Source organism: Cebidichthys violaceus, unplaced genomic scaffold (genome assembly GCF_023349555.1).
Source record: "Cebidichthys violaceus isolate CVI_PGR_0920_01 unplaced genomic scaffold, fCebVio1.0.p SCAF_7, whole genome shotgun sequence".
NCBI lineage: Eukaryota > Metazoa > Chordata > Actinopteri > Perciformes > Stichaeidae > Cebidichthys > Cebidichthys violaceus.
This window is the reverse complement of record NW_027176927.1, coordinates 14724939-14796165: the sequence shown is the minus strand read 5'-3', so window position 1 is coordinate 14796165 and position 71227 is coordinate 14724939. Positions and strand designations below refer to the sequence as shown.

Genomic DNA, 71227 nt, shown 5'->3' with positions numbered 1-71227 from the left:
TCACTGTCTGAAGCTAAATCAGACTAAACCTCTTCTGTTTCAGGTCAGTTAGGATTACCAAAATTATTTATTTTTGCTAAATGCCACAATAATGAGAGAGAGAATATTTTAGAGAATTTTGTATTACTTTCTTCAAGGTCAAAAGTTTACATACATTTCCTTAGTATTTAGTAGCATTGCCTTTGAACTGCATGACTTGGGTCAAACGTTTTGGGTATCCTTCCACAAGCTTCTTACAGTACTCTGCTGGAATTCTGGCCCATTCCTCCTGACAGAACTGGTGTAACCGAGTCAGGTTTGTTGGCCGCCTCGCTCGCACACGCCTTTTCAGATCTGCCCACAAATTTTCGATGGGATTCAGGTCAGGGCTTTGTGATGGCCACTCCAAGACATTGACTTTGTTGTCCTCAAGCCACTTTTGAACTATTTTGGCAGTATGCTTAGGGTCATTGTCCATTTGGAAGACCCATTTGCACCCAAGTTTTAGCTTCCTGGCTGATGTCCTGAGATGTTGCCTTAATATTTCCAGGTAATGTTCTTTCTTCATGATGCCGTCTATTTTATGAAGAGCTCCAGTTCCTGCTGCAGCAAAACAGCCCCACAACATGATGCTGCCACCTCCATGCTTCACAGTTGGGATGGTGTTTTCAGGTCTACAAGCTTCCCCCTTTTTCCTCCAAATGTAACGGTGGTCATTATGGCCAAACAGCTCCACTTCAGTTTCATCAGACCACAGGACATGTCTCCAGAAGTTAAGGTCTTTGTCTTGGTGTCTTTTTGCAAACTGTAATCTGGCTTTTTTATGTTTCTTTAGGAGTAATGGCTTCCTTCTTGCTGAGTAGCCTTTCAGCCCATGTCGGTGCAGGACTCGTTTTACTGTGGATAATGACACTTTCTTTCCAGCTTCAGCCATCATCTTCACAAGGTCTTTAACTTTGGTTCTGGGGTTGATTTGCACATGTCGGACCAAAACACGTTCATCTCTGGGACACAGAGCCCGTCTCCTTCCTGAGCGGTGTGATGGCTGGACATTCCCATGATGTTTATACTTGCGTATAATTGTTTGCACAGATGAACGTGGCACCTTCAAGCATCTGGAAATTGCACCCAAGGATGAACCAGACTTGTGGAGCTCCACGATTCTCTCTCTGATTTCTTGGCTGATTTCTTTTGACTTTCCCATGATTTCAAACAAGTTTGAGGTGTGGCCTTAAAATACATCCCCAGGTGTGCCTTCAATTAACTCACATGTTGTCAGTTAACCTATCAGGAGCTTCAAAAGCCATGACATCATCATCTGGGCTTGCCCACGTTGTTTAAAGACATAGTACTTTTGGTGTATGTAAACTTTTGACCTCAAAGAAAGTAATATAAAATTCTCTAAGAAATTTTGGTAATCCTAACTGACCTGAAACAGAAGAGGTTTAGTCTGATTTAACTTCAGACAGTGAGAAAAAAAGTGTTGTGTCTTTTTGCACAGTGTATGTAAACTTCTGGTTTCAACTGTACATTGTGGGTACTCAGGAATAAATGCCTTCTCACATTGACTTCATGCCCATACATGCAGTTGTAAAAAATATGAATCAATGGACATGCAATACAGTCAGATCGGCTTACTGCACACTTGTGCAATGCATCGTGATCCATTTTAGGGAAGCAAAGAGAAAAACATGGTGCAAACATCCCATAATACAGGTGTAACCATCTGTGCTGTTGCTAACCACTGGCATCATGAGCCTGTCTGAACACCACACCTTTGTGAGTATTTACAGATTAATTACAGTCTGACGTCATCGGGTGTGTCAGTATTAAAACCTAACACCGACATTTTAATTTTGGAGATAATATCTCAAATCAAATATATTAACGTGTGATATAATGACATCAATTGAAGGAGTCTGGACACTATTCCTTTTACAGTGAAAACCCGACGATAATGCCAACGTTGTTTTAGTGTGGATTTGCCCTTTAACGTTTGTGCGTTGCATTTAAGCGTTCACTACATTGCAGACTTTGGGCTCTGATAAACACAAAGTCCCCATTCAAAACAGGCTACCATCAATTGCAGTGATTTATTGTCAAGTGATGCGAACTTTCTGCGTCACTGTGCCTCGTCCGTCGACACCATAGACTGTTATAGACTGTCATAGACACTCATACAGGTAGGTGGGTCTCAGCTATGGTACTCGGATCGCCTGTGTATAGGTAAGCTATGCTAACAGTTTCACTTGGAAAACGGTTCAGAAAGACTTTCTAATCTGCATAAGCGTTTGTGTGTACACCCATACAACGTTACTGTGTCATTATAGCACATGGTTAGGACACCTCACATTCAATACATGCTTAATATAACGTTAGTCTACGAAATGTAGGTCTCACAAATGAAAGCTGTCATCTGTCCCGTTGCGTGACTTTAGCTAGCTTAAAACACTCGGCTAACAGCCCAGATGGTCTTACCTTAGCACGGAAACTGGGACAGTTCGTCTGATGAACCCGTACAGTGAGCAACACACGTATTTGTATATTTTTCTACATTAATGTGTTACGTTGTCACGTGTTAAAAGGAAATTATCAATTCCCAACGTTAAAACAAAATCTGTAGTTAGGTTACGTGGTTCCCTTGATCCACTCTGCTCTCTCTCGCTCTCTGCGGCTCATCACGCAAGCTTTATTAAGCCACGCCCTAATGTCGTTGTCATGGTGTCGGGCTCGTCTGGCACGTGTCCTCACCTGAGGTGACTTGTTACAGGTGACTTATGCAGAACGCAGTGACTTCAGGACAATTTGAATGTGCAGCCACCACGGCTGCAAGCATTTCTTGACAATAACCCACAGGGACTTTGTGAATGAAGTATTCTGTGAAGCAAGCTATTATTATTGTAACATGTGTAGCCTATGCTAATGTTACTTCAGAATAAATTAATGAGTAGCCTTCTGAGGATTATTTCACCTGCTGGAACAAGTAAATAGGAAGGCCCATAACGAACTCCTGATGAAAGCTTTTAGACCCTCAAGTGATATAACTCCAGGCTCATCAACTAAACAGAAATTTAAAAATAATAATAATAACCTGGTTCCAAACCTTTGACTTCCCACCCATATGAACCATAAACAAAATGGATATTTAATTTGATTATCCACGAAGTGAGGCACAGTACATCCCTTACACATATTTAATTGAGTATTTCTTTAACAGAAAGGCTGTTGGATGTGCAGTTTCATATGCAAAGTTTATATGAATAGGAAAATACGTTCCTGTGAATTTATTTATTGTTTAACCATTCATAAAATAGCAGGTTTTTCCCATGTGCTCAAAATTGACCCACACTACATTTATCATGTAGTATCATTTTCCAGCATTTATTTTAAAACTTTGCTTTGCCGGTCAAAGAGAGGCTTTCTATCCTTCTCGGCCATGATGCAGAGGCAGGTAAGAACAACCATCATGTCCTTCTGAAGCCATCTCGGTGCTGTGTTCAGTGTCAGCTTCCTTAGAAGGTCTGGATTATTGGAGTCAATTTCCTGGGTGCTGTTTTCGCCAGGCTTTTCAATCAGGACCCCATAGATGTTGACAATATTTTCAATGAAAGGAGAGTGCAGGGCTGCTTTATACCTGAACTGGCTCAACCTCTCCATGAGGTCAGTATACCTCTGAGTGAGACGAAGATGATAGTCTTCATCTAATTCCCCTGACGAGAGTGTGGATACCTGCAAAAGAGAAAGAAAGGTGTGTTACAGTTTTGCTCTCTTATCTGTGCACTGCAAAGTCACACAACCAGTGTTTTGATAGATACATAAATAGAAGTGTTCCGTTCTGACCTCTCTGTTCTTTTCTGAGATATTGAGCAGTGTGAAACCATGAAGCCTCTCACGGTTCTGGAAGACATGGGACAGAATCCTCCTATCCAGTTGGAAGGCAATCTCCCCCAGCAGGCTGTCTGGACCTGTGATGAAATAATTCCAATAAATAATAGTTGTGTTTTCAGTTTCTTTTAGGCAACAGCACTGTTACTGCTCTAAAATGTCAACATGTCAGGCATCGCTCACCTTTGCCCTCAAGAGGAATATCAGGCTGGGTGCTCCTAAACTCTGCGTTCTCACTTGAATCTGCGTGCACCGAGTTCTGGATGAAAGACTTGAAGCCGACAGGGGAGGAGGTTCGCTGTTCACGTATTAATCTGGTTGGTTGCAAGTCTTCTCTGAATTCTCTCTCAAAGGTGTGGGTGGGTAGTTGTCTTCCTGAGAGTGAACCAACTGCTGAACAACAGAGTGAATTATTCATGTCATATTTCACTAAGGCCAAGAGTTGATCCATTAAAGACATAGAAACCATATATGCTTCTACCTCCTCACACCCTGATTGGAAACGGCCTTTTTACTTGTCTGAATCTAAAATGTTTTGACCAGCTGAAGAGTGTACATACTTGTTTTAGCCTTGTTAAATAAATAAATCATTAAATATTTGTTTACCAGATTTTACTTGAATTGTCTCTTTATTCCTTTTATCATATATTACTGTGAATAATGTATTTCATTCAGATCTAGTGAATGTTACTTTTCAGCTCCACATTTGATTAGACTTTATTTTAATTTGCTGCTTTGTGCGAAGCACTTTGTAACTTATAATTATTATGAAATGATTACTGATATGTAAAGATACATGACAAAGTGACTGGTAATCACAATATACAATAAGGCAATCCCTACATTAACAATTCAACACAAACATTTTACAGATCCTTAATGTGAGAGTGGACGATTTGAATTCCTCAGCCCAATAAGGTTAACAGTTTGTTAAATGTGAGATAAATGGATTGTTTTCTAACTAATTGTATATTGTAATGTGTGTTATAGTTAAAACGGCCAGCAGGTGTCGCCATCTCACCACTAGGGGTTGTCTGTGCATGGTATTCACGCCTCCTTGAACTGTTTCTCAGAAGAACAGCAAGAGAAGAGTGTAACGTAGAGAACAGGCACCCTCAATAAAACATTTGTTTAAACTGTATTCAAGGTGTCTGCTGCCGTTCTTCGGTGCGCCCGTCATCATACGCTGACGGGAGGGAAACATAAATATTCTAATAATCTTGCCACTGCTCTGTCATCTTTGAGCTGCACTCTAGCTGCCATCTAGTGGCAAAGAAAAACACATGAAATACCTCTTAGTTCCTCCAGAGTGTCATCGTTGCAGCTCAGACTCCCGGAGTGAGGAGGGATCTGAGGACGCACGAGGACAGCCTTCCAGGAAGTGTTTTAACGGCCGACACGCCCCCTATTTGTTCATAAGTTATGTGATTGGACGCTGCAGCTGATCGGACTGATGTGATTTTTCTTAATATCGCTGGAGTTTCATACCAGAGTGAAGACAGATCACAGATTAAACTCAAGTTTTATATTTGATTAGTTTTCTGATTCATCATCTGGTTTAAATATATGTTCATTGTAGACTGAACAACAAAAGGACCACAAACAACTTTAACATTTATTAGAAACATTTGTCTTTTTATGATCTCATATTTCCCTCAATAACTTGTATTATGGATACAATTAAAGTCAGAGAGAGCTTTTTACATCATTTATCATCATTCCTGAGTGTCGGGTTTGATGAGTTATATCATATCATATATCAGTTTAACCTGAAACATGGAGCCTAGTGATAATAAAGTTAGCCAAAGATACAACGGTCTCCTAAACTTACTTTACACATAACACTACAAGTTCCAGTTTACTACCTTCTTCCAGAGTTTTATTAACCACATAATAAGTTCTTCATGCACTGAAGTAGCTAACCTGGCCATGAAGTTCTGAAAGTGCAATGGACAACATTGCAACATCTGTGTCTCCTGACAATGAAGAATGTGTGACACAGTTGAAAGCTCTGGAACATTTTGTGTTAAATCTTTATACTGTTCAATGATTTCGTCTGGCATAATATTTCTAAATTAAAATAAAGTTTTGTACAACACGTCAAATACCTGATAAAACTTTAATAAACCTCCATAACTACAATATAGACAGTCTATATACTGTATATATATATATATATATATATATATATATATATACTATATTTATATATATATATATATATATACTATATTTATATATATATATATATATATATATAGAGATAGCGCAGGTCAACAGTATATGCCACATATAAATGGTATAGGCTACATCATCTAAAAGCTGGTACCCTGAAGATTTGAAGTTTATCTAATCATAAATCCGAAATAAACACATTTAGCTTACATTCAACTGTTGAACGTTTAGTGTAAAAGGGCTTACAACACTATGACGGAAGTATATGATGTGGCAATGAGCCAGTGTGAATACCAGTACTCAGAAAACTTAAGCTGCTGAATTGAATTAAGCGATCACTCATTTCATTATTTACACCGGTGGTTTTCCTACTCTGACATGTGCAAATGTATGAATGAAAAACTGCTTCAAATGTGTCACACATTTAACAAAAACACTTCATAAAAAGACTCATGTTCATTATTAAATAACTCATTTCTTTATTACTCATAAAATATACAGCAATCTCAGTACTGAAAGAATTCATTGGAGCGTTGAATTCACAGTAATAATTTCTATATACATGCTAGTTTCATCCCTCTTCAAGAAAGAGCAAGGAAAAGAAAACAAACATCTTTTCCATTCTAAAGAAGCTAGCAAATGTATTGTACATATTTCCAGTTAAAAGGATATTTCAACAGACAGAAAAGGGAAGATTTGAATCACGGGAGGATCGAGTGGTTTCTTTTTTAAGTTAAAGCAAGCAAAACCTGTCAACAAACATTGACTAATATAAAGAGCAAAAAATATCATTCAAACAAAAGAAAATCAAACGCTGTCCTATCCATCATTGGTTTACAGTGTTTCTTCTCACAAAGCTGAGCCTCAGATATACGTCAGTACAGGATCAGTGCTTCTTAGAAATGTTCCATTACTTACCTAGTGCGCATCACTGTACTTTCACAGCTGCCTCAACAAACTCATCTTTTCTCAGTAACTAATGAAGGCACAAAATGAACACATAAATAGGAAGCGAAATTACACAAATAATTTATTCTTCAAAGACTAAACCGCAATGGACAGGTCAATATACATAGGTAAGGTTGATCAACTTAAAAATAACCTGGCGCACATATCAAATGTTTTTAAATTACTCTCATAATAATCAATAATCAGATTTCTTACTGGGGGATAAAGAGTTTAAGAAAAGATCATGGGTGTATTAAAATTTTTGATCTCAAAAAATAAATGATTTTCCGGCTGTATGACTTACAGACTCGAAGGACAAGTGCATTCTGACAGATGTAGTGTGCGGACATCAACCTTCTCAAACTCATCAAGAAATCCCAAAAATGAAAACCGGCTCCACCCCCCCCACCCGCTAACCAATAAACCCCCAACTTCTCAATCTCATTTACACAGTTAAAACTGGGTTAAAATGCATCCATGCCTTTTGGTCCCTGTCGGTTTAGCTCTCTGTGAAGTGCTACCATCCCTCTTCAGCATGTTATTGCCGTACAAAAGTCGCTGTATGCCCAACAAGCGCAGCTTTTAGCACTCAAGCAGTCAAGGTTGGTAAAGCAGCAGTTACTGAGGTCCAGTATCAGCTGAAGGACACCTGGTGTTGGATGAGGTCGGGATGAGTGTGGGCCAACATGCTGCACCTCCTCCCTCTCTCGGGTGTGTGCGTGTGTGTGTGTGTGTGTGTGTGTGTGTGTGTGTGTGGGGGGGGGGGGGGGGGGGGGGGGGGGGGGACTCTTAAGGCTCCTGTGGGCGCTTTTCTTTCTTCTTCTGCCCTCCCAAGCTGGCGGTGGGTGATTTTTAAGACACAGTGTGGGTGTGTATGTGTGTGTGTGTTTATGCATTTAATCGCTCCCTCTTGTACCCTCAGTACGTCTCTGAGTCAGAGTCATTCAGCTCTTCGTCCTTGTAGAGCCCGTCTTGATGGCTGATGTTGTTGAAGCTGCAGTAGGAGCTGTGCTCGCCGCGCAGCACAGGCAGGCTGTCGAAGGTGACACTCTTGGAGGGGCTGGTGGTGTAGTGGTTAATGGCACTGAAAGGGAGGGTGGGTGCTGGGGCGCAGGGGGACACAGGCATCATGGTGGCCAGGATGAGGGCTAGGCAGTCTGCCACATCTTTGTTGGGGGCACAGGCCAAGGCGGGTGTGTAACCTGTGAACAGTGACAGTACACCAATGTTACATACTATAAAACAAATGCAGTTTCTGTTTCTAGCATTGGTGTAAATGATTAAGTTAAATGAGTAAGCAGTAATTACATGGCTTTTTAGATATATTTGAGGTAAAACCAAAGCGAGTCTGAGAATGTTTCATTAAGTTGATCTGAAAAATCTACAAGACCTGAGCCAGGCACGATTTGATTGCTTGGTTATCACCAAAATAAAGCTCTGATCCTGTTTTTACCTCTTTGTGATTTGTCTATGTACAACCGTCATGTTTCAGAAGTGAACATTATGCATAACATTAGACATGATTTAAAAGGTTAATGGGCAGCTAAAATGTTGTGGATGTGTGGACTAATTGAAACTGGAAAATAAAAGCAGCCCAATAGCCATTTAGATGGGTATTTTTAATAATTACTGATACTGCTGTGTCCATTAGTATCGATGTTTAGATGGGACTTCCTGATGTTCTGTAAAAACCCCAAACATATGAAAGGTGCTGGTCTACAGTAATAGAAAAACAACATTGTGAATTTACCGTTTTCATCGACCGCAAGTACGCTGGCTCCCTTTGCAAGCAGCTCTTGCACCACCACTGTTAAACCATTTCTTGCAGCCACGTGTAGAGGACTTGAAAAACATAAAATATGGATGCACCGACAGGAGAGTCAATATCTTACGATTTGTATCTCTATATCACTAATTTGAATCCCCACAGTAACCAACCCACATTCCCCCACTCCGCTCCATCGCTCAGATGCAGCAAGAGACAAGACCCTAATGTAATACAAGTGATACATACGTCTGTAAGGCGGCGTTAGTGGCATTTATGAGGTTTCTGTCTGTAATCTTCTCCAATATCAACAAGGCACTGGTTTCATGTCCCTGTGGAAAACAGGTGCAGTACAATAAATATCAAAAATCACCGCAGACAATAGCTTCTAAATGTGCAGCAATACAATTTGTTTGTGGTGTTTCAAACACATACTTGCAGGAAGAAACTATTTATTGCTGCTGTAGTACATAGGAAGAGTGCCACCATTCGGCAATACCAACCTTACTGCAGGCGAGATGAAGTGCAGTGTTCTTCACAGCATCCTGCAGAGTGAGATCTGCTTTTGCACTGCTCACCAGTAGTTCTAACAATTAAAAGCGGAAAAACACATTGAAGGTAATTCAATGCAGCACTGATTATTACGTCCCAGAGAGGTGCTTTACAGTCCAGTTATGGACAATATAGCACGAAAGTGGTGAAAGTAGAGAAGCGTTCGTACCAACAGCGTTGGTCTGGCCATTTTCAGCAGCCATCATGAGCGGGGTTTTCCCTGCAGCATCAACACTGTTGACCTGAGCGTTGTGGCTCAGCAGCAGCTGGAGACACTCCACATGGTCAGTGAAGGCTGCTGCATGTAGTGGAGTCCTGCACAAATATTATCGGAACAAGGCTCATTTTTCATCATCTCGTCATCCTAGTCATTATGCAAGCTTTTAATTACAGGTACAAAACACCTGTCTTTACATGAATGTGTATACCTGCTTTTACTGTCTTTGGCATTGACGATGGCAGGGCCCAGAGTGTCTATCAGCATCTCAGCAGCACCTTCGTTGTCATGGATTCTAAAGATGACATGGGCAACATTATTTCATCCATTAGAGGGTTTGTCCTCACATGCATTTAATTAAACAGAGGACGGCTCAAAAGATCTTACACAGCACAGTGGAGGGGGCTGAAAGAACTGCCTTCGGCCTTGTGAAAAACCTCTTGTTCCAGCAAAACCTCCACACACGTATCGTGACCTGCAGACAAGAGAGCATTAACCGGCAGCCTTCATCTCGAGGGGCTCACAATCAGGGCTCTTTTAAAACCACACGTGTTGAAATTGTGCATTTGGGTGCATGAGGAAAATGCATGAAAGAACAAACATGAAAAATGATTGATTGTCCATGCCGATATTAAATCTACACTTGCTTAAGTGCTCCTTCTTACTCTCTTGGCAGCTTGCCCGCATTTCAGAGCGTACATTACTAAACATCAGATATACATTCCCATAACTACATTGATTGTTTTTTTTTAAGCAGGTTTTTAAACCCTCAACTCTGTACCATTGTAGCAGGCCCAGTGCAGTGGGGTGTAGCCTTGGTTGTCTGTTAAGACGGGGAGTGTTTCCACTGATTGGGCAGCATGCAGCAGGCCTCCCAGTACCCCAATGTGTCCACATGCTGCTGACAGGTGGACTGGTGTGCGCCCTTTACAGTCTCGCACCAGGAAGTTGGCGCTGTGCTGAAGCAAGGCCTCCACACATTCCTCGTGACCGGTCACCGCCTACAGACAGAAAACAGTAGATGGTAGCATTTTTTTTTATGGTTGACTGACATCCTGAATGCTTATGCATTTCACATGATTTGAGAGCTGACAAATATTGTTACTCCTTCCATAGACAAATAGGCAGGGCGGCACTGCCCAAATCTAAAGTTTACAACTCAAAGAAAATCATATTTGTATGTCTATAATATGCCTGGCAGCATCTCAAATGATAATATTGAAACAACATTTTTTGGAAGGAAAAAAACTTAACACACAACGGACAAAGATGAAGAAAATGTCCCAAAGTACATATACAGTGTGTAAGTGTGTGTAAGAATGGTAGGATCTCCTTACTCCTCTATGAAGGGCTGTCCTGCCCCACTTATCTTTGGCTTCTACATTGGCTCCCTTATTTAGCAGAGAATACACACAATCTGTGTGTCCACTCAGGACTGACAGCATCAAGGGGGTTCTAAGAGATAACAGACAGTCATTTTAGCAACTTCTTTAGATCATCAGTGGGGGAACAAAAAAAAAAAAATAAAAAATAAAAAATCACAAACAAATTTGACTTACTGTCCATTCCCATCTTGAATGTCTACTGCACTTTTAAGGTCAGCATTACCAATCAGCAAACGCAAACATTCTGAATGACCATTAGTTGCTGCAGGGAAAGAAGGAACACACCATTGGCATACCCATAATAATACTAATACCCTTTATTTATGTGGCACCTTTTAAAACAATATTACAAAGGCCTTTACAAATAAAACACTAAATTAAAACAAATCCACACCACAAATAATCCCGGGAAAGAAGGTGCAGTAAATATAATACCACATTATGTTATATTATATTGTAAACCAGTGTGAAAATTCAGATGTAGGCAGTTTCATGTGCCACCAAGTCCAAGTCCATACCTGCAGCATGGATGGGGGTTCGCTTCAAAGTGAAGTCTTTGACCAGGATGGAGGCCCCCTGGTTGATTAGGACGTCCACACACTCTACATGGCCCTTAAAGGCAGCCAGGTCCAGAGGTGTGCGCCCTTGGCTGTTTCTCACATCCAGATCCAGCAGAGACTGCACCAGAACCTCCATAGCATGGTGGTGACCGTGGTATGCCTGAAATTCATTTAGCATGAATAAGTTAAATTAGATGAGATTGAGGATAGTGCCGTGATAAGGATAGCAGGACAAGGATAATACACAGTCACTCACAGCGAGGTGCAGGGGGCTAACGGGGGCTCTGACATCGGAGTCATTCAGGATGTCCGTCCCTGAGGTTTCCATTAGCTGAACAAACCGGGAGCAGAAGTTAGAATCGACTTCAGATATATTCACGTGGTTAATTGTGAAGCTCAGAACTACAGATATGAATGCCATGGCCTACTCTGAAAGCAACATTCAGAAAAAAATATCTGCACAGTGTACTGATAGCTCCCAACAAATTCAATGTAACAGAAATCTTTGTCAGACATTGTAAAATGACCGTCACAAAGAAGAACAAGCAATAAGAGAAGAAGAAAAGTAGGAAGAAAGACAAAAATTCAACTCACCACATCTAGAGGTGTTTCACTTGCAATCTGTGGGAGAGTGGGAGAAGCACCAATCAATTAAAGAATTACAATATAGAAATAAGGAGATGCTGGTTGAATGCATCGTGTCCGCCGGAGTGGAGTTCTCACCAGCTCCAGACAGAGGCGATGTCCATACGCCGAGGCGTAGTGCACAGCATTGTAGCCCTGATTGTCTCGGATCCCTGGATTTGCATCATTTCGCAGTAAATATTCCAGGCACCTGCAGGCACAACAAAGAGGCTGCGGTCAGGGAAACGTCACCTTTCAAGTCTTGAACTTATTACTCAGCATTAACCAATAACGCAACTGAGCTTTTGTTCACAAAAACCCTCTAACATAATAACCCGCCCTCCCGCTTCTTTAAGAAACTGAATTCCCAAAGCATTACTGACTTTCCATCTGTGTCAGAGGCAGCGGCGTAGTGGAGAGGAGTGCAGCCCCGCTCGTCTAGGTCATTGACGCTGGCCCCGGAGCCCACCAGAGCAAACAGGCACTGGTAGTTACAGTTGGCAGCAGCATAGTGCAGAGGGGTCCTGGAAAAGCAAATAGAGCTCAGTTCCCTCTTCAAATTGAACCACGAAACTAGGAGAGAACAAACTCGAGAACTATTATTAAATGCTACAAACCTGCCGAAGCTGTCCTTTCTGTTGAAGTCTGCCCCCGTGTTGAGGAGAAGATTGAGACATTCCAGGTTTCTGAGGGGTTGGGGAAATTCATAAAATAATTTGTTAAAGGTCACGATCTACATCCTAACACTAATAGTAAAGCTGTCTATTATTTAGCTTATTTTAGCTTTTACTATTTAGCGTTCCTGTACGCACCCTCCAGCAGCTGCCGCATGTAAACAGGTCCTTCCAAAGTCATCAGGCGTATCAATATCAAATCCTGCATCAGAGTAATGGATTATGAGCAAGATCCTTGCACATTGTACTCAAGGTTTTACAGTACAGATGTTGTGAAGTTTTACAATTTTGATTGAGATTTGTACAACTCCAATAACTAACCCATTCAACAAGAAGACTCTAGTTGAGCTTGCACTATTGAGATTAGCCAGACAACATGAATACGGAGTTGCTCACCTGAAGACAGGAGCTTTCGGCAGCAGTCAGAGAATCCACTGAGAGCAGCCAAATGAAGTGGAAACATACCATGAACCCCCCGCCTGAAAGTGACACAATCTTGTTGATTTACTCAGTATCAATCAAATAACACTAGTGCTAAACTAAGGGTAGGAAAGTACTATTAAATTGTACAGAACAATCTCCATCAGTCACATAAGAGGCAGTACGTCTATGCTTTTGAAAGGTTTAAACATGCAACTTCTTCCACAAGGTGTAAAGTTGTAACAGTTGCTGTAGAAGAGCAGACGGGCTCACTTACTTAGCCGTGTCAGCTCTGTTGGTGATGAGGGTGTTGATGAGGAGCTCGTGTCCGTATCGAGCTGCAATGTGCAGCGGAGTATTTCCGTTCTTATCTTCACAGTCAATCTCAGCACCTTCATAAAAAATAATAAATAAATAAATAATAAGCACAATATAGCAGATGATACGCTGAGAAGCAGTTCTGGTTTTGCAGTCCTGCGTGAGAAATAAAGTCAGTGAGGCAGAATTTTAAGAGGAGCTCACCATTCCCAATGATTGCTTGAGACCTAGAAAACCTCCCGTGGATGGCTGTCATGTGGAGGGGAGTCTTACCATCTTTACTCTGGAGGGAAACAAAAACATGGTGCTATCACAATATAGATCATTACTGTGGCTTTTAGCTATAAAGTCTATTCCTGAAATTAAGTTCCAAAAAAGTAAAAAAAAACTGCCTGTCTGACACAATCAAGTTTTAGTGTAGTAACACACACACACACACACACACACACACACACACACACACACACACACACACACACACACACACACACACACACACACACACTTTTTTAAATCACCGACCCTAAGCTATACATCTGGAAAAGGAGTGCCAGTTATTAAGTAACAAGCTTCCCTGGGTCAAATTGAGCAACGTTCTTCCAACGTTATCCATTCTGAAATGAAGCGAGGCATCGGTTTGGTTTTTACTCACCTTGATGTTGACATCGGCCCCGTTGCACACGAGCAGCTCCAGACAGAGCGCCCCGTGGCGTGAAGCAGCGGTGAAATGGAGCGGTGCGAAGCCCTTCTCGTTCACCTGGTTGACGTTGGCGCCACACTCGATGAGCTCGTTCACCACCACGTCCTGCCCGTTGTAGCACGCCACGTGGAGGGGGGTGTTGCCATACGCGTTGGGCTCATTGATCTAGACGGCGAGACAAAACAGGGAGTCGTCATTGCTGTCAGTCTTTTTATAAACAGGATAAAAAAAATCTGTTGAGTCATAATCCAAAACATAAGCAGTAGACAAGATTAGGTTACGAGTTATTAAATGTCTGTTCACTCCTGATCAGATTAGACCTGACGGTGTCTGCAGTGTGAGGACAATAAGCTTGGTGGTGGAACTTACATCCACCCCCAAGTCCAGGAGGTATTTGACAACACTGATCATTCCACTGGAGGCGGCTGCATGTAGGGGGGTGTAAGATTTCTTATCTTTGCAGGCCACCTCGGCTCCATGAGATGCCAGCAGCTTCACCACCTCTATGTGTCCTGATGACGAAAAAGAAAATGATTTCACTACATGAATACGCCATCAATTTGGTCATATCAGAACACGAGTGTTAACTTTAACATCAAAAAACCTAGAAAAGTATTTTCAATGAAGTCCTGGAGACTTTAAATGAACAACAAGATGAGATGAAGTTACATAGAAACATAATAATGTGATGTAAAAACGTTTGATTCGTTACCCATGTAGGCTGCCCAGTGGATTGCGCGGCGGTCCCTCTTGTCAAAGGCATTGATGTTTGCTCCTCTGGAGAGCAGGAGCCTCACCATCTAACAGCAGCAACAGAGGGAAAAAAAAAGAGCAGTCAGGAAAAGGGGACGTTACAACCTGCACACTACTAATTCTGCTGCCTTTCAGTCAGTGTGGCAACTCATACAACCATTGTGTGTATGTGGTGTGTAATGCCTTAATACTCCGGTCTACACCACACACACACACACACACAGTTTACTCTGATTTAATCTAACCTCATGAGTTACATGAGCTTCCATAAGGCTATACATTCTTGTTCAAAGGGCTGAGCAAATAGGTTGAAAGACGTTTTGCATACTCACAACACAGGAACATCAACAGCACAAGCTAAGCATGAAACTGTCAATGTCCACAGTGCGCCTAAGTTGAAGACTATGCATAAGAGAGGCATAGGCTGTTATCAAGTTGAACACAGCTGCATTTCCTAACATCTGTATTTGTTTTATTGGACTATTGCAGCATAAACAAAAGGTTGTTGGAACAGATTTTATGCGCTTGTTTTGCATACATTGCACTTGATTAAATGAGACACTTTTATATAATCAACTTACATACGAGTAAATAAAGAGTCAGCGTGCATACATGTAGAAAGATTGACGTCTGAATATGAGTTGTTGTCTTTCATTGGAAAGCAGCTTTATTATTTGGTGAGCTTCTCCAACTTTAGATTTTTTCCTGGGGTTTCCATTTGTGCAACTTACTCCCAGATACAAAAGCAGATTTTATCACCTTATCAAAACTCAACCACACACCAATACAACGGAAGCTCAGTTTAGTTATTTGTTTAAATTGGAGTGTGAGAATAGGCCACAGCTTAGGCCAAACACTGTAGGTACAAATAACTTTCCATAATAAATAAATTCCAAAATACATTTGTTAAACTTTGTCAAAGACAATCAGAGAGAAACAAGCACTACTAAAAAGGATGAGGAACAACTGGCAAATGCAGTGTGTGTGTGTGTGTGTGTGTGTGTGTGTGTGTGTGTGTGTGTGTGTGTGTGTGTGTGTGTGTGTAGCCATCTATACAATAAAGAAAGGATTCGTTGTGGACACCACCGTTATGGCTACGGTAATGCACGCCATAAATGCTAACTGTAGGTAGTCTGCAGAGCTATATGGGGATGTTGATTGTTTCACTTCACTTGACACTTAGCCATTGTTCAGTTGTTCCGTGTTGCAAAGCCATTGTGTTTACACATTCATGAGGCGAGCAGACACATCCGTTCAGTAAGAGGAGAAGATCAGGAGCTTCTACTAACAGCCAGACAAACCCATCCGAGTCTGTTGTGTCAATATGATCAGCACTGAAGTGGTTCTACTTTTAAAAACACAACAAAGACGGAACAGACTGTGCAGCCACAAAGTCAGCACTGACCCCTTTAGGTTAGCACATTTTTCTTATTGCAGTTCATATTCAAATGTACTGTCATTTTTACCCATTAAAATGGATGGACTCCATCAAAACTAAAAAAAGGTATTAAAGTACTTCTTTGTGCACAGCTCACAGCTGAATCAAACCACACTCTTGGCTTAATATTACCTCCAGATGCCCGCTGAAGGCCGCATGGTGCAGCGCGGTCCGGCCGGCTCTGTCCGACACGTTCACATTGCTGAGCAGCGGGACGAGGGCCTCGGCGCAGCGGACGGCTTTATTTGCTGCGGCGATGTGTAGCGGCGTCTGCCAGTTCTTGTCTCGGGCGTTTACGTCCGCAGAGTGTTTCAGCAACACCTGGACGGCCTCCTGCAAGACAAGACGTCGTCACATGTAGGTTTAAGATCCACACCGTTGACACGACTAGGTACAGAATCAGAGGAACATCACACGTACCTCACTGCAGGAGGCCACAGCCCGGTGCAGAGGAGTGAGCCACTTGTTATCTTTGGCATTTACTCTGGCACCTACAAGTCAAGAGGACGCTGGCTGTTAAACTGTTCGAGGTCATACAGTTACACGACAATCTATTGAAACATTTCAACAAAACGGCTAATGCCTTTTAGACAGTTCTGTTTAGTAATATCTCCATCTGCATTATCAGAAGAAAAGAGCAGACTGCAAAGGGTGCATGTAGAGGTATTCTACGATATTGAATGCAGATGCACCATCTGGCCACAGAGGCATTTGAAATATGTCATTACGCTCTCAGGCAGGTTAACGTTGAGGAGCATTTAGTACTCCCTTCAATACCCAGAATGGGATTTTCAAAGGTCTAAACGTTATGAGGAACCATCCTTTCCAAATTGGTTCAATCACTTTAGCCATATTGGTCACATGTCAACAACTTAACAAGCTCAAATTGTGACACCAATTACATAATTTATGCTAACTCAGGCCATCTCCGAGAGAATCCTTCCTGATTAACACATTTCTAAATTGTAACATTAAAGCGATACATGTTGCTTGATACGTGACATTAATGTTGGGGGTGAAAGGTTCCAATTTCTGACCTCTAAATCGTCTACACTACAAGAATGGCAGAAATTCATATGGCTGTTAGACAGCTTCTGTACATGAATCCGCTTTTCAAAAAAAACATACCTGAAAGAATCAGCAGCTCTGTAATTTCTGCGTCACCAAGATAAGCAGCAGCATGCAACGGAGTCCGCTTCTCATTGTCCTGTAATAAGTGAAAAGAAAGCCATTAAAAATACTAAGTGTAACAGTTTACATTTACAAGTTATCATGTTTTGTTTCTTCTATAGTTTATACAAGTTCATTTGGTCCTGTGACTTTAAAACCAATGTTTCTCTTTACTTGTAACATTACAACGCTAGAAAGGAGAAATAACCATTACATGATACAGAAGCAGTCATCATTCGCGGCAAAACAAATAAAAAAAAGTTACTTAGTAACTTAAAGAGGCTTCCAGTGAAACACAAGCTAGTACAAACCAGCTTTATTTTGAAACAAATACCCCCACCGAAGCAGTAATGTTGAGGAATGCAATTAAATAAGCAGAGTCAGATCATACAGTGGGAACTGTAAAAACAATCGACATGCTTTTTGTACGAACAAAAAGAAAAACAGAAAGAGATATTTGAGGACAAGGACATCTATACTCAAGAGGTTCTGTGTTGCTGAAATTTAAATAATATGAGGAAACAGAGTCGGTTGGGATTACCTGTGCATTCACATCCTCTTTTTTGAATATGAGTGAGCGTACTTCATCTGGATCCACATTGAAAATAGCTTTCAGCAGAGCAGGCTGTAAAAGAGAGAGAGGACGTGTCAAAAATCAACCGAATCTCAAGACTTTTCAGGCTGACATGCAACGCTATCTCAGACTTTCATCATGACAGTAAAAGCATGCAATGACCTGCGAGGGGAAACCCTGTTTGAGAGACTAGAAACGCTAACAGTAGATCAAAAATGAGAAAAGCATTCTGACCTCGGAGGCCTTAGACCATAGAGAGACGTCAGAATCCTCGTCTTCAAGCACCACGATACACACGCGGCTCATTTGCTCAGAGTTCACACAATCATGTTTCAAAAGCCCCTTTATGTTGTTGCTAAAAATCCTTTAAATAGGCACAGACTGGTGCATTGACACGGTTATAAAAAAAGATACTAGAGCAGTTCGGTACAGACATTTAACAAAGCGATGACTCAACAAATCAGAGGATGATAGCGGCAGACTGTCGGGATTGATACAGACAAATGCTGAGCGGCCTCTTTTCTAATTCTGTTCTGTGTTTAGTGACAGCTGGCAAGCAAAACACGGCACAGAGTGAATTATCACAATATTTGAATGACTACAAGCCCAACACTGTGGTCCAAAAGACTGATTTGCTGTCGGCATCTCCCAAAAGACACAAAAAGAAAAGAAAGAAAAGGAAAGCGTCCACAGATGATCAAAGACGAAACAAGTCAAAAAGAGTTCCCAAGTAAAACTGAAGTGAAGGAGGTACTTGTTGGAGTTCTTTGTGAAGTGTGACTCTTATTGATCAAACCATTAGAAAGTAGCTACGTTGGCTCCACCCTTCTAGGGGTGTATACAAAGGAAAAGTACTGCTGTCTGTGGGATTTTTTACAAAACTCAAGCTGTGCTATTTCAGTAAAATATTGTATAAACCATCACATTTTTCCTTATATTCATTTTGCACAAATGTTCATATTCGGGCCTTAAAAAAAATACATTTAAGACTGAAACCATATTAAAGATTTATTGCAATATTTACCCATGTGCAGGCAGCTGAAGTCACGGATTCTAGACAAGGCTACCGTACTTCGTACTTACTTCTGAGTCTGAAGTGAGAACCCAACGCTCCAACACAGTCGACTTCACAGCTGAACAAGAGCGTCTACAACACGTAGTCCATGTAGTTGCCCACATCTTCACAACAACTGTCAGCTTTACGCAACCTTAAGCAATAGCTTCCATATCAGACTGCAGGTGCAATTGAAAACAATTCTACGTTTTTTGACCACCAGCTAGTATAAATCATCTTTGCCACATCATAAATGATAGGGTTGAATGCCAAAAAGGAATGAATTTAGCATAACCACTTTCTGGTTCATGTTTGATGGCCCGGTAAGACAATCTTTACCAAGCTGGTAAATGATTGTCACCGCTCAAGTGCTCTTTTAACTCTACAATACATTTTGTCAAATGTTTGCTTGTGTTTTTTGTTACTAACTACTGTTACATCTCCATGACTTGTCAAATTGATTCGGAAACACTGCTAAAAATCAATGCCCCTATCAACAGTCACAAACTGTAATTAAGTTGGCTAATGAACCGCCATGTTTGCCAGCTCAACACTGCTGCACACCCCCATCTGATCCACCATAACACCAGTCTGTGAGAGGAGGCTGGCATGGATGGGGGGATCCCTTCAAGAGGCTGCAACGGGTTACCCAGGGACGTGCGGTCAGGGGAGGCAGAGCCTCACCTCGTGACAAGTAAAAAACAAATAATGCTAAAATAAAATAAATACTAATATTTCTCTACTGATCTCTGCTATAAATGTAATGTATGTATGATTCCAATCATTTCAAGCATTTTTATAATCAAAATCGCTGAATCAGTGCATGTCCTGTTCAAACAGAGACACGTGAGGTGAGGCAGCGACGAGCTGTGCCTCACCTCTGATTGCGCAATCCCTCACAAACTGGGTTGAGCGCGTGCCTTTTGTTTTCTCATTGTTTGTCACCACCGTAATATTTGTAGACACTTTTATTATATGTCTTTCTTTACATAGAATAGGTAATGTATTTCACGTCTGTGTAGAACATATTTAGTTTTGCTGATCTGACAGAAACCGCAGTGAAAAAGCACCGAGGAGGCAAACACTACTCTGCCTCAAAGAAGAGGGCGAGCGAGAGCCCACGTGTCGGGTTTATGCTGTTCTGTCGTTGCTCTTCTTCTACACTTTTCTTCTTCTCATATTTTGCTTTGACCACAAAAATGTAAGATTATATATCCAAGCTTAAAAAAGTCTCAAAAAACAAGGAAATATGACCAAATCAACAGCAATTCAACGTCGGACAGGTAAAGTAACCTTTTATGTGTTTGTTGTTCTCTTTATACATCCTGGTTGTTACACAGATTATCGCGGAATCTCACGATTTTCGCGGGTGGTGCCCGCGATCCGCTTCTGAAACGCTCGCGGTGGAATCAAATATGTACCTTAACTATATGTGTGTAAAGAATGCTGATATGAAAAACAACCGGTAGTCAATGTGCAAGCTGTCAATTGAATGGTGATTGAAGCTTCTCTATTGGGTTCATATATTTGTAAATCTGATTTATGTAGTGTCAGTGCCTCACCAGCCACGAACCTCACCGCACGTCACTGAGGTTACCCATGAAAGACCCAGATGGAACGTTGATGGCTTTCATAAAAACGTAACTCTTCCCTGACTTTAGTTATGTTTTAAAAACAGATAAGACATTAATGTGAGTTTACAGCTGCAACGACCACAGCTAATTTTAAAGTACAAGTCGGCAATTTAGCGATATTGTGTCAGGCGAGCTACTATCAAGCTTTTCCATTACATGCGAGTAGTTATAACCTTCGAATTAACAACATCGAAAACAATACGCAAGATGAAGAAGCAGTAAACGTCCTGTTACAAAAAGTGCCAAGTCAGCAGGTTTTAAAACCACCTGCTGTATTGTTTGGCTGTAGTGAAACCCTGTATTGTCTTGAATTACCTTTGTCGGCCTTAAAACACATCTTTAGGTGGATGGAGCTGGAGTTCTTTCTGCACACACAATTAGACTGATGTAGTACATTTGTTCATTAACCCTCCATCCTTCATTTAACCCACCGGGCTACACCAGCTAGCCAATTAGCCAATGTGCTACCATGTAGCTTATAAGACTGAATGTACAAAAGACCTCTGGTTGATAATGGCATAGTTTGAGCCACATAACAAAACCCTATCAAATAGAAAGAGCGATGTCTGGATCCTCTGGTCCTTTTGTACAGTCTACCAGTCTAACATGTTTTAATGGCTCACAATAACATTGTTATCCAGTATCATTCACTCTAAGCACTTAAGAGTAAATTGTACTGTATGAAATGTACTCAACTTTTCTGCTGCAAGACGGCAGGATTAAACAAACTTAAAAAGTCAAACACTGTGAGTACTACTGTTTTTGATCAAATAAAAATCTACTGTGAACATATATATGTGGCGGCATGGGTAAGATTATTCCCTTTGAAGTATATTTAAACCAACAGGAAAATATAGTTATGGCCTCATACAAATGTGAGCCACATGATACATTTCAGCAGTCAAATTCATGCTCAATAAGCATTCAGAATAAGTAAGATAAAGATTACCATCAAGTAGCTTAAAGTCAGTTTGAAAAAACAGAAGACAATCCTCTCATTCATTATTATCATGCCCATGACTATCTGCAGGGTGCAATAGTGCTCAGAGTTACTATGGATAAAGTCAGGGTAACAAACGGGGACTTGTTTTCATTTTGACGATCTCTGTATATCCCCCCACAGAGAAGGAAAGACAAACCATGCATTTTGTTTGTTTTTTAGTTCTCCAGTCCTGCACGACTGGTGTAGGAGATTTTCTCTGCTTCTCTGACTACACGGCTGTGCACACCTCCTTTCCTCACACAAGCCAGCCTAGTTAATACCATCACCATGGAGACAGCTCTTTGGCAACTCCACCAGCTCACATGAGGCCAGGTACACACACACACACACACACACACACACACACACACACACACACACACACACACACACACACACACACACACTACAAGAATAGCAGGCCTGTTCAAAGCACCCTTATATAAATGATAAGGGGATGCTTTTCTTGTTTTCACAAGTACGTGACAAGTGTTTGACATAGTTACAGGATGTATGTCTAATACTGTCACATCATACATGTATTATTACCATTAACGTTACACAGTAGTTTACCTGCATGTCTCCCATTCATATAATGCAAAAAATACCTTTGGTAAACAACTTCTTCCTATATAAACGGTTCAATTATTAACAGTATTCGCAAGGGGATAAACACCACAGGCTTGTGATCAAGGGCATAACTTGTCTAACGCTTTAACACAGTGAGAAACACGCATTAGAAATGAAACAAGAAGGACAGCATCACACTGAGCCTCTCATAGATCCCTGTAGTCAAAACACAGTGGTGGCGTTCAAAGATGTCACATTTAGTTCAAGGAATCGGTTCATAAAAGATGCATTATTCATGTGAACATCAACAGATAGCTTTGGCTGTTATGCTAATCATTTTACACTACATTACAGAGATTCAGTGGCTTATTATTAAATAGAATCTATTGGAAGCAACACAACTCAAGCCCAGTGTTGCATTTAGTCACAACATGCTAACTAGTCACAACTGAGTAGCTAGTAGCATTTCACGCAGGCTCCGGCTAATAGCTGCAGATCAACACACTGTATCCTGAGCTGGATGCGACTCAAACACACCGCTCGAGCATGTGTGTCTCAGTGTAAATGGTGATGGCTCTTTATTATTGCCAGAAACATCCCAACACTCCAACACGCGATGTACCCGGCGGTACTGTTGCTAAGTTTCACATCACACGTATAGCAAATGTATCGCCTAGTATTTAATTCACGTAAAGTATTTAAGGAAATGCTTCTGGAGAATAACTGGAGAAACTGGTCTTACATTCCGCAGTTGAAATCGGGTCAGTTAGCTTAACATTAGCCGGCCAACAGTAGCTTAAACTTAGGTCAGCTGTGGAGACAATGGTCACTTACCTGGTCTCGAATTTTGAGAACCACCATATTTCTGGGATTTTAATTGTTCTCATGCAGATTCATAAAGGGGTATTTGTCTCCTTCCGATTAGCGGTGTTTGATCTCGGTCTAGCTCTCCCGCTGGTCTACTGGAGGCCTAACGTGACGCTAGCTTAGCTCTCCTGCTAGCTTCCTAACCTGATGGCATGAAAGGAGAGGAGTAGCGGAAACTCCATAGCATTGCCGCCACCATACTTCGCCTCCCAAAAAGACGCAATTCAATAGGTCGAACGCGCTGTACCCTCCTAGTAAGAGAGTTTCTGATTGGCTGCTCGAACAGCGCTCTGTGACAGACGCACAATGTTGAGTGTTGCGCTGCTGTCTACGCTCTTGTCATAATAAAAAGTAGATTTTTTGTAACGAACGATTGAAACATATTTACAATGCAACTCATTAACATTATGATCACTGTGAAATACATATATCAAGCAATTTGATCCCGTTTGGTCGGCTTTTCAGTAACAGCTGTTTATTATTCTATTTACACACAGTGACTCATCTTGCAGTTGTACAAACAGCGAGAACCATGTTACCATTGGCCGCCAGAAACTATAGTGGAGCCACTGGGAGTTATATTAACAGTATTCTCTCACTAAGAGGAGTATAGGTAGCCATGCCATGCTGACACTAAAATGCTCCAACTGTTATACACACCAGTTTTCTTCCTCTTTTTTCCTTATCATGTTAAAATAGGAGCTGGGGGAGTAGGCAATATATTTGTAGCTACAGTGAATAGTTTGGATACAAAATATATTGCTTCACAAACTTAGATGGTGGACATGCAAAACTTAGACCACTTAGGCCTACTCCCACTACGGCTTTAATACTACTTCTGTCTGACGACTAAAGTCTTGGACTTATCATATGGGTTTATTGTAAGACAAAAAGACAGTATAGCTCCATCTTCTGTAACTTTAGGTGAGTTCAATCCCACAGGTTCGTGGGTTTTAAATCCTCCATGTGTTTCAGGACCTGTAAACTAACACCAAAATGTGGTGAAATATGGCCCTCTAGTGATCTGTCCTTTAACTACAAGCAGGCTTTGAAAGTAGCTGATGTGCATCAAATTGAATCAAGGCTTAAATGAGGAACACAAATACAATACATAAACCTAAGTCTGTACTCAGGCGCAGGCTGAATTTAAGAGCATTGTTGACTCTTTTGACTTATACAACCTTTTCTTATCCTTGTGATAAAATTGATAATGTGGATTAATTTAAAACAATTTAGAACAAAAACATGGAGTCTAAGTGATTTCAGATTTAGACACGATTATAAACTAGTTTACGTAATACAAAAATTAGAGGAGAAGTGCATGCACTAATAATCCTGAAAATAAGGGTGTCTGTAGAATCGCTAATGGAATGTTACAGCCACACCAGCTGATGATGTGGGACAGTCATTTCCTCTGTGTGTTGAAAATACCACAGACTGGACTGGCAGGGATGACATTATGGAAGAGGGCCAAAAGGCTTGGACACAAAACTGTCTGTTTATGGTGCACTCAGTGACTTAGTGGTTCTTAGAGGCAGTATATTTCAAAAGTTAACAGTGCAGCAATTTAGCAATCTGCTGCCATACCATTATGCTGAAGAAATGTATAAAAGCTATTTTACAGTCAGATCATATCATGGCATGTTTTTTGATTTTTGTGGTAGTAATTCAGCATCAACCGCTCAGTATAAAAATAAAAACAAGAACAATGTTAAGGTTATTTTTCTGTTGAAACCACTTAATCAATATGTGTCTCAAGCTGTCAGTGCATATTACTCCCTGTGATTATACTTGCCACCAAGAGGCATCTGTGCCAATAAGAAACAAAACAAAGCAGTACGGCAAAGAAGGACAGTTTTGTGAGTAGGGTGGTAGTGGGGGTCTTGTGAAAGAATGTGGATTATGTTCACCAGGCAACTTTCCAGGCTAGTCTCACATTTCAAGGCACTGGATGTAAAGAGTGGGGAGAGGGAAAAGGTTTCAGCAGATATGTTGATGATTTTGGGTGTAGGTTGGTCGCTTTTGCTGGGGGTAATCCTCCTGAATCTCTTCCCTAAGCCCCGCGAAGGCCACAGTAACCAAAGCAGGAACAAACTCTCGCTGGGGCGGCTGAGGTAGAGAGGGGTTCCCTCAAATTAAATTAAGTGGAGAAACGGTGGACAAAAGAGTAAACACATAAATGGAGAAAACAGATGCATACTTGCATACCTCTACAATCTGCAACCCTCTTAAAAATTGCACCCTGACCCCTCTTGTTTACAGGGCCCTTTGTGTGTGTGTGTGTGTGTGTGTGTGTGTGTGTGTGTGTGTGTGTGTGTGTGTGTGTGTGTGAGAGAGAGAGAGAGAGACAGACAGAAAGATAGAGAAATAAACATTTTTAGTTTCTTTACTGAAATGAAACATTTGCATTATTTGCTATAGACAAAAAATCCAAAGCACCAGTTTCTAAGCCCTCCCACTTGAACAGAATGATGTAGTAACATTAATAGAAATAATAAAAAATGACCAGACAGACAGTTTTCTGAGAGGTGAGATGACCCTTAGCGTCCAGGTGCCAGCTGTGGGGCCTGCACAGTGATGAGACAGCCACAGACATGCATGCAGGATCATGCCTTAGATTACTGGATGCTGGACTATGCCCCCTGTCTGTCTGTCCAGCCGTCAGGATGAGGGATAGCAAACAGCTGGACAGTCGGGGTCCTGGGATGAAAGTGGTGTCACCCACTGGGTCATTCCCAGCTGCTGTCAGACAGTGGTGAGATGTGAGGAGAGAGCATTTCAGCTCACAGCTTCCCACCACTGTTCCTAGAGTGCTAGAACCAGTGAACATAATCAGCAGATAAATCCAAATCCTTGTCATATACTGTCTCCTAAATATCTAAGGGTAGGTAGAGTAATGCATGAACAGAAATGGGACAGGGCTCAAAATATTTCAAGAAGCATTCATATTTATGGGGAACATGGCCAAAATGTATCAAAACATCTAATCACATTGAGCAGTGATGTGGGAAACAGGTGCACAAAGATGAAATTAGGTACTTTGGTTTTCTACTAAAGCGAAGACATTCGTCCTTCGGGCCAAACAGTAAACTGAGGAGAGCTACTGAAGAATGCTTTGAAGTGACAAATAAAAATGTGAGACTGTGGGCAGCTGTAGATTTATGACGATGACAAATCTGCATAAATCTGTGCTATTCACACAGGCGTTGCGCCTGGTTCAGATAAAAACAAAATCGTCCTGTTTTATCAGATTCTCTGGCAGTGGGCAGTTATGTAACCAGTGAGTGGTAAAGTGCTTAGTTTGTAGGTTCACAGCATATTGTTCCCTCTTGGCTTTGAAGTGATGGACCCAGTGCAATGACACATTCTTTGATAACTTGCTTTAAAAACCTTTGTCTGAGCATGTCCTAAACCACTGGGCATATAACATTAAATATATACATTTCTAAAAAAAATAATTATTGTTATTGCACCCACAGTAGCAACTGATTTGACAACAAGGCCAATGACTAGTCCTACCAGTAGATGGCAGTATTTCTATTTCAATGCTCTTTATGTGCACTTGTGGAGGCTACAGGTGCTATTTTTAGGAGGCGCATCACTGCAAACTGTTGTCGGTACAGTAGATGCAGCTGTCGTAGCATTCACATTATGTTATTCAATAACAAGCAAATAATGTTTTCTTTACAAGCAGTGAGCTGCTCGAATGTATCATACCCCTGTTATCATAATTCCTGGTGCATTCATCTATTGATGTTGTATAATGTAAGTAGAACTAAATACTAGAAGAGTTTTAAATAATAAAAAGGAATAAGAGGCATCAGCATGCAAGTTTATTATCTGAGCATTAATGAGGTTTACACAAAAGAATATCGTACTATAGTGAAAGTTATAACCAGATTTGCCTCGGAGATGATTGATGAATTTGCATGAGAGACAGCTGTCTCTCTGCTGAGGACAGACAGTGACCGGAGCTGCCCTCGTCTCTCCATCACACATTATCAGAGGACAGTGGAGAGTGTTCAGTCTGCCAATACCTTGGCTAGGATTTTATATCGTCCCCTCTCTCGGCCAAGTGAGACTATTTATAGCTCAGTCGTCATACACAGACACTTATTGCCTCGCTTCCCGCAAGTCCTCCAATCTGAACAGCAGCACACACGTCAAACCTTCAAACTGTCTTCAAGGTAACGATTGATACACAACGTTTCTACCGATGTTTAAGTGTGTGAGTAACGACATATGCATGCAAACTACAGTGTGTTTCAAAACAATGTAATAGGTAACTTACAACTGGTGTTTAAGCTCAGAATAATTTATGTTGGCTAACGTTACTAGCTAACAGTAGTTTCTAAATGATGAATTAACGTTATGTTAAGCAATATGACTGCCACGTTTCTTTTATTAAACGGCAGCTGTAGCCTAAACTAAACATTAAAAGCAAGTAGTTCATTTATACTAGCTGTTGTGTATAATAACTATCTTAAAATAATGTTTTTTTCACATGCTTCTATGTTCTTGTCCAGTAGCTAGCAAACCAGTTTGCTCATGCTAACTCATAATGTAGGTCTGCGCAATGATATCTGAATTAACCGTCGGTGCTGCAGTCACAGGTGGTTGTTTTTGATTTGAGTGAGTCCGCCATCAAAAGTGGACCTTGTTTTGAATAGTGTGTCCCTCCTGTTACTAGTACAGTGCCCCCCTCGGTGGTTAGGGTTAGCGACAGGGATAGCATAAAGTTAATAAAGGCTTTATCATTACTGCTTTTGCAGACGGTTTTATTTTCACCATGTAGGGTATTATAGTGCAGACCGCCACCTATAAATAGTTTAAATATTGCTTGTGAATGTATGACCCTACCAAACGTGGTTTAAGTGTGAATGTCCATACTAAAAGGCTGCACCCTCCTTGTCAAAGGCATATCACTTGATTTGACTATTTTTTAAATAATAAACTGAATAGGATATAACTATCTATTGGGATGAGGAATAGTGGAAGATCGTTTTATATCTTTCAGCATATGCACTGTATTCAAAGTAAAAGTCCTGCATTCAGAGTAAATGCTCCCATAATGCAGAATGCCCCTTTTTAGTGTTTATATCAGTGTAAGAGAGATCATTATTGTTGCTGGATTAACATGTAGGCAGTAGGCTTATTTAATATTGTAGTTGGTCAAGGTGGAGCACATATTTACTGCTATATGAAAGACTATAGATGTTTGATAAATGTAGTACTTTTATTTCCCTCATGAGATGTAGTACAGCAGAAGTGCAAGAGTAGCACAAAATGGAAACACTCAAAGTAGTACCTCATTTTTGTACTTAGGTGCAGCTCTTGAGTAAATATACTTTGTTACATTTTACTCTATCCTTACGATGTCTATATCACATTTTGCTCTGTATTATGGTCCATATTGCAGAATATTTCATATCTTATGTTCCATATGCACGTTTTGGGTACGTTCCTAACATTGTACTGTATTGTACATACTTTTGCTTTTTGCTTTGTTTTTCCAATATTGGACCTAAAAATGTTTCTATTAAAATAGAAAAGCCTGTATATTTTTTCTCTATTTGAACAGTCCGTGGTGCACACTGATCAGTGTACAATTGTGTGAGACAAATACATCTTTGAAATTCCTGCGTATTTTGTGTTTTCAAAACTGCAAACACAAGCAGATGAAGACATGAACACGCCTCGGTTGAGTCAAAAGAAAGGAGCTTTTTTTCTTTCTCTTAAATATGTATTTAGACGCCAGTAATTAAAGTAAATTGACAGTGCTGCTGTTGTAATGAGGTTCATAGTATAAAGTTCAATTCTGAGTTGTTTTGCTGGACACAATGTCACTCCAACGAAAACATTTAAATTTGAAATGTCTCTTTGTATGACGGCTTTGATGACCAGTGCTCTTTCCACAGGTGTCCTTTGGTGACAGCATTTCAATCTTCGCTGAGCAAGGTAATATGAAAACACATGAACCACAGACCTTCCAGTGTACACCTGGCATTTTCACTTCGACAGCAACACAAGAAAAACACAGTTTCTACTTGACATGAGAGCCTTTCATAGCCCCTCCAAATGACCCTTTAGCCATCTTTTCCATTTCAGAATAATTATAATATTTTGACATGCGACTTGTTCTTGGCAGGTTAATGCTCACAGATGTCTGCACTGCTCAGATGGCTTGAGGGGGCAGGTACCATCTGAGCAGTGTCAGGGAAAGAAAGTCATTTTAACAGCACCTTACACTTAGCCTAACACATCATTTCATAGTACCAATGAATGTGTTAATGAGACAAAATGTTTTTCGATAGAACAAATCTTGGCAGGCATCTGTGAATTATTCACTGGACCCGATAAATTGGCATGTTTCGACTATACAATTGGCGAGCGGTATTCACAGAAGCAGCATGCCACATGAAATCCCTGCTGTCTAATGCATGTTAGCTATCGTGGATTATCATTGTCCTAAAGTTGGCATCTGGCAAATTTGTTATCTGTAAAATATTCTATAGACTCCGCAGAATAATCAGTCAGTCTCTAGCAGAGATGACATAAGAAGTGAGAGTGAGCTCGTTTGTCAAAGTGGAGAGAATTCAATGCCTGATGGAAGTGATGAATAATGTTTTGTCACCGTGGATTTATTTCCTGTGTTGTGCCATCCTTGACTGACCGTGACAGTGTGAAGGCAGCCGTCATGTCACGCAGCAGACATTTCAGTTCCACAGAGAGGAAGAATGGTGTTTGTGTGCCGTGTGACGTAAAGTACGACACGACAGAATGATTGAGCCAATCTTCTGCCTGAAATGGGCACAAAGGAATTGTAATAAAAGCACAATTGTACGCCTGTGTGTGTATGAATGTGGCTGTGTACAGCACACTGGCGTGTACAGGTGTACCAGTATGTTTAAAACATACATAGATAATTGACATGGTGGAATAGCAATAGGATTATTTGCTTTGTGAAGGCGCTATATGTGTCTATAGTACATATAGATTCTCTTTAGAGATGTGGACACCTGCTTTCCTAGCTCGTATGAAGCCAGTGTCTCATGGTGTAATATCTTTACTTCTCATTTACTAGCGGAGGCCTAAATCAAGTAGGGTCGTATTTTCTAATTGAGACACCAAGAACCTCCATAAATTAAATCATGTCCCCCCCCAATAAAACTGATTTCAATTGTATTTGACATCTATGACAGAGAATGTCATAATACATTAAAAGTGCAGAATGAATCTAACACTGACAGCTTGTTTTAACACAGAGCCCTTCTATGTGTATTTATTTAACACTTTAAAGCACTTAACAGCTTCATTGCATTAGCCTCAAAAAACATAAATAACGTGTTATGAGTTCGGGGTTATAAGGGTGGAGCTGTTTTAAGTAATGTAATAAAAAGAGGGTCTATTGCAAAGTGCATAATGTTTGTGAACAGGTTATATGTTGTACCAACCAGACTTTTACAGCTCACAGTGAATACAACAACAACAACAACAACAGATAGTCTGATGTTGCTTTATAATTTAATAAGTTTGTGGAGCTCTAGAAAGTTGGGGGGGGTTGTGTAATTCAGAATGATCCAAAAGACTTAAAAACAGCTTTGCTAATTAGCACCGAGCACCCAGTGCCAGTCTGCATAATGTGTCCTTTAAGCTCTCATTCTATCCATCAATTCACTTAAAAAATGACAGATAAATGATAATTATGTAATTTCACCAGTGGTTGCAATCACAGAAACACTGTCAGGGTTCTTCAAAACACACATGAAGAAGTGAGATGTGTTTCTTAGATGTACATCTCTCATGTTTTGTTTCTCAGCTTCATGTTCGCGCTTGTTGACACCCTTAAACTATTTTTTCGTGTGGTCCAGGATCTATTATTGGCTCTCGCTGTAAGTGTTTTCTGTTCCATAACAAGATGAATCCCCAACTTGGCATTAGGTTACTAGGCAACAGTGTACACTCCATCGCTTGGTTATAATTTTCTTTGTATAGATATGACGCTTAATAGTAACTGACTACGTGGCAGTGAGCCAAATTTAACCACTGTTAGCAGAACCCGTAGAGCCTGATATATGTCAGGAGGCGTAGGGGCTAGCGGGCTATATTTGGCAACTATGTTCCCTTCAAAGAGACGAGTTCTAGGTCTGGACTTGACATTTCTCTTAGACTGGAAAAAATGGGTTTGGGTCAGTGAGTTTTGGGGGGAGGGGGGGTGTTGTTGATGCCCAGAGGAAGGTGCTGGTCTCATTGTTATGTTCTCTTCATTGGTGCGGTACAGGAAGCTTAAATGGCAGGATAAAACTAGCCATTATATGTGCTGAAATACAACACAGAACAGCAGATTACCGTTACTATAATCCACGCTAAATACCCATAAGAATAGGACAAATTGTCATTGTCAGGTTAAGCTTTGTACATGTCAGTTTTATGATTTTTAATAACTCAATATATTGTCATTTTTTTTCTCTGCAATGATGAAATTCTCTTGCCTCTTAGGCTCAGATAACTCTTGTAAAACTTGTATTTTAAAGTAAAACACATTGTCAACAACTGAAAAAAAGACAATTGTTTAGGACAAATCAGGTCTCGACAAATTATCACAAGACAGGGTGGTGCAATAGCATCTTGGTGTCAGTCTTTAGGGAACATCCCTGGATTGGGCAGGAGTTGTGAGCACAACATATTCACAGGTGATGTTAGAAATCAGCTAAGATCAGTTCATCATTATTTACCTTCATGATGCTGTTTTCTTTGTCCGCTTGAAGCCTCAAAACTCACTGATCATTTGCATTATTAGCAAAACCTCATAGCAAATGTTTTTTCCTCCACTGAAATGCCAGTAATACGACTTCATACTCGATATTCATTGCACCAAAGCTCTGTTTTTGATTAGTCTCTTTTGTGTGTGTGTGTGTGTGTGTGTTTTGAGGTTAAACAGAAGCATGAGTGTAGTACTGGCCCTCATCTATCATGAGAAAGAGATGAAGAGTCACATTCTCACCTTTATTTATTTTACTGTTCTCGGCTGTTTTTGCTTCAGCGGCTGTACAGACGTTGCACAGACAATCTGAATGTAGCCCAGGTGCCACGAAACTAGGACATACATACGTTTTTTTCCTCACCCACACTCACAGTGTTTGTTGTTTCTGTTCTTTTTGTTTGAGTCACGAGTCATTAACGGCAACTCTGTTCAAGGCCGTTGCATACGCATAAAACATTTGAATCAATCCTTAAACCAAACGTGATGATGTCTCTCCTCCAGCTCACCTGCAGGTTGAAACAGTCCGAGGTGAGAGGCTGAAGCCGCTGGTGAATAAAGGAGTAGGTAGTGGTGTGTATGTGTGAGGAATATCTTGTCTCTATAAAGGTAGTAGGAGGAGAACAGCGGCCCAGAGGGGAATCTGGCTCCTGTTGCAGCTGAGACACAGAGCCCGGTGTTCTCGGTGCTGTTCATGCAGCTCCACCGTAGACCCCGAGGCTCTCTGGGGGGGGACCTACCTCCATTTGTTTTCACTTCCTGTCCAAATGGAGATGGAGAGATGAATCATTTATGTCTTTGAGCGGCCTCTTGTGTGGATGAAAAATGGGGAGATTTAAGGCTCCCGCTTTCGAGTATTCAAGATAGATTCATATGCTTTTTGCTAAAGCCACATATTTATGACTTCCATTTGCGTTTTTTTGTTGTTATTCTTCTGTAAATTCTTTAGTTAATACTTTTTAAAGGCTTACTATTTTTCATGGTTACCTGAAATATGTGTCATGCCTATCTACAGACCCATGTGCTAATCCGTCTGTCAGTGTGCCCATTGACAGGCTGAGTCTGTCATATCTGTTTGGTGGAATCAGTGAAATCAGAGCGGGGCCGTTTTTCCTTGATGGCAGAAACAGACAAACTTCAGACTTCAAGGTTCCCATTAGCTGACACTCCGTGCCATCCCATCATCCTCCGTGGCCCTGGCTGTGCCGCCGTGCGTCATGCTAAACATCTCTTTGTTGTTACCTTTCATCTGTAGGCACTCGCCAACTCTCTCAGCCCCATTCTATGAGTTATGGGACCGCAGGAGGTCATGGCCGCAACCCCCCTCCCCACTTTGCGTGAAATGTGCAGAACAAACGGATCCAGGAATTACACAGAGATTGGACACACTGGCTGGATATCTAAGAGCAGAGCCCTCGTAAAGGGCCTCCATGGCCAGATAGGTGTGAAAGGGTTACCAGCCCATCTGTTACCATAACAGAAGAATGTACCTCCTTTGAGGTGACAACCTTACAGCATTTTTAAAATTCTGCCTTTTATCTTTCAGTGGTTTCCAAAAAAAATCGAGGTTTCTCTTTAGACTGGAAAAGGAAGTTTGAGTCATGATTAACATCAATGAACGGCATCTTTTAACAAGCGAGCAGACAAAAAAAAGGATGAAGATGCTAAGGATGCCTGAAGTGTTTTTCATTCTCTCTTGTTTTACATCTATTTTGCTCTTTTAAAGGTAGGAATCTCCCTATTTTGTAGTTCAAAAGGAAACATGCACGTTCTGAACTTAGTTCCATCTTTTTGATTGTTCACGCAGCTTTGAGGAGATCACACAGTTGACACAGTTTCTTTCTTGTGCTGGTAATTTCTACATGTGTTTTGAAAGAGCCGGCCAAAGCTTGTTAGGCCCTGTGTTATTGAAGGGGCTGGGTTGAAAAGTCACTTTGGTTACTGGATCCAAGATGAAAGACAAGAGGTCAGGAACGCTGCAGCCACTCCCAAAGCACAGCATGGTGGCATTGCTGTGTGGAATTGTGTGCATGTGTACACTATGTGTGTGTTAGTTGGTCTGGGCATTTATATTTGTTTGCAGAGTGAGTGTCTTGATTTGTGTTTTTACAGTATCTCTGCTCCCTTGGACCTCTGCGCTCCAGTCGCTGTAGCAGAGTGTTTGTTGTGTGTCACAATATTTGTCTTCCTGGTCCTTGGAGTTTGCTGGGAAGTTCACAGTAATATCTCTCGCAGTTCTAGCCTTCACTTCTTCTTCCTGTTTGAATCAACCTGCAGGGTGCACTGTTGCTGATCCACCAGGGGTTTTACCCCTCTCCCTCTCTCTCTCCTCTCTCTCTCTCTCTCTCTCTCTCTCTCTCTCTCTCTCTCTCTCTCTCTCTCTCTCTCTCTCTCTCTCTCTCTCTGATTTAGTGGAAACTTACAGTTACACAGAAATGCATATGTAAACTGCTCCTATTATCTCCTCACCAAAACAAAATAGGGTGGTCCCTCAATGCTTTTGCCTCTCAGGGGAAAAAGGAAATAGGGAGCTGTTTAGGCACTCACACAGGAATTGCAAAAGTATAACATTGTCTTCACAATATACTCGGGTGTTTGTGTAATATAGGCCAGTTCCAGTGCCAGACTTCCACTGCATAAGGATGTGATAGCTCATCGGGGTGCATTGGTGGAAAAATGTAGATACGATGCTGTAATAAAATCCAGAAACTCAAGGTCACCGTAGCAAAGCCTTTAAAAATACAACTGAAGCCCCCCCCCCCCCCCCCCCCAGGTTTATGCATATGGAGCAGCCCAGACATTAGCATTGTAACACAGGTGGTGGGTGCACTGTGGGACATTTCCCGGTATGCATAGCACTACCTTAATAATCAGAGGAAGAGCTATTTTTTTCAGAGGTATTGTTGTGCCCGAGACCTTTGAGACACCACAGGAGGCGAGTACTGCGACTGTGCTGTGGTCAAGTTAAGAAGTGGTGGCGTAGGTGGAAGTGGCTTGGACAATAAGCGTCAGCCCACCCTTCCCATAGTAAACTTTATTTCCTTCAAAATCCATGAATGGAGTTTTGCTTTGTCTTTAAAGGTCATTGACAAATCCAGAATAACAGCCAAGCTGTAAGCATAACCTATTAAACAACTACAGCGTTATTTTTGTTATGTTCTTATTTCCTATGCTTGTTATATTTAGGTCACTGAAGTGAGATTTGCCCCTTTTAAATAGAACTTCTGGTACTGACATAACAGTGCTGTAATTTGTCAAAGGACAAACAAGCCTGATAAAATGTGTTTAGTTGTAATACCATATTGGTAATACCAAAAATATATATTTAGTTATCATATTAAGATAATGGCTCCAAGGCACTAGGAATGATGCTATAGTTATCCACTCATAAACGGGCTTGACTAGCAGGATGTGCCTCTGAACAGAGAACCTTTGTTTTTATTAATCCCTCGGGGATTTTCTAAGGTCAGCTAAACTTGGCTGGATTCCATCAAAGTCACATGTGTCTGTTTGGGTTTGTGTGTTTGTATGCGCTAACTCACACAGGCTCCACCCTTTATTGAACTCTATGGGTTCAGAACAAGGGTTACAATAACGTAACCCTTGTTCTATATGCACAGGCTAAGCCATCTACCAAGTGGGCCCTGCCGCTCCTTTGAGGCTGTGGGATGTCAACAGGGATGTGTGCTGCTTTATATGCTGTGGGTTCGCACGTATTCGGGAAGGCACATCCTGATTGGCCGGCTACATTCATGCAAATTCGGTCCAGTTGAGTGCTCCACCTGTGCTTATAGAACCAGGGTTACAATGTCGTAACCTTCGATACAGATCACTCCTGAAGGCATTTCAGTGATGTAGAGTCTGAGAGCCACTGATTTCAAAAAAGTTTCCTCTTAATCCTACGTCATGTTCAATGGTTAATAGCTCGCGAAAATGCCGCTTACATTCAGAATAATCTTTCAAAGACTCTAATCAATGCTAAGCTTTTTGATGTTAGAATGTTGTGAGAAGATCAATAGTTTTGTGTTGCTTTGAGAGAAGGACAATGTGGAGCATGACGTGAGCTTGAATGTTGTGCTGAATGATTGAATGTAGGGTAGACGTAAAACGACAACATGGTCAATTTGATACAGCGGATCGATGGTTTCCAACAGAGATGAGCGCATTGATCAGTAGAAATACTGAGAGCTGCCCTCTGTTTCCAGTGTGCCTTTGTGCTCCATATCTATTTTTAGACAGCCTATGGCAACAGATGAAGGCACGGCATCAGGGATCTATTCAAAGTTAGAAAGTAAACTGACCTCAAGGTTAGCACACAACAAGTGGATGCTTTGAAATTTTTTTTTTGCCTTTTTGAAACTCTGTTATGGTTCAATCTGTTTCTCACTTCTCAGATCGAGGGTTCACAGCAGAATGAATGAACACATTTTGTTTTTACTTTTAAGGATATATGTTGATTCACCTCACTCTTTGAAGGACAGCCCTCGCTATCTTTTTTTATATCCGGCCTCTCTATCAAGAGAAATACATAAAGCTGCATGAACTCAATCCAACAGTGGTATTAGCTGCATTGCAAAAACTTTGCTGGCAATGTTTCAAGATTAAGTACCAAACATGACTGCCTTTAAATGCTTTTCATGTTATTTGATCTAACCTGTTAAGTGCATTCTATATCACCCTGAATGTCCAACAGGAAATACCACAGGATGCCAGACAGAATAACCCAATAAAAGCAAGAGTGCCCAAATCATTAGTGGGGAAGCACACTCGCATAACACATCCAGATGTACAGGCTAATTGGATTTTTACCATCAAATCAACAGTTGTAGCGCCTTTGTGCTTTTATGAGACTGACCGCAAGGTGAAGGGAAAATGGGCTGTTTTGAAGTGACAAAACTTTACCTTTGGCTGTTAGCAGGTAGAATGGCTGGGCTTGGTTGCTAATAGAGCATGCTGTACTCCACACTCAGAGACTGGGGCAGCATTATGCCATAGCCTCTCTCCCTAAAATTGATCTAGAAACTATTTCACAGTTGGAAATGGGGACTCATCAGAGGCTGATGTAAGTAAGATGGCGGGCATTGAGGTAATTGGTGTGGAGAGGTAATTTCCCTCCTGTACCAGGGCTGCCCTGAGAGCTGTGTGGGGGGGCCACTAGAGAGGAGAAACTCAGGGACATTGAGCTGCACGGTTACGTCAGAAGTTGCTGTTAGTACGTGGCCGCTCTCTCGGGAGGAACGTCCCCTCTGACAATGATCACATCCGCCACAATCCTCGCAGGGCGGCATGATGAAACTCTGCATCCACACCGGCAGGAAGACAAGCAATAGGTAGGAAGTCAGAGAAAGGACTAATTAGATTAAAGCCGATTCTAATAAACGTATTGATTAAGATCATGTAAGATAACTAAAAGCACTCTGGGTTGAGTTTATTTCACAATTGACAACCCCCCCTCTGAGATACATGGGGGCTTTAAAGTTCAGAGAACTACAGAAAAACAATACATGGCTGACTCATTCCCTCCCACACACGGATCACCCGCTACAGGGAACAAAATCATTTTCTAGCTGAATCAAATTAGTTATAAGGAGTACTGTTTGTCCACCACTCATCTTTGTTGCAACACTTAAGTTCCCTTCCTTCTCCGGTCTGCCTCCCTGCTGGGTTTCATCATGCAGAGTGTGTCACACGGCAGCAGTGCAATGGTGATTAAGCCACAGAACGTGGTAGTTGATTTGTAACTGGTACAGTAATTGTGGTAATGTGAGTACGCTTATTTGGTCGAAAAAAAACCATGTACCCAGGTTATTACCGTGGTTTCTCTAAATGGAATGGAAAGAGCTGAGGTACCATGATGGGAATTATCTCTTTGTTGTATTTCTAGTAAAAGTAGATAATTTAAATTGGTAAAGTTGAAGTAAATAACACGTGTGTGTGTGTGTGTGTGTGTGTGTGTGTGTGTGTGTGTGTGTGTTGTGTGTATGGATGCATGGGTTTGTATTTCCTGATATCTATAATGGCCTCTCTATAAATTTGGAAAGTGCTCGGGGCACTTCACTGGTCTGACCCACTTGTTCCCTCATTTCTAATATTCTCCCACTCCATGTCAGTGCTCTGATGTCAAAACGCACACACACATGCAGGTACACAGACACTTGCACAAACACACACACACACACACAGTTTGTGTTTGAGCTGAGGGAGGTGACAGACAGTCGAGCCCATGCCTGGGGAGCAGAGTGGAGTGGCTCTCCAGCAGGGACACTGACGTTCACACTTAAATGCTTTAATAGGACTAAAGTAGACAAAGGCCGCCAGTGACGCAGTAGGAGCTATAATGGGCTTGCCACATTGCAGGTTTACTGAACCCTGCCTATTGGATGGAGCTATTTCCAATCCCACAATCCCTCATCAGCCTCAGGAAGCTCGTTATAAATAAAAAGTGTAGGTTAATCGCTGCTAACGTGTCCCAGTGAAAGGTCTCCTTTTTATTTCTTTTTAAGGAGCAGTAGGTCAGGTTGACCAAGGTTATTTTCTGGGAACACATCATTCATTTGTACACAAGTGCAGACAAAGGAGTTAGATTTAGACAAAATAAAGCACAACTCTATGAATATTGTGCAGAACACTCTGCGAACAACCACTTCACAAACAAATAGATAAATAAATACATAATACAAAACTAATCCATGAATGATCAGAATTTAACGGCAAAAATAATTTGCAGCATACAATATTTTTATTGTGTAATAGTGAAAAATCACAGAAACAAAGAACCCCAGTAAAAACAGTTAAAAACAGGAACATTGCAAAATGTTTATTTTAGGTCTAGGACAAAATCACATTATCATGTCATATAAATAGGGATTCCATTGTCATGATAATTGTTGTTCATGTGACGGCCGTATACTTCCTCTTTTGATCAATTCTGCCTGTGTTCAGGGAGGCCGGGTCAGAGCCTGCCTGCTCTGACAGAAACCGCGACAGATGGAGCTCTGGGTCTGTAGCCATCATTACCTTGGACTTGAAGGCGTGTTGTCTCTCACACTATCTTACCCGACTTGACTGCCAAAACTCATTTGCAAAGATCAGGAGTTTGCTAAATCTGTTCAACTGAAATGTGTCACTGAGGGGAGATTGGAGTAATCATTTCTTGATAGATTTTCCCCACGTTGTTCCATGACTCCCTCCCTCCATGTTTGTGTAAATCCTTCTCTCAACTATTAGAGTAAACAAAGATGAAAACGACATAATTTAGATTAAAAAAAAAGTTTTAGTTAGGAATCAAAACAAACGCATGAGTTGTCTTGCTTCTGTTTATGAATAATCAAGTAGCACAATATCATACATTAGCTTCAGAGTTGTTTTTATGTCTGGGGCGAGCCCGCAAGCTGTGCATTTCCTCCTTGGCTCCTTAGTTGCGCTGTGATAAAAGGATCGAGGGGTTAAATGTTTGTCCAGCTGAAACAACACAGTAAAACTCCTTCTCTGTGTCTCTCTAGCCAAGTCGTCAGAGCTCAGGACCTAAAAATAGCCGTGCTGGCTCCACGCCCCTGGCTGGGGGACAGGTCAAATTATGAAGGAAGATGAAAAATTTAAAGGCACAGGCTGCTCAGCCACAAACCCAGCCCTGCATCCGTGGTCAGATAGAACATTTGACTTGACTTTTATGGGCTGGAGTCACATTATATTAACTGCAGATCTCGGCCACTTTGGGAATGTAATATTAATTGAAAAAGTCCTTTTGCTACTTCAATATTCAAAAAATTCAATATTCAAGTTCTTGAGATGCACTTCATGTGTACTGTGGTGTTTTGTTTGTACATTTTAAAATCCCTGCTTTACACTGTATCAAGTGTGTTTCAAAGAAATGGGATGTTTATCCCGAAGACGTGTTCTTGACACAGTTTGAGAGGTTTATGTAATTGCGTTCATGCTGTCATAGCATCTTACAGTTGGCTCCTTTGGCTAGCTGAAAGCATGCTTCCTGAGCAGCAGTACTGGATACACATATACACACACACACACACACACACACACACACACACACACACACACACACACACACACACTTGCTAAAACAGTGAGGTTACACTCTGAGTCTTTAATGAACACAGTGTTCATCTTGGTGTCTGGCTTGACTGAACACATCTTGTTGGGTTTTTGTCACACATGCAGATTTTCACCTAAATATTACTGCCATTTGTATTTTTTTTACCCAAAAAAATATTAGTTCACTATTTTTGTAGTTTTGTGAATCACACAAAAGACAAAGCTTGCAAAAACCTTTAACATATCATATACTGCACAGGTGTGCACAGAGGTGAACGTTAAATGTGCATCTTTCAGTACATCAAGGCAGAAATGGATCATTCCACCCATGTACCTGAGAGAACAAAATGCAGACATAAATAGAGTGAGTGAGAGACTGGTTCAACAAATCAAAAGAGAGAGAGAGAGAGAGAGAGAGAGAGAGAGAGGAACCAAGCCTCCATCTGCAGAGAGGGAGTCAGGAGACATGCCTTCTGGCAGGAGCAGAAGAAGACAGCTGTGTTTGGTGTGGTATTTTTAAACGCATCAATGCTGCTCCAATCCCCGCGCCTCGCCTGACCTATTTTTAGCCAGGGCTGGCCATTGTTCTATTTCTGTCACCTGTGGGCCACGCAGTTGTTGATTCACATGCAAATGAAGCTTTGCTCCCTCCCTGGCTTGCATTACTGCCTCAGCGAGGTGCTCAGCGCACAGTTCACGGCTCAGCTTTTACATTCTTTCTCAGTCTGTGCTCAGACACTTTGTCGAGGAGAGGAAAAAAGACCATAGACTGAGAGAGGCAGATACGACTTGGCCATCTTCTCCTGTAACTGTGTTAGTGTATAGACCAGGAGAGTGGCAGCCCTGCAGAGAGAGTGTTGCTGCTCTACGCTGAGAGCGGTGTATCAGAGGAGGAGGCAGAGGAAGGGAGAGCGTTGCCTGTTGTCGCGGTCTCTCCCCTGAGTGGCTGAGGGGTGGCTCTTGGTGACAGGAAACGCTCGGCTTGCAATGAGACCTGAGCGCTGAGTGGAGTATGCTGCAGACGATTTACGAGGGCGAGTCAAGTTTCTCCACAACAGAAAGGCGCGTCGGACACCAGCAGTCCCCCAACCAGAGCAAGATGCACAACGTGAACAACTCAGGTGATCACACAGCCCGGCGTTTCTCCTCCTTTTGAGGAATCTCTGGGTTTTTTTTTATCCTTCTTTTTCCCTCCCTCTTTGCATTCCAACCTCTCCCTCCATCTCTAAATCTCTTCCTACTTCTCTGCTGTTTCACATCGTCTGTGCCTCTCTCGCACACATTCGCTCTGACTCTCTCGCTCTCCCCCTCTCTCTCTCACATACTCTCAACTCTTTGCGCTCACCCAGCCTCTCATTCTGTGTGAAAAGAGAAGTCAAAGCTTCTCAGCACAGCACAACGTGGTGGGATCAGCCGCTTCTTCCTCAATCAAGGTATTTGCTCTTGTGATGGTAAACGCTGCTTCATGAGTTGTCTTTCTCAGTGGGATTGTTAACTTAATCTGTGTTAAAAGATGCCTTGTAAAGAGTTAAAAAAAAAGTGTATTTAGGATGCATAGAGTGTTGTTGTTTTTTTACTAAAATGAGGAAATATGTTAACACTATTTCCATGCTCTTATTTGCCTGAAATGAGTCACTGTAAACATGAAAGGGATGTTGTGTTTCGTGAGCTTCCATGTCAGCGTGCACTTTTCAGGGAAGAGAAAAAAAAAACTGTGACAGAAATTGTGAAGGCACAACTGAAAGGTTTCTCTCAGGATATTTACCACAGACTGTTCTATTTTTGACCCAAGAATTGAGTTGAAGAGGACATGGCTGACATCAGTATGAGTAACATCTATTCACTCCGGATGAGTCACACCTTTTCAGCATGTAAGCTATTGATAAAATGTGTAAATTGTCTCTGGAAATGACGTCAGCGTTGAGGCATTGTGCTCCGTGAAAACATTATCATGTGAGGTCACTGAGAAGCATTTTGAGAAAGTACGAATGAAGCCATGTGAGTGCCTAATTTACTGAAAAATGTATTGTAAAAAAAAAAAAAAAAAAAGCACAACCCTAAAGCCTGACTTCAGGAGAGCCACACGGGTGATTGAAAACATCCAGAGGCAGTGGGCTAAAAATGTGAGGAGATTTATAAATAAGACGGGGGGGGGGGTGACAGGGAGATGACACATTCCCTCTGTGATCTCTGTCAATAGAGCTCGTTATTTGACTATCAGGCTACAGGAGCAGCAGAAGAGGCTTTCTTCTTCTTCTGCCTCAGCGGCCTGTGAGCCGAACAACAGATAGACCGAGCGCCTGAGTTCGGGCTCCTTGCTTATTCTGTGGGTCAGCTATTCTTAGGTGAGTTATTTTCAGCTTATGGCATTAGCCTGCTAAGATTAGGCGTCTGTGCGTTATCATTCCATCTTGGCATGCTCCCGATATAACGGCGGTTTGGAACAGATATTTATAGAGAATTCTGTCATTTGCCTGTTTTAATTTGTTCTTTCCCGTTTTATAGTAAATCACGTGACAGTGACTAACGTGATCTGTCTAAAAATGCAACTCCAGAATGCCTTTTGAATGAGTTTGCTGGATGTCATGTGAGTGTTGTTGAGAGCAGACACTTTTCCTTTAAAACAGACCTGGGGGTGGGTTTATTATGTGCTGTGTATTAATGTTTTAGGATATGAATCTATTGTCACGATTGTTTTTTGAGAAGTGATTCTTTGTGAATTGTTTTCTAAAGCAAACTTCTTGACATTTTTACATCTTTGTTGTTACATTTCAAGTGCAACATGAAACTAAAGTGCATACTCCTATTTTTATTTTGATTAGGGTCAGTAACATCAATGGTTTCCAACATGGGAAAACTGATTACCCCCCCCAAGTGCAAAATATGTTAAATATTACAACAAGCTCCCTTCAATAAGGACCTCTCAGGTAATAACACAGCGGCTCTTTTCAAGTCCTCTCGTCTCCGTCCTGTGTCCGTTCAGGTGGCCTCACCGCGTGTTGTAGAAGTGATCGCCACTAAAGAGGCCGTGCACAATAACACACATGAATATGAGATTTTGGTTTCAGTATTGCTTAACAGTGGCTCATTATACAAATGATTAAGTTATTATTTTGAAACAGAAAAAGACATTCGTTTTTTTCTGTTTTTCCTTGTATTAGGAAGAGCACAGTTTATGGCTTGTGTTTCATCAGTGGTACTAAGGGATGCTTTTCCTTTGGTTGGACGGTTGGAGTGTTTGCTGTTGCTCAAAGCATTAAGGCTATTGACTCTTTGTGATTGATTTATTAAGAATGTTATTGACGGTAGGATGTGATGCCAATGTTGTCCACAGAAGATAGGATCATGATAAGATATTGGCAGAGGGACTTGGATAGAGATTTGATCTATGTCCTTTTGTGTCTATGTTGTGAGACGGTTTGGCATGATGGCAGTTCGGGAGACGACTGGACCCCTGGCTCCCCTCAGCGATCGGCCCCGTTGTGGTTCAGCTCGGCCCTCTTTCTTTAGTAGATAGCCTGCAAGCCGCAGCTCTGGCTCAGCTGCAAGGACGAGCCCGAGTCTTAAAAATAAAGACCTGTTTTTTTGCTTTAGACATGCCAGCTGCTCAAAATAACAAGGCACTTAATGAGAGATCCAGCGCCACATTGCAGTCCCAAGCATCAGCTTATTTTTGCCCTCAAACATCTTCTGTATCTCTGGTTCTATTTATACAGACAGACGGGGAATTTAGATCAGCAACAATCTAAAGTGCACACTGAATGCATGCAACATACAACATGCTCAGAGTGTAAACACTAAGTGGGCCATATTTTAAAATCTGTGAAAAGCAGGCAACTTAACCATGACCATATTTTACACTTTTTATTTGGTGCAAAAGATTTAAGACTGAGACTAATGACAAGTTAAAACAACACACATAACATATGATTCTCATCATTTCTCAAGAGTTGTTTCTTTCACAGTATGTATGCAAGACATTCATTATTATTACCGAAAAACACCTCCGAGGAGTATTTATGATTGTAAACATATCTTTTGTTCAAACACCACAGGGCCTCTTTAATAACCTGTGAGACAGTTGATCAACACTAAACACAATGTGAATAACGTTAGCCTAATTCAGTGACACCAAACATTAATTATAGGTGCAAACTAACGTGTAAGGGTGTAAGAATAGCTGCTTATATTCATCAGGTTATGTTTACAATGTTAATAACTCAAACTAGTTATCACTTTATATGCTAGCGGGAAAGAAGTGATAATATTTTACGATATGTATCTATGTATTTCATACTCCTCACATGTGGTAGTAATATCACTGGCGATGTGTGTCTATTCTCTCTCCGGGGTGGGAAGCCTGTTAATGTGGCCTGAGGCAAAAAAAGACAGCCATCCAACATCTCAAATTAAGGCTGTGATTGTCACTCCAACCACCACCGAGGCTAATGAGAGGCACATCGGTTATAGAAATAAACACTTTGGGGACACTGGCGGTGCGACGCTGCAGTGGGAGTGTGCTCACAGGCTATGAGTCACCCTATCCCCCCTAGGCAGGCCCTCCACAGGGAGGAATTTGGGCATGGGGCAGGGTGCTTGTTGCTCCCTTGTGCTAAAAACAAATTTGGGACCTGTCATTCATAAATCTCTTGTTTGCACTTTTCACCAATCAGGAAGCACCTCACTTTCAACCCCCCAAAAAAGTATTCATATCAAGGGTCAGGATCGTAAATGCCACTGTAGGACCACCGAACACGAGGTGACAGGCTCTCGTTTGCGAGCGATCGTCTCGAAAACTGACCCGAAAGTTACATAATGCAACACTGCGCTTTTATTTTTGCCCGTGTTAAATTGAGCAGGCGGCCTCGCAACTGTGACAGTCTTTCGCACATTGTCTATATTAAGATCCTGCTCAGAAAAGCATTTATATTTAGCCCTAGTTACTGGTGGTTCCGTATTCTCCTCTGCCTCAAGAGTATTTCTGTAATATAGAAACAGACAATTTGAGTTTCAGGTAGTTTCAGAGCAACTATATTTTTGTGGCAATTGATACAGAGACAGAGGCATATTTTTGCCTTTTCTCTGTTCCAATCAGCACAGAGAATAATCACGTCAGTCAATGAATCTAAGTTGTAAATGATTTATTAGGTAGGGGCTTCAGTGGAGCTACCTTTAGGACCTTACTATGTTTCTTCACCACTGTCATTGCATTCAGCGTCACAGTGGACATGAGTAGAACAGGCACACGAAGTTGTTGTGGTTTCCTCAAGGGCCGTTTCATACAGTCTTGGTTATCAAAGGAGGCTTAAGCTTTCACACTCCTCCTCTTCCTCCTCCTCCCCCCCCCCCTCCTGTTAAACCACTGTCTGAGATTTCCTGATGGAGGCTCAGCTTGATGTGCTGATCAAAGTGGAGATCCTTAATGCCAGTCACAGCGAGGGTACAGAATGAAATACGAGATTAATTAGATATCTCGGTGGTGAATTCTCCGAAGGCAGCAGGTGTTTTTTTTTGTTGCTATATTTAGGTCCATTAAGGCAAAAGTAGCGCTAGCGCTGTCTGACTCTCTCTGATCCCTTCAATGGTTCACAGGTTCTCATTGTGCCCCTGGAACAGAAGAGTACTTCCAAGCTGAGATTAATATTCCCTGTCAGGAGAGAAGGGTTTGTTCTACAGGTGCCTGCCGAGCCGCTGCCCTCCTCTGTCATTTCATGGGAGCTGTTTTTAGAACACAGAAAAGAAGAATTACAGTACGGGAGTCCCCTCTAGCTGTCTCCACTCTTTGAACATGTTTTAAGACAAGTTATCACTGAATATCTGCAGTGTGTGTGTGTGTGTGATGCTTTCTATCTCTCTCTGCTGGGGACTCCTTTCTTATATAAGAGCTGAAAAAGCTGCTATAATAGTCAACATGTCACATTGCCCACTGTAGGCAAGAGATGACATGCGGTGAGACTCGATATCTGCAGGATGGGGGGGGGGGGCGGGACATAATTACGTCGCCGGCGTTGCCATGGCAGCGGCAAGTTAGGGTGGTGGATACGAGGGTGTGGGGGTTGTCACAGACCAGGATTGCGCCACTTGCTTTTATGTTTCTATTTATAATCATCACCGCGCGCATACACAAGGAATGGTGGCAATGAAAAACAGGCTACAGGACAAAACAAATGGGCGCCAGAGAGCTTCACAGCATCAGTGAGCAGGAGGGCACTTCTTCTTAAGTGATGGCTACTGTAGACTGACTTCTTTTGGCAGGTTTAAACTCCTTTTTATTTCATTGTAGTTTTATGAGGATAAATGCACGACAGGACTGCCACAAGGTTTATTTATATGAACATATAAATTGTAACGTGCTAGTTTTTCCTCTCGTGCTTCCCAAAGAACAGGTGGTGTAGTAACATTGCTTGTGTTTGTTCCCTCAAATGTGACCCTTGAGAAGATTACAGCAATGAATGCACTCAATAAATCTCCCCCCCCCCCCCGCCACTGGAATTTTAAGTAGGTTTGAATATTTCTCTGGTCTCAAAATGGAAGAGACATTATACAGTCCGGACACTGCGTACCCTTCCTTGAATGTCACATCACGATCCGCATAACTAACATGTCATTTTGACATTTGACATTTTTTTTTAAATATCTGAAACGGTTTTAAAATGTAATTCTGTTGAAAGAAAAACTGTTCTTACTCTAGCAATTAATTACAGTTGAGAGGTTTAGAACAAGCATGAAAAAAGATAAAGAAAAATAGTGTGCAGTCACTAATCATCCTCTGTGGACTAGAGAGATGAAGTAGCCCTGTCTCCTATGTTCTTTATGGGCAATCGATTTTCTCTGTGGAATAACCTATATATAGAGCTCGAGGACCAAAGGGATGCCCTCCCACTTTGTATCTGGCAATTACTTATAATGGAGGTAGTTGTCAAAGACAAAGGCAGTTCTTACAGATGCACACATTGCAGCGTCTGCACTCAAGAGCAGAGATGGAAAGATCACAGGAACGTGAGTTCAGGCTCAAACTACTTTGCCTTAAATCATTTATGTTAACAAGGGATAGCTGCATGATTCATCTGGTTGAGAACAGGGAAAAGGACTCCCTTTATTTGTGGGAAGATAGGATTTATTCAAATACTTTAAATGACCACTTACAACATTTCGTGCCAAATGTCTTTTGAGTCTGTTGTACAGCTGCTCCCAGTAGACTAAGCTGACGGATGTGATCCCATGTTTGTTTATAGAAACTATTATAATTGCAGGTTTGTGAGGATCATGAGAGAGAGAGCTGTGCTCCTCATTTCTGACCCTTTTTTTTCCTCCCCGCTTTTTAAAGCTCCATGTCTCTTTTTCAGAATCCTAATTTCCCTCCTGAACCTAACTCAGTATACAAATATACTATAAACAGCCACCTCTGGTTGCATACAGATAGAAGTGCAATTAAGAGACTGACCAATCTATTTTTCTCTTTTATTCTCTCTGCTCTCACAGTGGACATTAAGCCAGACGTGGCGTTGGCTGTGGAGTCCTTGTCTCCATTGGACCTGCGTACAGATCTGAGGATGCTAGGGTCCGGCTCTGACCCGGGACTGTGGGAGAGGCAGCTGCAGCAGGAGCTGCTCCTCATTCAGAAGCAGCAGCAGATCCAGAAGCAGCTACTCATCAGCGAGTTCCAGAAGCAGCACGAGAAGCTGACCCGTCAGCACCAGGCTCAGCTCCAAGAGCACCTAAAGGTCAGCGTGGCGCTGAACAGTTTGTGTGGAGGACAGCACAGCAGTGTGCCCAGTGGCTCAGCACATCAGCACCGTGTACAAAAACAGTAGAGCACAACACCGCATGGCATACTGCAGATCAGTGGAAAACATTATAGCTCAGGACAACATCACAGGGTGCAGAAAAAGAAGAAACAACTCAGCAATACATTACAGAACAGTGTGATGAACAGTGTGTTGTTCTTACAGACGAGTACAGAATAGTCCATCACAGCAACATATCTACCAAAGCTCACATAAGCCAGTGTAGTTATAAAAACTGTATTTGTCAGTGTGCCTTCTTCATGCTGAGTTGAGGCCTGCATTTTTTTTCTCAGCTCCAGCATGAACTCCAGGCCATGAAACAGCAGCAGGAACTTGCAGAGAAGGAGCGTCGTCTGGAGCAGCAGCAGCAGAGCCAGCAGGAGAAGGAGCAGGAGAGGAATCGGCGAGAGCAGCATGTCTCCAGCCTGATCCTCCGGGGCAAGGAGCGCTCCCGAGAGGGTAAGAGCTCGACGCAGCCATCATCACCATCTTCTTAACATCAGGGGGGGAATTAGGTGTTTTGAGAAGCCCCGAGGCAAAGTAAGCATGTGGCCCCAAATCGTAACCCTCGACCATTTCCAATATTCTTTTAATGCATTATCATAGAGTGGGGTCTAAGCAAAAATATACATATAACAGCTGGGTGTGAATGCTTTACTGTAGCTCAATGCTTCACTCATATCTTCACATTGGTTCATGTACATGTTCAGTTATCATCATTATCACAAGGATAACAGCCATCGAGTCATGTGGCAGTTGCAGTATGGAGGATCAATATAGCCTTTGTATGAATATTAGCCATAATTTAGCCATACAATTCTATTTTATTGAAATAAATGGAGGGTTTTCAACTACCTTAGCCTGATGTTAGATTTTGTAACAGCAATAGCTACTCATCCTGTTGTTCACATCAATATATTTACTAAACTTTAATGAAACAGCCACACAATATTTGATAAAACTACCTTCAAAGTGCTAAGATCAAAATAAAACAAAGTGTTAGAGGATCAGTAAAACAAATTGTTTTCTCTCTTTTAGATTTTATTTGCCAAGGTTTTTAAACATCCAGTGGAGGATATTTAGGTTGATATCCAACAATATGATAATGATGATGGTGATGATGACATGGTACTTAACCAGCTCATGCAACTGATGTCATGTGGTTGTCCAATGACATTTAAGCTTGGAGTTTAGGAGAAAATGTCTTTCAATAGCACGATGAAAATAGCTTCAGATATTGTATTTCATTTCTGTTTTTACCTTATAGCTAATAATAGAGATATTTATGACTTTGTCAAGTCAGGTAATTTGAAACTGTGACCTGCAACTGTAACCCTCCAATAGGAAAGAACATCTCTCTGCAGTATCACTGTAGCATTTGAAACTAATATAGTGCTCTCAGACCACTAGGGGGAGATCTTCATACATAAATTGTGGCTGCCAGGGGAGCTATTGTAAATTCAATTTGAAGAAATAAAAGAGGAAAAAAAAGAATGAAGTACTTCAATTCCAGTAAGTCATTTGAGATACAGGGAAAAAAAACAGGTGAGGGAATCTGTTACAATATGGTGGACGTTTGATTCCTAATAAGCAGTAATATATCACGAGTCAGAGCCCTAGGGTAACCCCAATCCCGTTGGTTCCGTCTTTTGGCCTCACAGGGGCTGTGGCAAGTACCGAGGTGAAGCAGAAACTCCAAGAGTTTCTGTTGAGCAAATCAGCGAAGGACCCTGCAAGCAATGGAGTCAATCATTCTTTCATCCACCACCCAAAACTCTGGTACACGTAAGTATTTTCTGTTGCTTTAGCGTGAAAGAGTGCGATACAAATACAGAAAGTACATGCAAATCACATAGAAATACAATCTACATCATAAATGTGATGTGTTTTTGCGTGATTAGGTCCTCTCACCACACATCACTGGACCAAAGCTCTCCACCTCTGGGCGGCACATCCCCCACCTGCCAGTACCGTCTGCCGTCACCCATAGAGAGCAAGGACGACTTCCCCTTGAGAAAGACAGGTTTGCTACATCAAAATGCAAATATACATAAATCTACACAGACCTAATGAAAGAGATGTGAGCATGAAGATATTGCCTTGTATTAGTAATTTTCCATTGACTACGCTGCGTTATAAATACATGTGTGTGTGTGTGTCTTTTTGACCCTTGTCAATCAAGAGGTCGGTGTACCCATGGAGTATTTCCTGAGGTTGCTGATGACCTGCTAATAACATCAGTTAGGCTCATTATGTCCCCGGCCCCTCCTCCGCATCCCTCCAGGGCTCCACACAAAAAACTTTCATAAGAGGCGACGCATGCCAGAAAAGTAACTTAAACCTTCCTCATTCCTATTTGGATTACTCTAAAACACACATGTAAAGACACAGTTTAATTGTATGTTTTCACTTCACAAGTTAAAATTTTAATTAGTGTTATTTGTACTGAAATTGCCTTGCCATTATTTTTAAAGGAACTACATTTGTCCCTATGTTACAATAATAAACCAAATTCCTTGGCCTCTTTTAGCGGTTTAGTGGGTAATGGGAGAATTAAAGCGGATTAATTTCTCCTGAGTTATGGGCTCTAAAAGCTATTTTGAAAAGACACAGGTTCCCACCAAAAAGCAGCTCAGGTTTGTTGGTTTAAAGTTTGAGCAATCCTTTGGGGGATGCTTGTATAAATAAGAATAATTCCTGCCTCTTGGTTTGAGCGAGCACAACCTCGCTAAGCTAAATGCTTCATAATTCTGCAATGAGGTCACTGAATTACTTTATGTCCTTTTCCTTTCTATGTCTCTTTAGATTACATTGGAAAACAATTATGCTTGTTGAGTTACTTAACTACAGGCTTGTCATGTTGCATGTATACACAATTTAGAGATCAGGCAAAGGAATTATGTCTTTTAAAACAAAGTCACTGCATGGCAGGACAACATATAATAATGACTGCTTTGAGAGCTTTTATTTAGTGTAATCTATTTCAATCACACCACCTTCAGAACATGCCTCTTGTAAATACATATTTACATTTCTGGGACATGTCTTTAGATCAACGAAGGTAATGAGTTGCTTGATGAGTATAATAACCAGTTAAAGACAGTTATCTAAAATAACAGAGAGACTGTATATGGTAGGATTACTTGCCCTTTACTGTGAATACAAAGAAGCAGGTTTAAACAAATAACTGGACGGATAACATTTCAGTCTCAACATTTTCATCCTTTAATTCATGGTTAAATCATCTCTCCATTTCTGTGCCTGCCTGTCTTGCACTGATAAAACTATTTCTTGCTCTTCAGATTCCTGAATCTATATGTGGTCATTTCCTGCTTAGGCCTTCCTCCCCCACTTCCTGTCTGTCTTTATTAAGGTCCTCTGAGAGCTTGGCACCCGAGAGGGACACACAAAGGTAGTGTTGTTCCCTGAGCCACGAGCTGTCACTGATAGCTGATTGGCAGGTGTTGCAGAGTTAAGACGGGAACAGGCAGGATGAACCTCGACAGGACTGTTTTGTTTAAGCAAAGATAGCTCTCTCAAAACAAAGTGGAGATGACTCCAATGCTCCACGTCAGACTCCCCACTGCTTTATTTGGCCCGAGGGCCGAGCGCCACCTTTCTCTGGTTGAGGTTCACAATGATGTACATGTAATATATATCGCTTAACACTTGGTGGTCAGTAAGTATCTTTTAAAATGTAATTGAAAAATAGCCTCAATCCATTTTAAGCTATATTTTACAGGTGCAGAAATAATAACAATTTCAACTATGGATCAGTAAGTCCTGTAAATATCCCATTAAAGGAACAATCTGTGCTTTGATATTTCATTTGGGTGTCCCATTAATAGTTATGTCGTCCTTAAAAACACAGTTCAGCTGTAATGCCTTTGGCTTTACTTCACCCATTCAAAAAGCAGTTTAAAGAATTTCACATAATTAACTTGTTTACTCGGTACATATCCTCTTTGTTTCGCTTCCAGGGCCCAGAATAGAGCGGACCGAGGGCATGCGATAGTCTGTTGCAAGAATAGTTGCAGCTTAGCAGCAGGAAGTGCAACACCCTCTCTGGTCTTGACCCGGTTAACCAAATGTGTGCATTCAGCAGGTGCAGGAAAGATTTTCAAAAAATAATCCCATGAAAGTATAACTGTAAAGTATATCAAAGTAAATTGTGTGCGGAAAATTATGAGAATATTATCTGATCTCGTAAAGATTAGAAACATTTAACTTAATCTTAAAACACAGAATGTCTCAAATCTGAGGTACTGACTTAGCTTTAAGCGTTTATGTTGTTAAAGGAACAGCAAACACTGGCCATTAATTCATCAACTTCAGGACCACTTTAATCCAGAATGTCAGAAAAATGCATGGCAGGCTCTTTATGTACAGAACACACACCTCAGCTTTCCACACAGCCATCTGTGCAGGTCCAGGCTCTAATGGACAAAGACACCCACAGTGACAGCAGAGTTTCTTATTAAGCGGAGATAGCATAACACATTCACTTGCACGGCCACTAGCCCTGCGGCACCACTTTCAGATGTAATAAGGTGATTGATTTATGACTCTAGTATATTGGCGCCATTACTGTACGTTTCCGTTCGCTGAGAAGCTGGAGCAGAAATGACCCTGGTGTTCAAGTGTATGAGCTCAGCGGCCACCATCGTTGCCTCCTGTTGCACCGTGTGCGTCGGGGCTTTCTTTTTTTTCACGGAGACCAGCGAGAAAGTGTTTGTTCCCGAGGTGCTGTCTGGCGTTCCCGTGGCGACCAATTGGGATGCGTATATAGCTTGGTGGCAGCAGTGTGTAAAAATAGAAAGCAATCAAGGCAGCAGTGCGTGAAGTAGATTCATATGACTCCCAGCAGCATTTTCTCTCCATTTATCTCTCCTGCCTCTTTTCTTCCTCCCTCGCTCTTTTTCATTCTACCTCACACCCACAGGATTAGAGGTCTGTGCCACGTATTAGGGAAGAGGGTTTTTGCTGCTTTTGACAAAAGCCAGAAATAGCAGCATCCAGCCCACTCCTATAGCTGTGCCCCCATCACCTCTCCCTCTCCTCCTCCCTGCAGTGCTCCCACGTCACAGCCCCACTTCCCTATGGATCGCTGTATGTTGTACACATTGCAATAGACCTATTTAATTATTGATCTGAGCTAAATAATTGAAACAGGTTGGCTATTGTGTAACAGGTTTACATAACTTTAATACAGCTTTGTGCTCTGGCTTTCAGTCAAAACACCAGCTTTTATGCTGCTAGTTTATGTGAGTGTATAAGGCTAGCTATGTGATTTCATGTCCACAGGGTTGATGGGAAGTCCATAGGAGACGTATTGACCTAGCGAGTCACTGTCACTGTGAGCACGACTCAACCGTCAGGCACAAAAGCATTCACTTGTATTCACATAACAGATGCTTACATTATTAAAGATTATTTCTTTGTCGGGATTCAACCTCATTGCAGCTCAATGCATTGTTTGCATTATATAATATGTCATGTTTTTTTTAAAAATGACTATACCTTTTGCAAGACACTAATTGGTCTGTAATATTATCTAACTCAAGCCTAATCTATAGTTATTGTTCATTATTTACACCCTGAATTACATTCACCAAATGAAAAGCAAAATAAAGAAACATAACTTCAGTATTTAATTAGTTCCTGGTTATGCCCCTGTTTAGTAGTTACACTTTAGTGTTAGTCCCGTTCAAAGAATGGCATAAGTAAATAAACATGAATAAATAAATAATTCTTTATTGAGCTATTCTCACCGCTTTGTTCAACCTCTTAAATTCAATGTCACCAAACTAGGCTTTGTTTTGGTACTTCAGAGATGTTAAGCATCTGTTGTGTGTAACAGTGTGTGTTAGATTGAGGTTTAAAACAATTATTCAATAATTTAAAGTGAAACAAATGTCCTTAAATCCAACATTAATACCAATTGAGAAGTTTGAAAGCAATATGTCTATTACATCAGCATTTCTGTTAACAGTGATGGACTGGATTTGTAAGCCTCAGTATAGGCCCAGCTGTGTGTGTGTGTGTGTGTGTGTGTGTGTGTGTGTGTGTGTGTGTGTGTGTGTGTGTGTGTGTGTGAGAGAGAGAGAGAGACTTTGGAGTGTGTTCAAACTCTGTATTTGGGTATCTCTGTTTTGCATTAGGAGGGGGGGGGGGGCGTGGGGAGAGCCTGAAACATCTGCCATGTTTTTGTGTTATTTTAACTGTTGCTACTGTATCAGACTGTGGTCACCAGGGCGGCAGGTAGCGGACTATTTCACTTAGAGCCTGTGTGTTGCTCAACCTAATTTAGTCCAGATGAGGTGGAAATGGGCCCAATCCTGACTCATTTAATTTATCTGAAACATGCTCTGAATTTCACTGAAACTGAAATTGTTACATTTTGAAGCGTGACAACATTGCTTATTTTCTAACTGATTTATAGTCTCATTATTTCTCTTTTAGTCTTCTCTTATTTTACGGCATCATTATTTTCTTTGATAAGGTTAGTTTCACTCAGGCTGTATAAAAGCACACCGTTTGTCTCTATAAAAATAGTCATAACACACTCTCACGTTGTATAATTTATCTCCATGTGATGGGGCTTCTTTATTGTCCACATAGTGTGAATTGAGACTAACATAAAAAAATGTCTGCTCCCTATTTTTTAGCCTCTGAGCCCAACCTGAAGGTACGATCCAGACTGAAGCAGAAGGTAGCAGAGAGGAGGAGCAGCCCGATGCTCAAGAGAAGAGATGGAAACATCATGACTCCATACAAGAAGAGGGCTCTGGAGCTAATGGGTACGTTACATTGCTGGCTTACCACATGTGTGGAAGATCGTCTACATCCTATTATCTGCTGTTTAAAGTGCTCTCTGAAAACAATACAAGCCTTTTCTTTAGTGTTATTGTTCCTTAGCTGCATAATAATCAACCATTTTGCAATTCAGTAGCATATTATGGTCATAGCATCTTTATGTAAGGACCATTGTAATCAGGCAGCCATGACCGTACACATTAAACTGTTGTGAGGCCGCAGCTGTTATGCCAAGCCTCTGTGTATGTGTGTGTGTGTGTGTGTGTGTGTGTGTGTGTGTGTGTGTGTGTGTGTGTGTGTGTGTGTGTGTGTGTGTGTGTTGTGTGCAGAGTGTGAGCATGCATACTGTGTCTAACTCCTTGATGTTTTGTAGACTCTACGCCCACTAACAGTGCCCCTGGCTCCGGCCCCAGCTCTCCCATAGGGGCCTCTAGTGCCTTGGGGGCAGAAAATGGACCCTCCTCTCTGCCTACTACAACAAAAACTGAGGTATGTTTATAAATCATCAGCACTGCTATCGATTTGCCAAAATGTGAAGCAAAGGTCCTGCTGCTGATGTTATTCTGCAATGGAAATCATTTGAATATGAAAACTATATACTTTTATGTCAGGGTACTAAATGCCTGTCTGCCGTCTCTCTCGCAGCTATAAAAACAGCCAGTTGTCCTCTTGTCTGTTCCACTCCATTGAAAACGACTCCCCACACTGACATTAAAGAGGCACAGCTTGACCCACATGTCTGATTACCCCAAGTTTACTTGCATAAAGATGACACATTATGTAGTGCAAAAACAACAGTAGGAATTAATGCTGCACATTATATTTTTTCTATCCAACAGTTTTCTTCCAGATGTGCTATACAATCAGTTTTATGTTTTGCCAAAAGAAAAAAAAAATCATCTTTAGTTTGGCTGTAAGGTTGCTGTTGGCTTGTCATTGTAGTCCTGTCATTGGCTTGGCGGCGAGCCTCTTTTGAGTTGTTCAGAGGCGTTTCCCAGTAGATTCACGGCTGAGTTACTGACCAAAGCTCCCCTTGGACCGAGCTCACAAAGCAGACCATTATAGAGGGTGGCAGATATGACACATCTCTGAACAATCTTAGCAGAGCAGCTGTGTTTTCCTTAACCGTCGCTGTTTACTCTCCCAGGGATGTCCAGCGACACAGAGAAGGGGGGAGACGCCCTGACATCGGGCTGAAGTTTGGGGCTTGACAGACACACTGTGGAGTTTAATTGATATCCCAGGCACTAGTAGCCAAAGACACCCACATGCTAACAACACAAATACTCACGATTGCTATTGTATCAGCCGCAAGCTGAAAGTCAGTGGTGGACGGTGGGGCCTGCCCGTAGACCTCATGCCTGTTGCAAAAGCAAGGCATGTTTGTGCACCGTTACATTAGGTATCCTTTTTCAGAGGGAACGGGTCCCCTGGGTCAAATATGGGCCGGATATCCACATACAGGTCACTGAGTACTGGTAGGGGTTGGAAGGATAAACATGGCTGTTCCAAAACCACATGCTGGTCCGCTGCTCTGCTGGGTACAGGAAGTATGCCCCAGTGCTGATGTTCTCTGGGAGAGTAGCCTGAGGGTGGGGACCATGGAGTAGGAACAGGCAGCAGGCCGAAAACTGAGGGTGGAGCGGTAGATTTAGAGGTTTGCAATGTTTTATATATACATCAACCTCCCTGGTGGCGTTCTGCGAAGCTCCAGGAAGCGTTTGCTGCCTGCCACACCTTTATATCTATTACAAAAACTCACACCTTTCCTTCTGGAGCACGGAGGGCTTGTTGTTCGTCATAGTGCATTAACATTTATGCCGCTGCTCATGTTGCCTTTCGAAACTGTCCACAGTGGGATTTCTAAATCTGTCGCCTTCTCCTAAATCTCTCTGTCTTCCCTCTGTCCTGTGTTTTTGATGTAGAGATGGCCTTCACAGCCGAGATTGTTCCGACCTGAGGGCTCTGTGTCGATGCTGAGCTTATACACTTCTCCCTCTTTACCCAACATCTCCTTGGGGCTTTCAACTGCATCCTCACCCATTAGTGTAAGTGCAGACTTTTTAATTCAATATCCTTAGATAACTTTGTTTGTTTTACATTAAATAACATTTTGCTTAATACACCAGTTTTGTGGTTCAATGGCGGCACGTTTTTCTGCTCAGTCTAAGTTGTAAAAGCTGCCATCAGTGGCTGCCTGAGTTCTCTGTGCGACCACAGGTCACTGACCTGTGGCCCCAAATGATTTTATCACCCTTAGATAAATATTGTTCTGCAGTGTCTTGTGTCAGGCGTGCCCTTATCTTCCCCTATTACCTCATTTATCACAGCGTTTAAAAAGGCCAAGTCCATTCAAGTGCAACTCCTGATAGCACAGCACATGATATATCATCTTCTAGCTCTGTGGCACATTCCACAGAGGCCTGTTCATCAGCTACAGGAACCTCTTACCATTGAGGGAATCATTTTCATTCACAAAAAAGAAGCAGTAGTATTGAATTTGGCTTGTTAAAATGAAATGTCACATTTCATTCAAATGATAATAAGTGACGAACAAGCCCAATGCACAGCATATGTAGTGTGATTTAAAGAGTAACCATTACTTTATTATCTTTGATTCTTCTCTCAGGCCGCCATGGGGTTGGGGGACAGATCGACAGAAATTAAGCATGGGCTGCCCGGGCACCTGCTGGGCCCTGTGCCCCTTCAGACAGGCCTGGAGTCTAAAGTGAGCCCCAGTCACCAGGCCCTCCTCCAGCACCTCCTGCAGAAGGAACAGATGAGGCAGCAGAAGATGCTCTCCTCTGGTTAGACTGCCTTATTTCATGTTATACATTACATTACACTACATATTGCTATGCTATCAATTAAAAGTAACGTACAATATGCCATTAAAAGAAGCCTAATATTAGTTTTGATTGTTGTTGTTTTTCAAGGCCAGGGCACCATGTCATCCCACCCTCAGTCCCCTCTGGCCATGAAGGATCGCCCCTCCAGCAGTCGGCCCAAACTACCAAAACACCGGCCCTTGAACAGGACCCAGTCAGCGCCACTGCCTCAGAACACTCTGGCCCAACTTGTCATCCAGCAGCAACACCAGCACTTCCTGGAGAAGCAGAAACAGTACCAGCAGCAGATCCATATAAATAAGGTATTGTGCTGCTCATCAATATTCAAATCACAGAGGAGGGTTTTGAATTTCAGATTTCTTTTCGCAGCATTCTCTTTTTCCTTTTCTAGGTCTCAGGAGGTCTTATTTCACTGCAGGGAGTCTGATTTAATCATTTTAAGAACACAAATGCTGATCTATTTATAGCATTTTGTAAAAGCATTCTGCGGTAGCTCAGGGTTAGAGACCCGGGCTGTTGTCTGTTCTTCCCAGGAATCCCAGTGTTGTTTCTGCGAAAGCAAAGAACTTCTGCCTTGACTTCAAATAGGAGAAGAAATGCTTCCCCTGCACTAATTCTGTTATCGTAGCTCAAGGCATCAGTGCCGTTCACATGCTAACTCTGTGAAATTCAATTCAGTGAAGTTCAAATGAACGAAAAAGTGCCCAGAATACATTTTGTTCCTCTGTGGCAATATTTATGTTTCTGTTAGCCGGCCGAGGTGACCTCGCTATACACAGAGTGTAATTATTCTGGTGAGGGACGTGTGCGAGGTGGCAGACAGTGTGAAAGGCAGCATTGTGTGAGCTCTAACACTGATGTGTCCCAACGCTGGGAACCATAGAGCAACTCTTACCTAGAAGTCATAAAAAGCACAAAGCACCACAAGCACTTATTGAGTAGTACAGATACAGCTTGTACTGTAACAAACCGTTTCAGTTTGAATTCCTCTGTAAAATCTAAAAAAGATAATAAAAATACTAATGAAATCAAGTTTAATATCAGCTGTAATTATTGAAAAGTCTCCACTGAAGTGGATTTGATTTGAAAAGAGCTTTGGAATACTTGCGACATCTTGTTTAACAACACATACGCATGCCCTGCTCTCATCACTCAGGCCAATGAGATCGCAAGTAAATCCTCTTTAAGTGGAGGTTATAAATGGCCCCTAATCAGGGATGAGCCCTCAGTGTTTATTGAGAGGGATCTCTGAAACATTGCCCTAATTAATTTCCTAGCAGAGGCTGGTCCACGGTTGTTTTTAAACGTCCTTCAGTGCCTGCAACAGTAGGGGGCACTAATAGAAATTTACAAGAGCTTAGGGATTTTAGGAAGTGGTATGGACAGTGTTTACTAATGCCAAGCTAAGGAGGCTAATTCTTCTAGCTGAAAAGATATTTATATACATTCTGTAGACGGTAATGTTGCCGGTTAGCAGCAGGGGTGGGCGCTCCAGCTCTTGGAGCCCTCTTGTGGCCGACTAATCAAATCATAGCACCATTACATTAGCAGAGCTGCGAGACACTGAAACATCCCTCTGAGTAGAGTTCTTCTGTCAGGCTCAATTTCAACTCACATGCCTCTGTACCTGCTAACAAATAATTAATTTGCTCTATCGGCTTTTTAACCATCTTTGATGTCCCCAACACAGACAGTTGCAACTGTTAATACAAATTAATACTGTCTGTGATTGATTCAAAGACTTTTTGATGTAAGTAAGATAAAACATGCATAGATTTGAATGATAGCCACAATTTACATGAGAAAACACGATCTACCATTGGCAAGATATTCTGAACTGTACACTAATCCACTTATGTGGGTCAGCGACAATTATCTGAGTGTTTTGCTCCAGTGTAAGAAGAACACTCCATTTAGCAAATTACAGTGTTCGGCTGGATTTATCAACATGAAAATGCTCACACTTTTGGCTCATGTAGCACACACAGTATATTGTATCTGTTTCCCTCACAGTTTGTTTTGTTTGTTTTTTCAACATCAAGATTGTTTGGAAAAAGCTTAGAATTATTAAATGGCTATGACTGTTTTTCTGATAATCTTTGGCTGTATTCGCGGGCTTAATGTCGTTCATGTGGTTGAAATCTCATTGGATATTCTTTTTTTGCTTTGCTCTGATGAAGTCAAAGATTTGTCAAAGATCACTGGCTGCAGGATATCCTCATTAATGTGGAGCCGATGTGTTTTGCAGCTGCTGTCCAAGTCGATTGAGCAGCTACGTCAGCCCAGCAGCGCACACCTGCAGGAGTCAGAGGAGGAGCAGGAGGAGCAGCAGCACAGAGAGCTGACGGAGAGCATGCAGGAGGACCGGCTGCCCCCTGGAGGAGTCATCCGGAAGCACATGCTGAGCAGCAGCAGCAGCAGCGGCTCGAGCGGCGAGCTCCCCGATGCTCACTACGGGGTCATCAGGGTCAAGGAGGAGCCGGCCGACAGTGAAGACGAGGCCCTGACCAATCAGGGCTTAGAGCCAGAGCAGAGCGCCTATCTCCACCAGGTCAAAGGACGACTGGTGATAAGAGCCATGATCTGAGAAGGGAAGAGGATGAGATCACACACTTGCAACATTCGCAGATAAACAAGTCTCTACAAAGATGTGCATCTACATCCCTTCAGTTTACACACACACACACACACACACACACACACACACACACACAGTATACACACACGGAGCAGCCATTGCACAGTAGGCCGGCTCTACCTGTCATGACATATGACCCTTTTCACTCAGCTGCAGCCCACACTCTAAGACTCTCTGTTTGTGATTTTTGTGTAGTGATCTCTGTAAAATATGTCACTTTTATGTATATAATATGAAGACAATTTAGACCGTTCTTTTTAAGAGCTGCTTTGATCTTAGAGTCCGCTCAACTGACAAAAAGGCTGTATGTACAAATACTGTGGATTTAGCATCAAAGATGATTTCTAGAGGGAATGTTAAACAGGTGTACAGCTTTGAAGAGCCAACTTGTGTTCCCATTCTGTACATTTTTTGCCATGAAACATTTGAATGCTCTTCTGTCCACTTTGGGAGTCATCATAGAGTTTGTTAAGGAATTTGACACACTACACACTGTTCTCAAATATCTGTTATGATCTTCCACGTTAAGTGGTCTCAGAGCTGAAACCGTAATGAACATCTGTCTTAGAGAGAATGTATACTTAAATCCTAACTGAGGACTCTCCCTTAGGGCAGACTTTTGCGCTAAGAGCGATATTGCCGTTGGAATATGGTCCACTGCTCATGTTGAAATTTGAAGGATAAAGCACTAAATCCCCGCTTGGGTGTGCAAGCATCTCCAAACACACCGCGTGTCTCCGTGCCTCTCTCTCTCGGAGCAGTCCCAGAGCCGGGGCTCTGTGTTAAGCCGAGCTCTCCTCCCTCTGGGTCCGAATCAAAGCTCGGCGGGTTCCTGCCCAGCTTTCAGCAGAGGAGTCAGACAGAGAGAAAGAGAGAGAGGGCCGGGCAGGAAATGCCTTCTAGAAGCCAGGAGTTGGAGTGATTCATGTGTGCAGGAATGTTGAGAGAGGAGGACCTAGGGTTTGAGGAGTCCAAGGGGCCAGGCTTGAGAATTGATTTACTGTCAAGGCGAATTACAAAGTGAGTGGGGATATGGTTAAGGGAGTCCCTTTTAAAGGGAATCGCTTCCTACGTATTCCCTCGTGGCATGCTTACCTCAACATGCAGGTTTGATGTTACCTCAATAAAAAAAAAAAGACCCCGACAGGACCCTGCTTCTTCCTTTTCTTTTTTAGAGCCTGTTTTCCCCAGAAAGTGCCCTTTGCGACATGTATAGTCCGTCTTAAAGTGATCAATCAAATGTATTGCATAGCCGTAAACCTTCCTGTTTCATTTGTACCGTTGACTAAATGTAAAAAAATTCTAGTATGAGCTTCTGTGTTTGGTTTCATGAGAAACTCAAAACTGTCTGTCTAATACTGTACATTCAGATTGTCCGGTTTTAATGTTTTTAGTGTAAGTAAACACAATCAGAACAATGTGAGTCTTGTTGTCTTGATGAGAACCCCTTTGCTGCCGGGGGGGGGGGGGGATTGGTTGGGGGATCCTGTGGTCTGTTCATAGCAGTTTGCATTTCTTCTCTTTCTTGCCTTGTGTGATAAACCGTTCTTTTTTTAAAATAAAGTTCATTTACCTCTGACGTTCTCTTGCAGATTATTTGTACATATGCCCATCGCATTAAGAAGTTGCATACATAGGAAATAAAGCAAAAAAACTCTATTAAGTATTTCAAAAGCATTCAATTCACAAATTACACTCTTAATACTTTTGACAACATCATCTCAAATGGGCTGCCTAAATCGTTAGCCCAGCATGCTTTTCCCACACTAGGTCCTATAACCCAGCTATTTATTTTCAGGGGATCTTTGTAACCCTTTAAAGGGAGCTTAAGAGGCTTTCAAAACATGTCTTTGATGTTAGCAAGCAAGGCTTCTTGTGGCAGTATTAGAGCAGTCAAGATAAGGTGAGCTGCGAGAGGGTGATATATTACTTGCGCAGAATCTTTCAAACCAAGCTTAAGAAATTTCACAGCAAGCTTAGTTCATGGGAATGGCCAGATATGCTGTACACGCAACGATGAGACTGGAAGAGTTCACTCGCAGTCTAATGTTGCTCTCTGCTCAACACCACTCTGAGAACATCTTTCAAATGGCAATGGAGACCAAGTTATTGTCATAGAAAGTCAGATAGCCTGCTCTTTGCTACACATTGTACATGATGGCTCAAGATTCTAGAGAGCGTATTATATAAAACAAAACATTTGGTACAAACTTATTTCAAATTCTTTCATGAGCGCTCCTAAGGTATTTTCACAAAAGGTGTAGAGTTACTTCACATTTGGAAGTATTTGACTTAAATTAGACACTGACTCTTTCTTAAGTAGATCCCATCTGTGTTGGGCTTCAGGCCCTTGTGATTTTAAATGAGCTGTTACAAAGGCAGAAAAAATAACGAAGCCCAAATCCATCTGCGCCGCCCCCCTCCCCAGCTGCCCACAGAGCCAGTTGTAAAAGCAAACAAGCATTTTTAAAGGTGTAAGGAAGTAAGGACGACATAACCCTACCTATTTCCTCTAAATGGAATAGACTCTAAGTGAAGCATGATTCTTTTTTTTCACCTTAACTGCTATAAAAACCATTTGGATGCAGTGTGCACATACATACAAGAATATGTTATAGATGATGGCAATGATTAGTTTGTAATAGGAGTCTAAAATCTCAAGGCGTCAAATCCACTGGCTTTATTTATTATTCATGGGGATCAACAAGAAACATATTTGTACACTCAAAAAGCCTGCTAAATCATTAAATAATGTGCTGACAAACACGTAAACCCCAGGGCTTCATACCACATGAAATAGACAAAGCAAAAGCCTCACGTATATGCTACATTTATTGTGTCAGCTTTCTACTTGTGATGCATCACAACCTTTTCAGGATTATTTCATAGCTGAGAATGTAAACAGATAGATACTTGAAAAAATCTAATTTTTGTATTTATTTTTTTTTATTAAAATTTTAATAAATTGTCTCTTTTATCAAAATTCAATCAGGATTTTAGTCTTCCTGCAACTGTGATTTGCAAACATGGCGCCCTTCTGGTTGTTCATCCTTCTGTAGCAATCTGATTTACGCCAGATGATTGCCACTGACAATACTAACTATTGATTAAAAAGAGCATAAGGCATCAATCCTCAAACAGCAGATCCCTCGACTGGTTGAATGATGTAGCTGTGAAGCTCACACTGTAGTCTGGAGATTTATTGTTTCAGCATCATGGTAAATACATGCATCGCACCATAACCTCTAAGGAGAATACTATACCACAAGATGACAGCTCTCAAATTTGAAACAACAAATGTTTCAGATTTCTTTTCCCACTTTATCTCTTAGTGTATCCATTTATACTATCCATCCTCTCTGAGTTTTGTCTGCTGTCATCCTTTGCTCGCAATCACAGTAAATATGAAGAGCATTGCTTCATCCAGAACAAAAAAACACGTTCTGTACGTAAACCTCTCATTGTATATGGACATCAACATTATCAACCAGAGCAGGTCAGCTACACAGTGAAATTTACAGCTCACTTGCTATTCACTGCTAGTCACATGACCACCAGAGGCAGTAATATAAACAACAGTGTTAGTACTATAGATACAGTAATGCAAGATCCAGAATAACACTCAAACACCATGCATCCTGAAAAGGCAACTTACTTTGGAGCACCATAATGTAACTGGACAGAGTTTCACAACAGGCTCTTTCTGACTCCAGTTGGATTCCAATAAGTTCAAGGTTTAAATAAAATTATGACAGGATGTATAGGACATACATAGGTTGCGTAGGATTTGGTGATGGATTGTCGCGGTGCACATAGAGACACTGATGGACTTGCTACAGGTGCAAATACAATTCAACTGCAATCTTTCCCAAACTATATGTGCAAAGTTTAGGGTTTAGATTTTTAGAGTAATAACTAAATAAAAGCAAGGAGAGTTCAGAGAATAAACCAGCAGATCAAATCACACATGACAATGGAGTTAAATTGCTAAAGTAGAAGCTTTACAGCCTTTGACATCCTGACCAATCAAAGCCACAGTTTCCCAGTTAACACTTAAAAACATATTTCAGTAAGAGGACAATCTGTTGAAGCGGACTTTTCAGATCCTTTTACAGTAACAAAGAGTCAAAGGATCAATAAACAGATTTATTACACTACTTCTTTGTTTCAGGGACTAAAATAAGTATTAAAATCTGTGGCAGAAACCAAAAGAATGTAAACGTAGAAGAATGTATTTAAACACTATTCTATACAAAGTGCTCCTCCTAGCTGTTGAATGTTATGTGATTTAATATGCATGAATTACGAGCAGCTAGATAGTTTCCATCTATAAACATGGACCCTGAATAAGAATAAGCAGATATAGAGAACGGATGGATGGACAGTAGCTACAGTAGCTTGCTAACTCAGTTCGTCAATATTGCCCTCTCTCCTTCTTCTTCTTATCCTTCTTCTTCTTCTTCTTCTTCTTCTTCTTCTTCTTCTCCTTCTCCTTCTCCTTCTTCTTCTTCTTCTTCTTCTTCTTCTTCTTCTTCTTCTTCTTCTCCTTCTTCTTATCCTTCTTCTTCTTCTTCTTCTTCTTCTTCTTCTCCTTCTCCTTCTCCTTCTCCTTCTCCTTCTCCTTCTTCTTCTTCTTCTTCTTCTTCTTCTTCTTCTTCTTCTTCTACTAAGTGTACCAGTTGCAACTGATGATTGGCAGGTGCAAGTGAAGCCTTGCTGCTACACCTCATTTTCTCAACCTGTCAGGTTACTAAGTCCCAATATTGAAGGCAAACATACAGCAAAGAAGTGGTATATTGCCAACATCATGATATATAACCTTTACTGCCATGATTATAAATGAACAAGTTCAAATTAAGTGCCATCTAATACATTATGACCTAAAACGTTTATCACCATTGGTCTTCTTCACAGTCAGATTGCAAAGGGATGTTGAGGGAGCTAAACTCTATTCATGACATAAAGCTATTACAAAGAATGTGTTTGATGCTGGCTGCAACAAATTAAAGTAGTTTTTTGATTATTTGTCTGATGTTAGAGTTTGACATAGTTTATATAAATATGTTTGCCTCATAAGTCGAGGTGAGTGAAGAAGTAATTTGTTTGATAAACCGTTCAAAGCCTGCGCACCAGAGTTGAAAATGACTGAGGGATGAAACAGAACATTGAGGATATTTTCCAGCTTTCTTATGTGCATGTCAAGATGTGTGTGGATCTGGCATCTAGTAGCACATCGTGGTGTTTTTCTTTCCATGTGCTGTTACCCGTGCTCTGGGTACAGGACAGCACTGGCAGCACTGGCAGCAAACCGAGGAGACTGTTTTGTGTGCTGGTGCAAAAAAGTACACCTCAAAAAAGAAAAGAGAAATAAAAGGAGCGATGACAGATGGGTGTGCAGTCATCTAATTTCTGCTGGATTCGTTGTGGCCTGTGATTTCTGTGAGGCCAAGATTTCTTTCTTGTGTTGTGTTGTTTCACACTTCATGTGAATCACCCTGAAATGCAGGAGACATGTTTTCAAGAGAAGAAGAAGAATTCCACATCCTTTCTTGTCTCCTGAGATGAAACATTGAGGACCCAACATAGATAGCGTCTCTATGACTGGTGTTATCCATACTGTTATCTTAGACTTTCAAGGATTAATATACCTTTTCAAGTTTAATGAGATAAGAGGCCTGGGGGAGTTCTCCCCCTGCTGTGTTCAAAGACCGTACGGCCTGAGGAACTGCTTTATCTCAGCCACTGATTGACCTGGCTGATAGGTGATACTGAGGAACCACAGTGGCCCAGGGAAGTGGCCTCTTCACTGAGGAGATGGGGACTGGCAAACTTGGCCTCTGCTGTCTGAGAGAATCCCATCAGTGTTCCTGAGATGCCGCCTCCTCCCTTTGATTCCTACGACCAGGCACTTTTACGTGCCTACCTCCCTCACACCGTCCAATCCAGAGCCCATAAAGCAAGTCTGCTGCTCTCAGCTAGTTGGACAGGACGTGCTGTAAGTGTTGCCTGAATGCACTGCCGGGCAAAATGACACCCAGAAGGCTCGTAAGACTTGTGATTTCTTCTCCAAGCCTGTGCCAAGAGACCATTTTGAGCTCCAGCTCAATTCTCCTAAAATGTTGCCATTTGTGGCTTGTGACCCTGGACCTCTGGGGTTTGTCTCATGATCTATATGGCATGGCAAACACAGTGTATTATCTAGGATCACAATCGTAAGGGAAATACAGAAAGCCAATAATAATGATCTGAGTGAAACACCACATAATAACCTCCCTCTTCAAAGAAAATTGTTCCCAAAAAAATATTCAGATCTACATTAAATTCTAACCACTTAATATCAATAATTCAACACATATACGTTCAATAACACGTTGTCCATATTATGGAAAGCATGACAAATTTGTTATTCTGCGGTTTATTTCTGCATTTTAAGAGGAGATTTAAGATACTGCAGGAATGCAGCCTGAGGGAGCATTGCTCCCGGGAAATATTTTTCAACGAGGGTTTAAGGGCTCTCTCATTATCACTATATATTGAGAGAATGAAATGTAGGGGCCCCTGAAAAAGTCCCCGGGGCATCTGCATGCAAGGGAGATCCCGCAGCACTATATCACAGGTTAATCTCTGAGGGAATCTGTGTGTGGATACATGAGGCACATGTCGGTGCAACTGAGTAGCAGGTCGGAGACAGTGGGAAAAGCAGGGCGCCAAGCTTCATTAATGTTGCTGCTGCCATGTTTGCTCATCTGTGCAATTTCCAAATAACGTCATCACTCAAATACACTGGAGGATATGCCTGTCGCCTGAGGTCTGTCTCATGTTAGATTTACTGCTACTTAGTAAAATATCATAGTCTAAGGTATTCATTGATATTAATTGATTAGTTTTTGAAAAGTTTATTTAAATATAATGTTTTCTGTTACATTTGTTGAAATTATCTTTACACCCTAACACTAATCATTAAATCAAATGGTGAAAAAAGAAAAACAATGTGACACCTGTGGCTGTCGCAGGACATATCCATGTTCGTTGTTTACGTTCATTTTGATATGTTTACGTTCATAATGATAATTTTGGGGGAGAAGCTTTGGAGGGAGGCCTGAAGAAACTTCATTGTTGCGGACTTGTGACTTTGTCGCTACATTTAGGGAGTTTTGGAGTTGGTGACTAGCTACTGTTGCGACCCCAGCTTTAGGTTACAACCCATTTTGGGAAAGAAAATATTCCAAATCTGTTCATAGGTGTACAATCTTCTCCCATGAATTTATATTGTCGTGAATGAATGTTAGCTGTGTTTTCAATTGTCCTGTAAATGTGGTATTTATTTCTTTTACAAACTGTGGACTTATAATTTAATACTTGTATATCAAATGTAATGTTCTGCTCGACACACAAAAAGGGTCTGACTGATGCATATTCAAGATTCGGGGAATTGAACAGTGGGGCTTATAAAGAGAAAAAAAATCTCAATGTATATCCAACTTACTTGTCACTGTGCAGCACAAGAAAGGTAAGTTGGACCTTGTGTTGATATTTTGTGAAACTCAACAACTCTTAATTGTTGTTTAATGTTTAAAATTTTAGGTTTGCAAATGAAAGCCTGATGCATGGAATACATTATGGATCTGTTCTTCCAGGAGACAAATCAAATTAAGGCTGCCGTGTATTTATTTTATGCTTCACTTTGGTGAAAATTGTTTATCTCCACTGTGTGAAACCACAGTGGGATCCAGAGAGAGCATGAAGTAAACATTTCTGAACAATATATGGGACGTTTTAGAAGTCAGTACAGCCGTGATAAGCTCTGGAGAGTCACTGTATATTTCACATAATTTATAACGAGGAATGAACACAGTTTCATGTTGAGTGACTGGTTTGGGTAGAGGCCAGACTGTGAAACAGCGCTGTGACAGATCCACGGTGCTACATCACAGTTTCAACAGAACAGCTCAGTGTAGGCACGTTGTTGACTGAACATAACGCACCACCAATGTAATGTAAGAATGTGTTACCCGACCAGAAGGGAATGTGTGCCCACGCTGGTGCTAAGAGTCGTGACAGAGCATTTCTTTTGACAGAGTGGGAAATATACCATCTACATGATGGGATCATGTGATTTAAATGCATAGGATGCCACAAATTGTGGTACACTGAAGTTAATGGCAGTTCCCCCTCACGTTTTGAAGTTCAGCTGGCACTGCCACCTCATATGGCCTGGTGTTAATCTGCCATGAACAAGCCTGCATAATGCCAAGAGTGTAGTAAAAGTGTGTGGGAAACAGGTGGCCTGGACTTTCTCTCATTCCTGGTCTCAGCGCTGGCTTCTGGATGCAAAGTTGGACAGCTTTCTCTCTCATCGGGGGGATATTCCTCCCGAGCCTCTTTATTAGTGAGTGAAAATAAACCTCAAATATTACACAAGTGTTTACATGTGGATTTGTGCAACGCAGAGTCAGTTTTAGGGACTGGGTTTAAAGGAAAAGCTCATGGTTTTGGTGAAGACATTATTTTTCCTTCTTGCTGAGTTATATGAGGAGGTTGATATTGCTCAAATGTTTATACGGTAAATATAACAATACCGCTAACAGCTTACCTTAGCACATTGACTGAAAACAGAGGCAAACAGCTAGTTCTGTCCAAAGATAAAATCTGCTTCTAAAAATGACAAATGAATATGGAATTTGTTCTGTTTGAGAGTGCTAGTAGTCAGGCTAGCTGTTTGTCATCTGAACACATCTTCGTCAGCTCAGAAAATAATAAGAGAGCATAAATATCACTTTATAAAAATCCCTCCATATATACATGAAAGGCAACAGACCGCCTCTTTTGAAGGAATGTCCACATCACATCTTCATAAGACCTCGTCCACTGTTATCACTTATATCTTGGCCGCAGCACAGAGCGTAATTCCATGGATTTGGAGAAATTGATAACAGATTGCCTGCAAAACTTCTTCTGGCACGAGACAATGGGTATAACACATCACGACTGTCTGTTTTCTTGATAAAGTGGTTAAAAAATCGGAATGCTCATTTAGTTTGTGGCTAGATGACGATGAAGGGCTGTCGCTGTGTAGGATTTTGGAAATGTTTCAGGTGGAAACTTGATGAAAAAAGGAAACGATGTTTGACACTATATTGGTCGGAAATCATAGTGAGTTACAAGTTTAGGTTATGCCTTATTTGATTGGCTGATATAAGGGAACTCATTTTTATCCCTCTGAAGTAAGAAGTCATTGATGATTACTGATACCAAGCAGTTCTTAAGCGATAATTGCTTTACACTCGTCTCCTGCGCATCATGTTTACACAGGTAGTATCTTGTAACCCCAGCTTTTCACACTAATAGAAACAGTCAGGTGTCAGTCAACAATACACAGACAGCCTGAGGAGTCATGGCAGCTCCAGTTCTCTGGTGCTGCACTTGGACAGAGATGAGAGAGCATGGAGAGAAAGAAGGAGGCCTGCTTTCCATAAAGTTCTGGTATCCTGTGAGGCAGCTCCACTTCATAATCATAAATCGTCTAGATGGAAATTTGGGGTTCGTCATATCCCAACGTAAACGGGGAAGTTTCAAAATCAAAAGATGAACTGGCGTTTCTTGTGACAGTTTAATATCAACGGAAAGATTTTTAAATTTCCCGAGGTTTCTTTTCGGTTTTATGAAGTTTAGCAGCGAGAGAAAGCCGCTACAGAATGTTTGGAGTTCAGTGCAAGTTCAGTTTGCAATAAAGACTTTTTCTTCCAATGATGGACATACAGTATATTTCAGCTTGTTTTCTCTTAGCTAATGGATGTAAAAAGTTAGTATCTGTGATCATGTTTTTTTTAATTCTGTGATTCGTGTGATCGACCCAGCACTTTCATCTCTCTCCTGGAGGCTGTGGAGGACTGAGGTCCCCGGCCTCTCCCTGGCTTGTGCTCCGGCCAGCTCCAGCCCATGCGTGTAATGCTGTTTGTAATGAGAAATCTAAACAGGGAGCAGCAGTGAGGCATGACAGGAATGTGTTTCCATTGGAGGGAGCTCCATGCAAGCAAAAGAGAGGAGAAAAAAAAAAGAATAAGAAGAAACGTTGAAGCAGAGTTGTGTCCAGAAGGAGCGCTCACTTTGGCTCCAAAGCGGAAGACTAATGTTATTGTACATTGGCTGTCACTCTGCCAGCCCTCCCTCACCAATTGGTTCCTAGTCTCCTTACCAGTTTCTCCCCCGCCTCTCTCTTTCTGTCTCTCTGCTTCCCTGAGACTCTGTTTGCTCAGGTGGACAGTGACACAGTTCTGAATGAGCCCCAGTCGTCCCCCCGTATGAACGCATGTCTGTAGACTGTGTCATCGACTCAACGTCCGGAGGGGCCCGGGTTCACTCTGGATGGGGGCGGAGCAGGAAGTTGAGGGACAAACACTGTGAGGAACTAAACAGAATTGGGGGGAAAATGCAAATTCAAAGAAGTGAGTGGCATAAACACAGAGAATAAACAAAGGTAGAGAAGAAGATGGGGTTGAAAAAGAAAGATAGAGAATGAGTGAGAGCGAGATGTGGAAAGAATCCGACCACCCATTTTGAAAATTAGACAGGGGTGGTTGTAGACTGGAGGCCGTCTTGGTTTATAGTCCATAGAGGATGTCTTGAAACAGCCCTGTTTAGAGTTTATTTTATCATGCCACGCCGTCTCAGACCCGCTGTCAGGAATCTCATTCTGCAAAGACTAATTACATGTAAACACTACATTAAAGTCTGCAGGCCACTCCACTTCACTATTTACCTTTTCTTCCTAACAATCCTGACATCCCTCCAAAGATTGTTTTTCTCCATAGAAACCTCCTCTGCCGGTGTTTATTTGTTTTGAAACTTGCATGCAATTCATGCTGGAATGGATGGATACAGATTTCAGCAAGAAGATGAATAACATCTCTCAGCTTGAAAGGCTGCAGAGTCAGTCCCACCTACAAAATGCAACTACATTTCACTCTGAGCATAACCAGGTGTTCCAGCGAAAAGAAGAGTTGAAAATACCAACGTTCAAGTCGCCAAAACATTCAACAGATACAGTGTATTATAAAACTGGTGAGTGTCACTGTCAAAG

At 41.5% G+C, this 71227-nt stretch overlaps 4 protein-coding genes across 7 annotated transcripts in view; 1 reads left to right on the top strand and 3 right to left on the bottom strand.

The window, feature by feature from the left end:
* The window catches only part of smpd5 (sphingomyelin phosphodiesterase 5), a 5767-nt gene extending 3115 nt beyond the window's left edge, over positions 1-2652 (bottom strand). The window contains exon 1 of the mRNA XM_068736256.1: positions 2458-2652. The gene's annotated coding sequence lies outside the window, so the exon portion shown is untranslated. The remainder of the gene's footprint in view (positions 1-2457) is intronic.
* Positions 2653-3304: 652 nt separating this feature from the next.
* On the bottom strand, positions 3305-7312 carry LOC137891068 (speriolin-like protein). Its single transcript, XM_068735492.1, has 5 exons — positions 7292-7312; positions 5157-5214; positions 4048-4257; positions 3820-3944; positions 3305-3708 (listed from the first exon to the last, which is right to left on the bottom strand). The coding sequence occupies exons 1-5, from the start codon at positions 7310-7312 to the stop codon at positions 3361-3363; spliced, it is 762 nt and encodes a 253-aa protein (XP_068591593.1). The 3' UTR covers positions 3305-3360.
* Positions 6495-23432, bottom strand: ankrd28b (ankyrin repeat domain 28b). Its single transcript, XM_068735581.1, has 28 exons — positions 23212-23432; positions 18105-18188; positions 17522-17600; positions 16814-16884; positions 16526-16726; positions 14915-15002; positions 14572-14714; positions 14155-14367; positions 13707-13785; positions 13462-13576; positions 13161-13243; positions 12903-12966; positions 12708-12776; positions 12474-12614; positions 12190-12301; positions 12061-12087; positions 11723-11797; positions 11425-11626; positions 11081-11168; positions 10859-10976; positions 10303-10522; positions 9909-9996; positions 9733-9816; positions 9474-9619; positions 9256-9338; positions 9002-9084; positions 8738-8829; positions 6495-8189 (listed from the first exon to the last, which is right to left on the bottom strand). Exons 1-28 carry the CDS (start codon positions 23236-23238, stop codon positions 7906-7908), a joined length of 3159 nt encoding a protein of 1052 aa, XP_068591682.1. The 5' UTR covers positions 23239-23432; the 3' UTR covers positions 6495-7905.
* A 3949-nt stretch (positions 23433-27381) lies between these two features.
* Positions 27382-61726, top strand: hdac9b (histone deacetylase 9b). 4 transcript variants are annotated; one of them, XM_068735262.1, is made up of 12 exons: positions 27382-27431; positions 29163-29202; positions 47540-47781; positions 48138-48304; positions 49498-49629; positions 49746-49867; positions 54513-54644; positions 55034-55149; positions 56586-56708; positions 57290-57467; positions 57597-57811; positions 59758-61726. In XM_068735262.1, exons 3-12 carry the CDS (start codon positions 47611-47613, stop codon positions 60094-60096), a joined length of 1695 nt encoding a protein of 564 aa, XP_068591363.1. In that variant the 5' UTR covers positions 27382-27431; positions 29163-29202; positions 47540-47610; the 3' UTR covers positions 60097-61726. The 4 variants fall into 4 exon arrangements, with proteins under 4 accessions (XP_068591363.1, XP_068591361.1, XP_068591359.1 ...); XM_068735260.1 differs by lacking the exons at positions 27382-27431; positions 29163-29202 and adding an exon at positions 40355-41178 and having other exon boundaries at positions 48138-48303; positions 49506-49629; XM_068735258.1 differs by lacking the exons at positions 27382-27431; positions 29163-29202 and adding an exon at positions 40355-41178.
* Positions 61727-71227: the final 9501 nt, after the last annotated feature.

What these genes read in the sequence shown, in the direction of transcription:
- hdac9b (XM_068735258.1), top strand. Translation starts at nt 41,070, where the DNA reads ATGCTGCAGACGATTTACGAGGGCGAGTCAAGTTTCTCCACAACAGAA. An exon ending in AAGGAGCGCTCCCGAGAGGG is followed by an intron (nt 48,305 to 49,497) that starts TAAGAGCTCGAC and finishes TCCGTCTTTTGG; the next exon opens with CCTCACAGGGGCTGTGGCAA. An exon ending in CTACTACAACAAAAACTGAG is followed by an intron (nt 55,150 to 56,585) that starts GTATGTTTATAA and finishes TTTTTGATGTAG; the next exon opens with AGATGGCCTTCACAGCCGAG.
- ankrd28b (XM_068735581.1), bottom strand. Translation starts at nt 23,238, where the DNA reads ATGGTGGTTCTCAAAATTCGAGACCAG. An exon ending in AGAGCTGCTGATTCTTTCAG is followed by an intron (nt 16,885 to 17,521) that starts GTATGTTTTTTT and finishes CTTGACTTGTAG; the next exon opens with GTGCCAGAGTAAATGCCAAA. An exon ending in CTGTGGCCTCCTGCAGTGAG is followed by an intron (nt 16,727 to 16,813) that starts GTACGTGTGATG and finishes CTTGTCTTGCAG; the next exon opens with GAGGCCGTCCAGGTGTTGCT.
- LOC137891068 (XM_068735492.1), bottom strand. Translation starts at nt 7,312, where the DNA reads ATGCACTTGTCCTTCGAGTCT. An exon ending in CACTCTGGAGGAACTAAGAG is followed by an intron (nt 4,258 to 5,156) that starts GTATTTCATGTG and finishes TCTGTTGTTCAG; the next exon opens with CAGTTGGTTCACTCTCAGGA. An exon ending in TATTCCTCTTGAGGGCAAAG is followed by an intron (nt 3,945 to 4,047) that starts GTGAGCGATGCC and finishes ATTTCATCACAG; the next exon opens with GTCCAGACAGCCTGCTGGGG.